We start from the raw sequence: 70,488 nt of genomic DNA, 5'->3' as shown, positions 1-70,488 counted from the left end.
CACCTCCAGGCTGATCCCTGATGATCAGGAAGTTGCAGTGTCCCCTCCCCAGCCCTGCAGACTGGCTGACCTCTCAGCTTCCCCATCTGTCATCCAGACCCAAGAGGTGCTGTAACAGTTCAGAGGGTCACAAACCAAGTGCCCCTTCCCTGCTCACCAGGGACTGGGTGTCATCTATTCAGGTTGTGCTTGGGAAGTCACACCCAGAGAGAGCTGCAGACAGTGGAGGACAGAGTTAGGATTGAGACTGGTGGCCTTCACTCTCTCATCTCAACCTGTGGTCACAGCATCCAGCAAGTGACCCCCACCTACAGCTGACATCAGCGCTGTTTGTCCATTCTGCCCCTGACTGCAGCTCCAAGACACGCACCAGGGGTCACAGTCAAAGGCTCCACTGCAGGAACTCCAGCGTCCCCTTAGCAACCTGGTCTCCGAGGGCCCTGACCCTCACTGGCTGGGATTTCAGAGAGTGGCTGCGCATCTTCCTGCCTGCTCCCCTGTCATCAAATAGGAGATGCAATAAGGGAGGCGGACAAGAGACAGTCATCAAGTTGGTTCTTAAAACCCCATGATTGCAGATGACACCCTTCTTGGGCGTCCCAAGATCTGCTATCTTGAGCAGAGCCTTCCGTCCTAGTGTGGAAGCCACCCCAGTTTAGGGACCCACCTCAAGTCACATGGATGTGGCCCCGAGGGGAAGCCAGAGGCTGAACCTCCAGGGAAAACCTCTGTCCCTGTCTGGTAGGGGTTTCCCCTGGGTACAGGTGGGTTAAGGGATGGCTCCTCGTTTCCCTGTGGCCCAGGGCCTGTGAGGACCACCATGTTTCCCTGCTGAGTTCTAGGAAGATAGAGGAGCAAACAGGACAACCTCCCAAGCTAAGGTCACACAGAAGCCATCACCAAACAATCAGCCCTACCCTGCAGGGACCAGACACCCACCCAGGCTTATCCACGGGGACAGCGTAGGTGCGCACACACACACACACACACACACACACACACACACACAGGTACAGGGTGACCCGCACAGCAGCAACCCCTGCCTCCCAAACCCAGGAAGGCTGCTCCCCTTGACAGAGATGAGGCACAGCCCCAGCACAGACTCTGCTAACAAAGAAAGAACATCAGGTTATTTTGTCCCCATCTTCCAAGGGGGGGGGGGGGGGACATGAACTACAAACCTTTTTTCTCCTGAAAAATTAAAAAATGGCATTAATGAACATGCTACTCAATGACATCATGGCCCCCACAAAGACAAGAGGACGCTCAAGACCAGCTTCCGGTTACGCTGCCCAGGGGCTATGCAGCCTGCACCCCAGCTGCTCACCCCCCACCCCAGCCCCTCCATCCCGCCACTTCTGATGGTGTCCAGGGGATGAAGGGGAACCCAAAGTCCAACCCGTCATCCTCCCTCACCACCCCCTACCCCACACAGATCCCTCAGCGGGACCCCAGACTCCAGGAAGGCTCCTGCCAGGCCTGTTTCTGGAACCTGCAAGAACACACACTTGCCAGCTGCCCGGGGCTGCTCACCATCAGGTCCGGCTTGGCTTGTTCCTCTTGCAAAGTGGTCATGGGTCAGATTAGGAGCCCCAGACTTGGAATCCTGTGCGGGAGCCTCGGAAGCTCCCAAAATCTGGCCAGCGCAGTGGAAGGAGGTCACCTCCCCACTTACCTGTATGGCTCAACTCTGCATGAAAAAGAAAGTGACACACAACACCAGCCCACCCCCACTCCACCCCCCCAGCCCTGCCGCTGGGCCCACAGGCACCCAAGTCACACTTCATGCCCATCAGGTGAGATCTGAGACCCAGTGAGCCACATCAGGCCCTCTGTCCACCTGCCTGAGCCCAACAGAACCAGCTGGTCCACCCAACGCCTGCCTGGAAGACGCGAGGCGAAAAGGTAGAGGAGGGCAGGGAAGGGGGAGAAGGTGGGAGGGGAAGCGAGGGGTCAAGACTGCCCTGTCCCACACCAGCAGCTTCACCCGGCAGGCAAGGCCATCCCCACAGCCACCCATGTGTCCCAAGCTGGCCGTGTGGCCTCTTCATGCATTAATGATACTGCTGTCCCAGGGGCTGGGAGGGGGTCACTCAGACCACACGCCCCTGTATGACCAGGTGATGCAGAGCCCGGAGGCCTTGGTGTCAGCGCCTCCTGTTGCTGTGGCATGCCCTCTAGCCCCCAGCCTGGCACAAGAGCAAGAACAAGTGCTCCAGTACCCAGAGTTGGAATGCTCGGGCAGAGGGGGACTGTATGGGGGGCTTGAGCAGAGAGTAAGAGACCGCCTGTGAGGGGCCTCAGCCTCCTGGTCATGGAAATTCCTGGGTAGAGGCAGAGGCCCCTCAAGGAGACCCTCCTCCTGGGGCAACCAATGACAAGGGGCAGGTTGCTCTGTCTCAGCCCTGTACCCAGTCCTGGGGACAAGGGGCACCCTCTCTCCACCATCTGTCCCTCTGTCCTGTAAGCTGGATCTTCTCAGAGGGCTCCTATGGGAACACAGCCCCAGAAGCTCCAGGGCTGGTCCAGACTCCACTCTGTCCTGTCTGCCCTAGGCCACAGGCAGAGGGACCCTGGGCCCAGTCCCAAGGAGGGTCCCACTGGGGGCACAGCCTTCCCCTGGCACAGACCAGACCCTCCCCTCCAGGAACTCAGACAGCCATGGAAGACAGGGAGAAGGGCCAGCAGCGCGTGCAGAAGAGGAGCAAGCTGAAGGACCCGTCCCCATGCAGCCAAGGATGCAGAGGAGGGTCCCGAGTGGCGCGTGGTTGAAGGGGATGAAGAAAGGCACCATCTAGGAGCTGGGGAACTGTACGTCACCTCCTGCATGGAGCCGTTCCCACCCCCCAACTGCTGACGGGATCGCAACCCTCCTCCCAGGAAGCGCACCTGGAGAGCAGGTGAGAAGCCTGCCGCGCGGTTAGTGCAAGGGTGGCAAGGGACAGCTGGTCCAGTGGCACTGCTGGGCATCCACAGCACCGTGGCACACGCCCACCCCGCCTCCCCCGCTGGACCTCCACCTCCCTTGGCTGGGCACCACACAGGACCCCAGGAGACCCCAGAGCCAGGCCAGGTAATGGGGGTAGGCAGGCTCGGAGCTGGCCTCAGAGCTGAGTGGCCACCCAGAGCTCGATCCTGGCCATCCACAGCTTTTTCACAGACACTCACCACTCTGCATCTCTGAAATGGGACTATGGCGGCTTCAAGACCTAGGAAGGAACCCTGGGCCCAGCAGTGGCCAGCGGCTGTGTGGCTGCTCAGCAGGAGGGCGTGGGGGGCAACCCCTGGGCCCCGAGAATGATGCGAAGGCTCTCACGCCGGCTGTGCAAGGGAGCCCGCAGCTGTGGATGAACTACGACCGCTGCTTAGTGCATTTCAAGGCGGGTGGCGTGTGCATGTGCGGGCGTCAGTAAGGTGGGCAACACCAGAACCCGCCCTGTCACACACAGCTCCACCACCACACACAGGGTGACACCAGGGGGTGGCCAAGACACACGGAGCGAGTGACCTGATGATGAGGATCCTGATAGAGCGGCCGGGGGAGGCACCTGGCCTGCAAGGAGGAGGTGCAAGAGATGGCAAGGGGGGACAGAGGAGGGCATCTGAGTGTCACAAGCGGCAGGGGGCTCCATGACGGGTGGGAGAGGTCCTCCCTAACATGCAGAGGGGAGGGACAGGTGTGACATGTGAGGGAGGGGTCTGCAACACAGGAAGAAGGGAGGGCCCAACAGAACAGGAGAAGGGGCACCAAGACAGGAGAGAAGAGGGGTTCCCCGCAGGAGGGACAGGGCTTCAGCCACATGGGAGAGAAGAGGGGCTCCTGCGGCAGTGGGGGAGGGGCGCCATGACACAGGACAGAGGAAGGACTGAGTGGGACGTGGGGGGTCCCACGACACAGGAGGAGATCAGGGTGCGCTCGGGTCTCAGGGGACTCACGAGCAGGCCACGGCGTGCAGAGAGGCTTCCTGGGGTGGGAGTGGGGAGGCGCTGGGAGTCCTGGGGGCCTGCTCGGGAGGGGGCCGCCTCTCAGCGCCACGGCGCAGGTGGGGGCTCGGTGAGGCCGAGGAAGGATAGGGTCTGTGGACCAGGACGAGGGGCAGCTCGGGAACCCACCAGGACTGTGCCCACGGGAACAAGGACGAGGACCACGCCTCGGCCCAGGGAGGGCAGGGGGTGTGGCCTGGGGCACAGGGTGACAGGAAAGAAGGGTTTAGGGGTGACGAACGGGGAGGGAGGATGACATTCAAACCCTGGAAAGGAGGGACAAGACTAGAGAGAGCGGCAGAGGGGCACAGAAGGCTCCCGACAGAGGCTGTAGACCAGAGGGGAAGACGGAGCCCCGCAAGGGCCCAGGCACGGGCCCAGCAATGGGGGAGCAGGTTCAGTGTGACCAAGGACCCTGTGACACAGCAATAGAGAGGGTCCCTGTGACACAGGAGGGACAGGTTTAGTGTGACACAGGAGTGGAGACTCTGTGACACAGGAGTGGGGAGGGTTCCTGTGACACAGGAGGGACAGGTTTAGTGTGACACAGGAGTGGAGACTCTGTGACACAGGAGTGGGGAGGGTTCCTGTGACACAGGAGGGACAGGTTTAGTGTGACACAGGAGTGGAGACTCTGTGACACAGGAGTGGGGAGGGTCCCTGTGACACAGGAGGGACAGGTTTAGTGTGACACAGGGACTCTGTGACATGGGAGTGGGGAGGGTCCCTGTGACACAGGAGGGACAGGTTTAGTGTCACACAGGGACTCTATGACACGGGAGTGGGGAGGGTCCTTGTGACACAGGAGGGGGGAGGGTCCTGGTGACACAGGAGTAGACAGGTTTAGTTATGAAGAAGGACTCTGTGACACAGGAATGGGGAAGTCCTAGTGACACAGGAGGGGACAAGTTTGGTGTGACACAAGGACTCTGTGACACAGGAGTTGGGAGGGTCCCTGTGACACAGGAGGGGACAGGTTTAGTGTGACACAGGGACTCTGTGACACAGGAGGGGATGAGCTTAGTGTGACACAGGGACTCTGGACACAGGAGGAGGGAGGGTCTTTGTGACACAGGAGGGACAGGATTAATCTGATACAGGGACTCTGTGACACAGGAGGGACATGTTTAGTGACACAGGGACTCTGTGACACAGGAGGCAGAGGTTCTCTGTGACACATCAGTTGGAGATTCCCTTTTGCTGTACCCTGGGTAGCACTTGGTGGGACCCCTGAGAAGTTCTGAAGTAACTGAGTTTAAAGGAACACTTCCTGTGACCCTGGGAGGGTTCCCCAGGTGACACCTGAGTGGGGGCGCCTCTGTGTGACCTGCATGGCCGTGGGCAGCATGGTCACACAGCGCGAGCTAGCACTGTCTAGGACACAGGACTGAGGAAGGACGCCATGTGACCCAAGGCTAAGGGCCTCTGGGAGTCACACAGGGGGAGGGCTCGCTGTGACACATGGTGAGCTTGACGTGACACTGAGTGAAGGAGACCCTCTGAGATGCGACGTGTCACGGGACTGGGGAGGTGGAGGAGCTTGCTATGACCCCCAGGTGGGATGAGGCTCAGTGTGGAGGTGGGGCTCGGAAGTGTCCTGAGTGGCACATCGGGGTGCTACCTGTGCCCAGCGAGGGTGATCAGCGAGGGGTCACTGTGAGTGTGGGCTCCGTGTCTGGGTGGAGCAGGAGCCCCAGGGGACATGAGTGGGGAGCCCCTGTGACCCATGCACGGGGCACGCACAGTGTGACCCAGGTGAGCAGAGGAACACAGCTGGGGACACCTGGTGGAGCGGGGTCCACATGCACGTGGCAGAGGGGGCGCTCAGGGTCCCCAGCCAGAGCCTCTGGTGACACCTGGGTGAAGACAGGCTCTTCCTGACAGGGTCTCGGGAAACCACAGTGAAGCAGACTCACGTGTGGGTGGGGCAGGGCTCGGGCACTACAGGGGGTGCTGGGTGGGACTTCCGGTTCCAGGGTCCTCACTGGCAGGTTCAGGTGACACGGGGTGGGTCAGGTGCTCTGCACAGTTTGCAAAGGGGGTTTCATGTGGCACTGGCAGGGACTCCACGTGACCCAAGCGTGGAAGGGGGCAGTGTGGCAGATGGGTCAGTGTGTGTCACAGAGGAGAGGGGTCCTGTGTGAGGGCAGAGGCTCCGGTGCTGCCCTGGGGGGCAGCTGATGGCAAGAGGGGCTTCTGGTGCCAAGGTCAGCGTGGTGCATGAAAGCAAGTGGGGTGCTGCGGCCCCGTGTGAGGAACTCACCATGCCCCCATGACTGCTGGCGACTCAGGGACGCACGGCGAGGAAAGCTCCAGGTGAAGGTGGAGGTGGGACCAGGTGGGCCATCGGAGTGGGGTGGGCTGGCTGTGCCGAGCTGGACGGTAGGGCTGGTGGGTCGGCGGGCACGCAGGATGCGGCCCTCTGAGGCACTGACTGGAGGGAGGGACCCGGGGCCACTCACAGGAGCAGGCACCTCTGTCCTCATGGAGCGTGGCTGGCACCCAGGGTGGACCGGCATGGCGTGCACTGAACCTCCGTGTGGCAGCCGCAGGGCACAGGTGGGAGCAACCCCTCCGCAGAGGAGGGACTGTCCCCGACAGACGAGAGCAAAGCACCCGGAGTGCAGGGGAGGGGAGGGGACGGTCACAGCACTGGGCAGGCGTTCATGCCGCAAATGGTGCTGGGGGCTCTGACGGTGACAAGGGATACGAGAGGAATGCCAGGTCACATACGTGTGAGCAGGGACACCGTGGAAGGGTGCAGAGTGACATGGTGAGGGGTTCACTGACCCAAGCATGGAGGAGGAGCTCACATGAGAAGCCCTGGGTACACTGGTGGGGGCTCAGTGCCATGTGTGGGAGGGGTTCTAAGTGACACACCAGTGGAGGAGGGGCTCAGTGACACCTGGGGGAGGGGTGCTATGTGACACACCAGTGGAGGAGGGGCTCAGTGACATCTGGGGGAGGGGTGCTATGTGACACACCAGTGGAGGAGGGACTCGGTGACATCTGGGGGAGGGGTGCTATGTGACACACCAGTGGAGGAGGGACTCGGTGACACCTCTGTGGAGGGGTTCAAAGTGACACACCTGTGGAGAAGGGGTTCAGTGACATCTGGGGGAGGGGTTCTAAGTGACACACCAGTGGAGGAGGGGCTCAGTGACACGTGTGTGGAGGGGTTCAATGTGACACACCTGTGGGAGGGGCTCACTGACATATGGGGGAGGGGTTCTAAGTGACATACCTGTGGAGGAGGGGTTCAGGGACATGTGGGGGAGGGGTTCTAAGTGACATACCTGTGGAGGAGGGGCTCAGTGACACCTGTGTGGAGGGTTTCTAAGTGACACACCTGTGGAGGAGGGGCTCACTGACATCTGGAGGAGGGGTTCTAAGTGACACACCAGTGGAGGAGGGGCTCAGTGACACGTGTGTGGAGGGTTCAAAGTGACACAACTGTGGAGAAGGGGCTCAGTGACATCTGGGGGAGGGGTTCTAAGTGACATACCTGTGGAGGAGGGGCTCAGTGACACCTATGTGGAGGGGTTCTAAGTGACAAACCAGTGGAGGAGGGGCTCAGTGACACCTGAGTGGAGGGGTTCAAAGTGACACACCTGTGGAGAAGGGGTTCAGTGACATCTGGGGGAGGGGTTCTAAGTGACACACCAGTGGAGGAGGGGCTCAGTGACACCTGTGTGGAGGGGTTCAATGTGACACACCTGTGGGAGGGGCTCACTGACATATGGGGGAGGGGTTCTAAGTGACATACCTGTGGAGGAGGGGTTCAGGGACATGTGTGTGGGGGGAGGGGTTCTAAGTGACACACCAGTGGAGGAGGGGCTCAGTGACATGTGTGGGGTGGGGTTCTAAGTGACAAACCTGTGAGGAGGGGCTCAGTGACATCTGGGGGAGGGGTTCTAAGTGACACACCAGTGGAGGAGGGGCTCAGTGACACGTGTGTGGAGGGGTTCAATGTGACACACCTGTGGGAGGGGCTCACTGACATATGGGGGAGGGGTTCTAAGTGACATACCTGTGGAGGAGGGGTTCAGGGACATGTGGGGGAGGGGTTCTAAGTGACATACCTGTGGAGGAGGGGCTCAGGGACACCTGTGTGGAGGGTTTCTAAGTGACACACCTGTGGAGGAGGGGCTCACTGACATCTGGAGGAGGGGTTCTAAGTGACAAACCAGTGGAGGAGGGGCTCAGTGACACGTGTGCGGAGGGGTTCAAAGTGACACAACTGTGGAGAAGGGGCTCAGTGACATCTGGGGGAGGGGTTCTAAGTGACATACCTGTGGAGGAGGGGTTCAGGGACATGTGGGGGGGGGAGGGGTTCTAAGTGACACACCAATGGAGGAGGGGCTCAGTGACATGTGTGTGGAGGGGTTCAATGTGACACACCTGTGGGAGGGGCTCACTGATATATGGGGGAGGGGTTCTAAGTGACATACCTGTGGAGGAGGGGTTCAGGGACATGTGTGGGGGGGGAGGGGTTCTAAGTGACACACCAGTGGAGGAGGGGCTCAGTGACATGTGTGGGGTGGGGTTCTAAGTGACAAACCTGTGAGGAGGGACTCAGTGACATCTGGGAGAGGGGTTCTAAGTGACACACCAGTGGAGGAGGGGCTCAGTGACACGTGTGTGGAGGGGTTCAAAGAGACACAACTGTGGAGGAAGGGCTCAGTGGCACGTGTGTGGAGGGGTTCAAAGTGACACAACTGTGGAGAAGGGGCTCACTGACATCTGGAGGAGGGGTTCTAAGTGACACACCAGTGGAGGAGGGGCTCAGTGACACGTGTGTGGAGGGGTTCAAAGTGACACAACTGTGGAGAAGGGGCTCAGTGACATCTGGGGGAGGGGTTCTAAGTGACATACCTGTGGAGGAGGGGCTCAGTGACACCTATGTGGAGGGGTTCTAAGTGACAAACCAGTGGAGGAGGGGCTCAGTGACACCTGAGTGGAGGGGTTCAAAGTGACACACCTGTGGAGAAGGGGTTCAGTGACATCTGGGGGAGGAGTTCTAAGTGACACACCAGTGGAGGAGGGGCTCAGTGACATCTGAGGGAGGGGTTCTAAGTGACACACCAGTGGAGGAGGGGCTCAGTGACATATGGGGGAGGGGTTCTAAGTGACACATCAGTGGAGGAGGGGCTCAGTGACATCTGGGGGAGGGGTTCTAAGTGACAAACCAGTGGAGGAGGGGCTCAGTGACACCTGAGTGGAGGGGTTCAAAGTGACACACCTGTGGAGAAGGGGTTCAGTGACATCTGGGGGAGGGGTTCTAAGTGACACACCAGTGGAGGAGGGGCTCAGTACCTGTGTGGAGGGGTTCAATGTGACACACCTGTGGGAGGGGCTCACTGACATATGGGGGAGGGGTTCTAAGTGACATACCTGTGGAGGAGGGGTTCAGGGACATGTGTGTGGGTGGAGGGGTTCTAAGTGACACACCAGTGGAGGAGGGGCTCAGTGACATGTGTGGGGTGGGGTTCTAAGTGACAAACCTGTGAGGAGGGGCTCAGTGACATCTGGGAGAGGGGTTCTAAGTGACACACCAGTGGAGGAGGGGCTCAGTGACACGTGTGTGGAGGGGTTCAAAGAGACACAACTGTGGAGGAGGGGCTCAGTGGCACGTGTGTGGAGGGGTTCAAAGTGACACAACTGTGGAGAAGGGGATCAGTGACATCTGGGGGAGGGGTTCTAAGTGACATACCTGTGGAGGAGGGGCTCAGTGACACCTGTGTGGAAGGTTTCTAAGTGACACACCTGTGGAGGAGGGGCTCACTGACATCTGGAGGAGGGGTTCTAAGTGACACACCAGTGGAGGAGGGGGTTAGTGACATCTGGTAGAGGGGTTCTAAGTGACACACCAGTGGAGGAGGGGCTCAGTGACACGTGTGTGGAGGGGTTCAAAGTGACACAACTGTGGAGGAGGGGCTCAGTGACACCTATGTGGAGGGGTTCTAAGTGACAAACCAGTGGAGGAGGGGCTCAGTGACACCTGAGTGGAGGGGTTCAAAGTGACACACCTGTGGAGAAGGGGTTCAGTGACATCTGGGGGAGGAGTTCTAAGTGACACACCAGTGGAGGAGGGGCTCAGTGACATCTGAGGGAGGGGTTCTAAGTGACACACCAGTGGAGGAGGGACTCATGACAAGTGTGTGTGGGGAGGGGTTCTAAGTGGCACACCAGTGGAGGAGGGGCTCAGTGACATGTGTGTGAGGGGAGAGGTTCTAAGTGACACACCTGTGGAGGAGGGGCTCAGTGACATGTGTGTGTGGGGACGGTTTCTAAGTGACACCCCAATGGCGGAGGGACTCACTGACATGTGTGTGTGGGGATGGGTTCTAAGTGACACACCTGTGGAGGAGGAACTCAGTGACATGTGTATGTGGGGAGGGGTTCTAAGTGACACATCAGTGGAGGAGGGGCTCAGTGACATCTGGGGGAGGGGTTCTAAGTGACACACCAGTGGAGGATGGACTCAGTGACGTGTGTGTGTGGAGGGGTTCTAAGTGACACACCAGTGGAGGAGGGGCTCAGTGACACGTGTGTGGAGGGGTTCAAAGTGACACAACTGTGGAGAAGGGGCTCAGTGACATCTGGGGGAGGGATTCTAAGTGACAAACCTGTGGAGGAGGGGTTCAGTGACATGTGGGGGAGGGGTTCTAAGTGACACACCAGTGGAGGAGGGGCTCAGTGACATCTGGGGGAGGGGTTCTAAGTGACACACCTGTGGCGGAGGGGCTCAGTGACATGTGGGGGATGGGTTCTAAGTGACATACCTGTGGCGGAGGGGCTCAGTGACATCTGGGGGAGGGGTTTTAAGTGACACACCTGTGGAGGAGGGGTTCAGTGACATCTGGGGGAGGAGTTCTAAGTGACACACCAGTGGAGGAGGGGTCAGTGACATCTGAGGGAGGAGTTCTAAGTGACATACCTGTGGAGGAGGGGTCAGTGACATCTGAAGGAGGGTTGCTAAGTGACATACCTGTGGAGGAGGGGCTCAGTGACATCTGAGGGAGGGGTTCTAAGTGAAACAACAGTGGAGAAGGGGTTCAGTGACATCTGGGGGAGGGGTTCTAAGTGACACACCAGTGGAGGAGGGGCTCAGTGACACCTGAGTGGAGGGGTTCAAAGTGACACACCTGTGGAGAAGGGGTTCAGTGACATCTGGGGGAGGGGTTCTAAGTGACACACCAGTGGAGGAGGGGCTCAGTGACATCTGGGGGAGGGGTTCTAAGTGACACACCTGTGGCGGAGGGGCTCAGTGACATGTGGGGGATGGGTTCTAAGTGACATACCTGTGGCGGAGGGGCTCAGTGACATCTGGGGGAGGGGTTTTAAGTGACACACCTGTGGAGGAGGGGTTCAGTGACATCTGGGGGAGGAGTTCTAAGTGACACACCAGTGGAGGAGGGGTCAGTGACATCTGAGGGAGGAGTTCTAAGTGACATACCTGTGGAGGAGGGGTCAGTGACATCTGAAGGAGGGTTGCTAAGTGACATACCTGTGGAGGAGGGGCTCAGTGACATCTGAGGGAGGGGTTCTAAGTGAAACAACAGTGGAGAAGGGGTTCAGTGACATCTGGGGGAGGGGTTCTAAGTGACACACCAGTGGAGGAGGGGCTCAGTGACACCTGAGTGGAGGGGTTCAAAGTGACACACCTGTGGAGAAGGGGTTCAGTGACATCTGGGGGAGGGGTTCTAAGTGACATACCTGTGGAGGAGGGGCTCAGTGACATCTGGGGGAGGGGTTCTAAGTGACACACCTGTGGAGGAGGGGCTCAGTGACATCTGGGGGAGGGGTTCTAAGTGAAACAACATGGAGAAGGGGTTCAGTGACATCTGGGGGAGGGGTTCTAAGTGACACACCAGTGGAGGAGGGGCTCAGTGACACCTGAGTGGAGGGGTTCAAAGTGACACACCTGTGGAGAAGGGGTTCAGTGACATCTGGGGGAGGGGTTCTAAGTGACATACCTGTGGAGGAGGGGCTCAGTGACATCTGGGGGAGGGGTTCTAAGTGACACACCTGTGGAGGAGGGGCTCAGTGACATCTGGGGGAGGGGTTCTAAGTGAAACAACATGGAGAAGGGGTTCAGTGACATCTGGGGGAGGGGTTCTAAGTGACACACCAGTGGAGGAGGGGCTCAGTGACACCTGAGTGGAGGGGTTCAAAGTGACACACCTGTGCAGAAGGGGTTCAGTGACATCTGGGGGAGGAGTTCTAAGTGACATACCTGTGGAGGAGGGGCTCAGTGACATCTGGGGAGGGGTTCTAAGTGACACACCTGTGGAGTAGGGGCTCAGTGACATCTGGGGGAGGGGTTCTAAGTGACTCAACAGTGGACAAGGGGTTCAGTGACATGTGGGGGAGGGGTTCTAAGTGACACACCTGTGGGGGAGGGGCTCAGCGACATGTGTGAGGAGGGACTCCATGTAACACACCAGTGGAGGAGAAATTCCATGACATTTGGGGGAGGGTTTCTAAGTTACACACCAGGTGAAGTGGGCCTCAGTGACAAGTGCGGGGAGGGGTTATAAGTGACATGCCAATGGAGGAGGGGTTCAGTGACATGTGTCAAGAGGGATTATAAGTGACATGCTTGTGGTGGAGGGGCTAAGTGACATGTGTGAGGAGGGGCTCCATGTGACACACCAGAGGAGGAGGGACTCAGTGAATGTGAAGGAGGGATTCTATGTGACACACCAGTGGAGGAGAGGCTCAGTGACGTGTGGGGGGTAATTCCAGTGACACACCAATGAAGGAGGGCTCAGTGACATGTGTGAGGGAGGGGCTCCAAGTGACACACCAGTGGAGGAGGGGCTCAGTGACATGTGGGGGAGGGGTTCTATGTGACACACCAGTGGAGGAGGGGCTCAGTGAATGTGGGGAAGGGGTACAAGTAACACACCAATGGAGGAGGGGCTTAGTGACATGTATGAGAGACGGGCTCCAGGTGACACACGTGTGGAGGAGGGGCTCACTGACCTGTGTGAGGAGGGGTTATAAGTGACACAGCTGTGGAGGAGGGGCTCAGTGACATGTGTGAGGAGGGGCTCCATGTGACACACTACTGGAGGAGGAGTTCACTGACATGTGTGTGGGGGGAGGTGTTCTAAGTGACACACCAGTGTAGGAGGGACTCAGTGACATGTGTGTGTGGGGAGGTGTTCTAAGTGACACACCAGTGGAGGAGAGACTCAGTGACATGTGTATGTGGGGAGGTGTTCTAAGTGACACACCTGTGGAGGAGGGGTTCAGTGACGTGTGTGTGGGGAAGGGTTCTAAATGACACACCAGTGGAGGAGAGACTCAGTGACGTAGTTTGGGAGGGATTCTAGTGACAAACCTGTGGAGGAGGGGCTCAATGATATGTGTGTGTGGGGAGGGGTTCTAAGTGACACACCTGTGGAGGATGGGCTCAGTGACATGTGTGTGTGGGGAGGTGTTCTAAGTGACACACAAGTGGAGGAGAGACTCAGTGACATATGTGTGAGGGGAGGGTTTCTAAGTGACACACCAGTGGAGGAGGAGCTCAGTGACGTGTGTGGGGGGAGGGGTTCTAAGTGACACACCTGTGGAAGAGGGGATCAGTGACATGTGTGTGTGGGGAGCGGTTCTAAGTGACACACCTGTGGAGGAGGGACTCAGTGACATGTGTGTGGGGGGAGGGTTTCTAAGTGACACACCAGTAGAGGAGGGGCTCAGTGACGTGTGTGTGGGGAGGGGTTCTAAGTGACACACCAGTGGAGGAGGGGCTCAGTGACGTGTGTGGGGGGAGGGGTTCTAAGTGACACACCTGTGGAGGAGGGGCTCAGTGACATGTGTGTGGGGGGAGGGGTTCTAAGTAACACACCAATGGAGGAGGGGCTCAGTGACATGTGTGTGTGGAGAGGGGTTCTAAATGACACACCTCTGGATAAGGGTCTCAATGACATGTGTGTGTGAGGAGGGGTTCTAAGTGACACACCAGTGGAGAAGGGACTCAGTGACCTGTGTGTGGGGGGAGTGTTTCTAAGTGACACACCTGTGCAGGAGGGACTCAGTGATGTGTGTGGGGAGGGGTTCTAAGTGACACACGAGTGGAGGAGGGACTAGGTGACGTAGTGTGGGGAGAGGTTCTCAGTGACACACCTGTGGAGGAGGGGCTCAGTGACGTGTGTGGGGGGACAATTTCTAAGTGACACACCTGTGGAGGAGGGACTCAGTGACATTTGTGTGTGGGGATGGGTTCTAAATGATACACCTGTGGAGGAGGGACTCAGTGACATGTGTGTGTGGGGAGGTGTTCTAATTGAAATACCTGTGGAGGAGGGCATCAGTAATGTAGTATGGGGAGGGGTTCTAAGTGACACACCTGTGGAGGACGGGCTCAGTGACATGTGGGGGACGGGTTCTAAGTGACACACCAGTGGAGGAGGGGCTCAGAGACATGTGTGTATGGGGAGGGATTCTAAGTGACACACCTGTGGAGGAGGGGCTCAGTGACGTGTGTTTTGGGACGGTTTCTAAGTGACACACCAGTGGAGGAGGGACTCAATGATATGTGTGTGGGGAGTTGTTCTAAGTGACACACCAGTGGAGGAGGGACTCAGTGACATGTGTGTGTGGGAATGGGTTCTAAGTGACACACCTGTGGAGGAGGGACTCAGTGACATGTGTGTGTGGGAATGGGTTCTAAGTGACACACCTGTGGAGGAGGAACTCAGTGACATGTGTGTGGGAAAGTGTTCTAAGTGACACACCAGTGGAGGAGGGGCTCAGTGACATGTGTGTGTGGGGAGAGGTTACAAGTGACACACCTGTGGAGGAGTGACTCAGTGAAATGTAGGTGGGGAGGAGTTCTAAGTGAAACACCTGTGGAGGAATGAATCAGTGACATTTGTGTGGGGAGGGGTTCTAAGTGACACACCAGTGGAGGAGGGACTCTGTGACATAGTATGGGGAGGGGTTCTAAGTGACACACCAGTGGAGGAGGGACTCTGTGACATAGTGTGGGGAGGGGTTCTAAGTGACACACCAGTGGAGGAGGGACTCAGTGACGTGTGTGTGGGGAAGTGTTCTAAGTGTCACACCTGTGGAGGAGGGGCTCAGTGACGTATGTGTGGGGAGGGTTTCTAAGTGACACACCAGTGGAGGAGGGACTGAGTGACACGTGTGTGTGGGGAAGGGTTCTAAGTCACACACCAGTGGAGGAGGGACTCAGTGACGTAGTTTGGGAGGGATTCTAGTGACACACCTGTGGAGCAAGGGCTCAATGATATGTGTGTATGGGGAGAGGTTCTAAGTGACACACCTGTGGAGGAGGGACTCAGTGACGTGTGTGTGCGGGGTGGGGTTCTAAGTGACACACCAGTGGAGGAGGGACTGAGTGACATGTGTGTGGGGGGAAGGGTTCTAAATGACACACCAGTGGAGGAGGGACTCAGTGACGTAGTTTGGGAGGGATTCTAGTGACACACCTGTGGAGGAGGGGCTCAATGATATGTGTGTGTGGGGAGGGGTTCTAAGTGACACACCTGTGGTCGAGGGACTCAGTGACATGTGTGGGGGGGGAGATGTTCTAAGTGACACACCTGTGGAGGAGGGACTCAGTGATGTGTGTGTGTGGGGAGGTGTTCTAAGTGACACACCTGTGGAAGGGGGACTCAGTGACGTGTGTGTGTAGAGGGGTTCTAAATGACACAACTCTGGTTAAGGGTCTCAGTGACATGTGTGTGTGAGGAGGGGTTCTAAGTGACACACCAGTGGAGAAGGGACTCAGTGACATGTGTGTGTGGGGAGTTGTTCTAAGTGACACACCTGTGGAAGAGGGACTAGAGATGTACTGTGGGGAGGGGTTCTAAGTGACACACCTGTGCAGGAGGGACTCAGTGACGTGTGTGGGGAGGGGTTCTAAGTGACACACCAGTGGAGGAGGGACTCAGTGACATGTGTGTGGGGGGACAGTTTATAAGTGACACACCAGTGTAGGAGGGACTCAGTGACATGTGTGTGTGGGGAGGGGTTTTATGTGACACACCAGTGGAGGAGGGACTCAGTGACGTAGTTTGGGAGGGATTCTAGTGACACACCTGTGGAGGAGGGACTCAATGATATGTGTGTGGGGAGGTGTTCTAAGTGACACACCTGTGGAGGAGGGACTCATGACAAGTGTGTGTGGGGAGGGGTTCTAAGTGGCACACCAGTGGAGGAGGGGCTCAGTGACATGTGTGTGAGGGGAGAGGTTCTAAGTGACACACCTGTGGAGGAGGGGCTCAGTGACATGTGTGTGTTGGGACGGTTTCTAAGTGACACCCCAATGGCGGATGGACTCAGTGACATGTGTGTGTGGGGATGGGTTCTAAGTGACACACCTGTGGAGGAGGAACTCAGTGACATGTGTGTGGGGGCAGGTGTTCTAAGTGACACACCTGTGGAGTAGGGACTCAGTGACATGTGTATGTGGGGAGGAGTTCTAAGTGACACACCAGTGGAGGAGGAACTCATGACAAGTGTGTGTGGGGAGGGGTTCTAAGTGGCACACCAGTGGAGGAGGGGCTTAGTGACGTTTGTGTGTGGGGAGGGGTTCTATGTGACACACCTGTGGAGAAGGGGTCAGTGACATGTGTGTGTGGGGAGTTGTTCTAAGTGACACACCAGTGGAGGAGGGACTCAGTGACGTGTGTGTGTGGGGAGGGGTTCTAAGTGACACACCTGTGGAGGAGGGACTCAGTGACATGTGTGTGTGGGGAGGGTTCTAAGTGACACACCTGTGGAGGAGGGGCTCAGTGTCATGTGTGTGTGGGGAGGGGTTCGAAGTGACACACATGTGTAGTAGGGACTCAGTGACATGTGTGTGGGTGGAGGGGTTCTAAGTGACACACCTGTGGAGGAGGGGCTCAGTGATGTTTGTGTGTGGGGAGGGGTTCTATGTGACACACCTGTGGAGGAGGGACCCAGTGACGACGTTCAGGAGGGATTCTAGTGACACACCTGTGGAGGAGGGGCTCAATGATATGTGTGTGTGTGGGAGGGGTTCTAAGTGACACACCTGTGGAGGAGGGACTCAGTGACATGTGTGTGTGGGGGAGGGGTTCTAAGTGATACACCAGTGGAGGAGGGACTCAGTGACGTGTGTGTGTGGGGAGGGGTTCTAAGTGACACACCTGTGGAGGAGGGACTCAGTGACATGTGTGTGTGTGGGGAGGTGTTCTAAGTGACACACCTGTGGAGGAGGGACTCAGTGACATGTGTGTGTGGGGAGGGGTTCTATGTGACACACCTGTGGAGGAGGGACTTAGTGATGTTTGTGTGTGGGGAGGTGTTCTAATTGACACACCTGTGGAGGAGGGGCTCAGTGACGTAGTTTGGGAGGGATTCTAGTGACACACCTGTGGAGGAGGGGCTCAATGATATGTGTGTGGGGAGGGGTTCTAAGTGACACACCTGTGGTCGAGGGACTCAGTGACGTGTATGTGTGGGGAGGGGTTCTAAGTGACACACCTGTAGATGAGGGGCTTAGTGATGTCTGTGTGTGGGGAGGGGTTCTTTGTGACACACCTGTGGAGGAGGGACTCAGTGACGTAGTTTGGGAAGGATTCTTGTGACACACCAGTGGAGGAGGGGCTCAATGATATGTGTGTGTGGGGAGGGGTTCTAAGTGACACACCTGTGGTCGAGGGACTCAGTGATGTGTGTGTGTGGGGAGGTGTTCTAAGAGACACACCTGTGCACTAGGGACTCAGTGACGTGTGTGGGGGAGGGGTTCTAATTGACACACCTGTGGAGGAGGGGCTTAGTGATGTTTTTGTGTGGGGAGGGGTTCTATGTGACACACCTGTGGAGGAGGGGCTTAGTGACATGTGTGTGTGGGGATGTGTTCTAAGTGATACACCTGTGGAGGTGGGGCTCAGTTACGTGTGTGGGGAGGTGTCTAAGTGACACACCTGTGGAGGAGGGACTCAGTTACATGTGTGTGTGGAGGAGGGGCTCGGTGACATATGTATGGGGGGAGGGGTTCTAAGTGACACACCTGTGGTCGAGGGGACTCAGTGATGTGTGTGTGTGGGGAGGTGTTCTAAGAGACACTCCTGTGCACTAGGGACTCAGTGACGTGTGTGTGTGGGGAGGTGTTCTAAGTGACACACCTGTGGAGGAGGGGACTCAGTGACATGTGTGTGTGGGGAGGTGTTCTAAGTGACACACCTGTGGAGGAGGGGCTCAGTGACATGTGTGTGTGGGGAGGTGTTCTAAGTGACACACCTGTGGAGGAGGAACACAGTGACATGTGTGTGTGGGGAGGTGTTCTAAGTGACACACCTGTGGAGGAGGGACTCAGTGACATGTGTGGGGGGGGGAGGGATTCTAAGTGACACACCTGTGGAGGAGGGGCTCAGTGACATGTGTATGTGGGGAGGTGTTCTAAGTGACACACCTGTGGAGGAGGGACTCAGTGACGTGTGTGGGGGGGGAGATGTTCTAAGTGACACACCTGTGGAGGAGGGGCTCAGTGACATAGTGTTGGGAGGGGTTCTAAGTGACACACCTGTGGAGGAGGGACTCAGTGACATAGTGTTGGGAGGGGTTCTAAGTGACACACCTGTGGAGGAGGGACTCAGTGACATAGTGTTGGGAGGGGTTCTAAGTGACACACCTGTGGAGGAGGGGCTCAGTGACATGTGTGTGTGTGTGGAGGGGTTCTAAGTGACACACCTGTGGAGGAGGGACTCAGTGACGTGTGTGTGGGGGGAGATGTTCTAAGTGACACACCTGTGGAGGAGGGACTCAGTGACATAGTGTTGGGAGGGGTTCTAAGTGACACACCTGTGGAGGAGGGGCTCAGTGACATAGTGTTGGGAGGGGTTCTAAGTGACACACCTGTGGAGGATGGACTCAGTGACGTGTGTGTGTGGGGAGGGGTTCTAAGTGACACACCTGTGGAGGAGGGACACAGTGACATGTGAGGGTGGTACTCCAAGTGACATGCCATGGATGGGGCCCAGTGTCACCCAGGGCAGGGCAGTTTGACATGAGAGGCTCCATGTGACATATAAGTGGGTGTGGGGGAAGGTCTGGGTGACACAAGATCCATGGCGCCTAGGAATGGGTTTCCCCTCCATGACCAGCCAGGGTCCCCCTCCGGGGCCCCCTCAGTCCCACAGAACCCACAGCGTCGCCACGCGCCCCAGTTCTGCCTCGGCATCCAGCCCATCAGCGGCTGCGCGGCCCTGAGTGTACAGGCCTTCGCCCGCCATACACTCCCTTAGCTGCCCAACCTCCGAGGCGGGCACGTCCCCACGCCAAGCCCTCACAGGGACCATGAACGCGTCTGAGCCCAGCCTCCCCGGAACATCCACAGGCCTTCACAGGCACCAGACCTGGACACTTCCAGGATGGACACTGGGCAACCCGACAGGTGGGCAAGCAAAGACTTTCGTAATAACAAACGACATCCTATCACACACCATCGTCATTTTACAGCCCAAAAGTACATTGTTAGCAGCCCGAGGACCCCGACGCAGAGGACCGCCAGGGGGCTGACCCAGAGACCAGGGTGCAGAGCACAAGGGCCAGGCCCTGGGGGCGCGAGTCCTGCCAGGGTCTGGGGCAAGAGCCCCGAGAGCCCTCCGGCAGGGCCTGGGCCCCCTCCGGGCAGGCGCGACCGCCCCTCGCAGACCCTGCGGGGCAGGTCCTCCGCTGAGCCCGCCCCCCCACCCCGTCCCCACAGTCAGGTGCCCTCCTCTGCACCCGCGTCCGTGCAGCCCTGCTGCAGGCTCTCCCGCCGTCCGCCGCCTGGCGTGCGTCTCCCCGTGGTGTGTGCTCCCAAGGGCAAGTCCATCTACACGACGCCTGGCACAGGGCCTGGCACACAGTAGACCTTCACCGAATGTGCAGACGAATGAATGAAAGCCTACCATGTACAAGGCCCTGGAGGCCAGAATGAGCCCGAGGCCGGAGGTGGAGGTGAGGTGGGTGATGGAGGCGGGGGCGCAGAGATGAGATGCTGTGCCTGGGTGGACAGAGGCCACATGGAGTGACAGGAGCCGTGGTGATGGAGTCCATGGAGACAGGCATGCGTGAGATGAACCCCCACACCAGACGAGGGGGCAGGAGGCGGAGCCTCGAGCTGGCAGAACAGGTCCAGCTCACCCCTCCCACCCCCATGCACTCACAGAACCAACCCTGTGGGACACCAGAGCTTCACAGCCGAGAGTCCTGCCAGGGAGGAACAGCAGATGCCCGAAACAGGGCTTGGCAAAAACTTTTTTTGTACCAGGGATTGGACCCATTTTATTTTATATTTAGAGACATGGTCTCACTAGGCTGCTGAGGCCAACTTTGAACTTGCGATCCTCCTGCCTCAGCCTCCTGAGTCGCTGGGATGACAGGCATGTGCCACCACTTCCAGCTTTGGCAGAAGTTTTTTTTACCTGCAGACCCCACAGTGGAATTTCAGAGGGCCATGTAACTCCCCCTGCCCCACAGCCCATTTCCAAATTGGCATCAAAACTTGGTGAATTTAAAGTTGCAGGATGGGGCCTCTGTTACGTCATCTAACAGATTGGTGACTGATTTTCCAACCCTCAGAAGTTCATTTGACTTGTCCTCTCTAAACCTCACTGGCAAGGCAATCTGGCAAAAACAGACTTTTTTCAGAAAAACTCTGGTGTCAATTTTGACCCTTGTCAATTCACATCAATGTGTTCATATGCACAAACGCTTTGCCTCTGGACTCTGCGTCGCGGGCGATGATCCCAGTGCCTGTGTGGTAAGGGGGCAGGGTGCAGGGACTCACCTGGAGGCCATGTGCAGAGCGTGGCATGCCAGCAGACTGCAGGGGGGCACAGGTGCCGTCCAGGTCCAGGCTCTGCTGGGGACATGACGTAGCCACCGAGGTCTGGAAGGTCCCGTTGATCCTCAGGCTCTTGGTGCCAGCACCACAGGGTGGCAGGCACCCCAGCAGCAGACGGGAGGCTGCGGAGGCTGGGAGGCTGGCACAGGACCCAGCCTGCGCCTTGCTTATTGCCTTTTGGCCCCGGGAGCTGCCCCAGAAACTGGAGATTAGGGGCTGGGAGCTGGTCAGAACCCCAGGCAAGGGGGTAGGACTTGAGTGGTGGGCAGTGGGCGGGAGGGGCACTCGGTTGTCAGGAGGGGGAAGCTGACGGGGTCCAGCTGGTGGGGGTGTGGCAGCTCGTGGGGTGAGGTGACCTCACTCTGCCTTGCCAAGGGGCTGGGGGACCAAGGTCACCCTCTTCTGCCCCCTGTAGTGGAACTGGACGGATGGGCAGGTGGGCAAAGACGGGGGTGTGGCAGGGAAGCTGGGAAGCGGGCTGGGAGAGAGCACTCCTCACTCACAGACACGCTCACCACCCTCTCCCTCACGCACACGCAGACTCAGGCAGGCCACCCACGCACGCTCGCACACCCACACACGGGCACACGTCCACCACCGCCCACGCAGGCCAGGCAGGTGCCCAGAACACACCCTGAGCCAACCAGAAGCTGGAGGACACAGGAGCCCATTCAGGGCCACCACCCTGGGCTGGGGCTTGGGAGTTGGGGGGCAGGGGTGGGATGGAGCCCCCAGGGACGGCAGGTCACAGAAACCCTCCAGAAGCAGCACTTCTGTGGGTGGACAAGCACCAGGCTGCTGGGGCCTTAAGCCCAGCCCTGCAGAGGCTCGGACTCTAAGCACAGGGAGGCATGTCCCAGCCCGGCTAGCCAGTACGGGGCTCAGGGCGGGGGGCTTTCCTCCAGTAGTCTCAGGAAAGGCCCACCCAGCCTCCAAAACAGGGCTCCGTTTCCCCTGTGAACACCCAAGACCCCCTGCTGGGTTAGGACCCCCGGACCTGGGACCACTTTCTCCGACACAGGGCACACGCAGCCAGCACCGAGTCACACAAGCGTCTCCATCCGCTCCACCAACACAAGCAAACAGATAAAGTGCTTTGTAAAGTGCAGGTATACAGGTGATGTTCCAGAACACCCGCCAGCCCCCACCCCCCCACTGCGCTCCTTCAGGAGCCTGGGCCAGGCCCCCGCCCTGTACCCACCTTGCTGCCCGTCACCCCCGACAGTGTGACGGCAGTGAGCCACACACAGGAGGTGCTCAGTCAGGGCCTGCTGAGCTGAACTAGGATGAGCTGGAGAAGCCCCCTGCCCCTCAGGGCAGTTTAAGGACCCCGAGGCTCTGCCAAGAGAGGCCCCTGGGCAGCAGGAAGGCAGCTTCCGCTCTTGACCTTGAGAAGCCACAGCCATCACAGGAGCCTAGTCAACGTCCCCACAGGGCCCAGTGGCCGGGGCTCCCCCTTCTTTGCTGATTTAAGTGAGTAAGAGCTGGTCTGAACTGAGCCCGACTCTCCTGTTCAGAAGGCCCCTGGCCTGCCCACCATCCTCCCAACCCACCTCCACCCGCCGGGACACTCATGGGCCCGACCTCAGCAAGGAAGAGCTGCTGCCATTCAGGCTGGCCTCTCTGGAGGACGGGGCCCGACTTCCTTCAGACAGGTAACGTGCTCCACAGGACCGCCGGGTAGGAGGGCTGTGTGGAGCCCGAGGTGCCCCCTGAGAAGTGGGGGCACCACCAGAAGCAGTAGCTCCTGGGGCTGCAGCTCATGAAAATGGTCCCCGTTCAAGGGGCGCTGGGGAAAGTGCTTCGTGCACCTTGCCAGCCCGGCCTCTCCCTAGCTCCAGCTGTGACATGGCTGCCAACAGGGAGGAGAAGAGTCCTCAGGAGACACTGCAGCCCAAAGCATCTCCATTCCCTGACTCCTTCAGGAACCCAGCAGGGCATGTGGGGGAAACTTGGGGCCGGGCTCAGCCCCTCTGGCAGGCAGGCCCCGGTATTCTTCCCCCCCTATAATCGCACCTCCTACCTCTAGCGCACTTTCCTACTGACTGCCCTAACGAAGCTCACCTCACCTGGGGTTGGTCACCTGGAGCCCACCACCTGGCCCCACGTCCCACGGCACACGGAGTCCAGGTGAGCAACACAGGCAGGTGACTGCACCCCTGTGGAGAACACCTGCCCCAACAGGTTAGAGAAGAACAGAGTAAATAATGGAGAAACTGAGGCTCTGAGGGAAGAGACAGAGGCAAATTGGGTTTGGGCCTGGCACCAGGGACAGGCTGCTTACTACCCTCAGCGCACTCTACCTTCCGTCGAGGGCTCCGCTGCACTAGAGGTTCTTCTTCCTCCCGAGGGCCACAGCGCTCCTGAGCCTGCTCCCTGCGGCTGGCAGCTCCCAGAGCGCACTTCACCTGCTCTTCACAGGCCTCACAAGCAGGGCTCGCCCCTTCTGCATTTGGCTTCAGGGTCTGTCGTGGGGACTTCTAGGAAATCAGCAGTCATTGGTTCTAATCGTTGGTGTTTCTCAGAAATCTCCAAAAATAACTTGGCCAAACGAAGAGTAGGAGTGGGACAAGGCAGTCCTTGAAGATGACATTTCTCCTTCATCTCATCCCACATCTCAAGTTGCCATGAAAGAAGTTCTGTGTGTGTGTAGTTCCAAATCCTAATGGATTTCCAGGAAATACCACCAAAACGGTGTTGGCGTCGTTGGAGTCTTTAAGAATTCTTGCTAGCTGCTCCCTTTCTTCCAGACACACGCTGTGTAAAATAAGTCATTTTCTGGGATAGGTCATTGGAGCAGATAGGAAGAGCGTAAGTGATGAGCTCAGCTCCTCAGGAGCCCCCAGTCCAGAGCTTTGAGTTCACGCATCCAGAACGGTTTTCAAGACTCTGTCCTCCAAATATCTACATCTTTCATCACTGTGACTCTCCAAGACCTTCTCGTGGCTTCTGAGCAGGGCAAGAGTCTCGGCCTTATTCTTTAATGGTCATCTCTTAAGCTCAGCGAGCAGTCTAGTGTCAACCAAGTTTCTGGAGGATAAAGAGGGCACAGAGCAAGCCACCAACCCACACGCAGCTCCACCGGGGGCATTAGTGTCCCTACCCCCATGTGTTGGGGGGTCTCCTTCGTTGCTGGGTCGTCCTCACACCCATCATGATGGCCTGGCCCTGTCCCCAGTTCCAACCTGGATGAACTTCCGTTACTAGAAGGAGGCAACCAGATCTGACGGGCCAGCCCCGAGGTCACAGTTTCACACCAGGCTGGCGAGTGGGCGTTTAGCACCTTCCGTGGGGAGAGGAGTTAAGCCGCAAAAACTAGCTTGGGTTACATTCCAGGGTCTGGCCAACTTGGCAGCCCTGTGGGTCCAGACTGGAGTGTGGCCAGTCATGAGTCCGGCACAACTAAAAGCCATAAAACAGAGCTTCGCTGCAGCATCACATGCTCTTGGGCAGACATCGCTGAAAGCGCCATCTCTATGATTCATGACGGCTGCTTCTGCACTCTTCCTAATGTCCTTGGTCCACAACTCTCCTTCTGCTAGCAAAGAACACCACAGGTCACAGTGGGGACCACAGCGTCCTCTGCCCCATCCAGTCTCAAGTCAAACTTTGACTACACCTTACGCTGCCCAGGCAAGTGCACAGCCTTCAGATTTTCTCACCAATTCTGAACATCTGAGCTTTTATCAGAAACTAGAACATCAAGGAGGTCCCTCTTTCTGGACATCAGAGCTTCATCAAAGGCTGGATGTGGGCCTCAGCTCCAGAACATCAAGGAAGTCTCTCTTCCTGGACATCTGAACTTCACCAGAGGTTCGAGCTGGAGTCTTATTTCTAGAATGTCTGTTCTTTTGAATCTCTGAGCTTCACTAGAGGCTGGGAATGCAATCTTGGATCTGGAACATCGAGGAGGCTGCTCTTTCTGAACATTTGAGTTTCTCACTGGAAGATGAAGCTGGAGTCTCAGTTCTAGAACAGCAAGAAGGTCGATGGTTTTGGAAACCTGACCTTCACTAGAGGCTTGAAATATAATCCTGGATCTGGAACATGGAGGAGGCTGCTCTTTTTGGACATTTGAGTTTCACTGGAGGCTTAGGTTGGAGTCCTACCTCTAGAACATCAAAGAGGCCCCTCTTTCTGGACATCTGAGCTTTATCACTTTGGAGATGGAGTCCCAACTCTAGAACTACAAGGAGTTAACTCTTCCTGGATGTCTGAGCTTCACCAGAGGCCGGAGATGGAGTCCCAGCTCTGGAAATGTGAGAGACCACTCTTCCTGGATGTCTGAGCTTCACCAGAGGCTGGAGAAAGAGTCCCAGCTATAGAAATGTGAGGAGGCTACTCTTTCTGGACATCTGAGGAGGCTGCTCTTCCTGGATGTCTGAGCCTCACCAGAGACTGGAGATGGAGTCCCAGCTCTGGAACTGTGAGGAGGCTGCTCTTTCTGGATGTCTGAGCTTCACCAGAGGATGGAGATGGAGTCCCAACTCTGGAACTGCAAGGAGGTCGCTTTTTCTGGATGTCTGAGCCTCACCAGAGACTGAAGATGGAGTCCCAGCTCTGGAACAGTGAGGAAGGTGCTCTTTCTGGACATCTGAGCCTCACCAGTCACTGGAGATGGAGTCCCAGCTCTGGAACTGCGAGGAGGCCACTCTTTCTGGACGTCTGAGCTCACCAGAGACTGGAGATGGAGTCCTGGCTCTCGAACAGCAAGGAGGCCGCTCCTTCTGGACGTCTGAGCCTCACCAGAGGCCGGAGATGGAGTCCCAGCTCTGGAACAGCAAGGAGGTCACTCTTTCTGGACGTCTGAGCCTCACCAGAGGCCAGAGATGGAGTCCCAGTTCTGGAAATGTGAGAAGGCAGCTCTTTCTGGACGTCTGAGCTTCACCAGAGGCTGGAGAAGGAGTACCCAGCTCAAGAACATCAAAGTGGTCTCTCTTTCTGGTCATCTGAGGCTCACCAGTGACTGGAGATGGAGTCCCAGCTCTGGAAATGCGAAGAGGCCGCTCTTTCTGGACATCTGAGCCTCACCAGAGGCTGGAGGTGGAGTCCCAGCTCTGGAACAGCGAGGAGGCCGCTCTTTCTGGACGTCTGAGCCTCACCAGAGGCTGGAGGTGGAGTCCCAGCTCTGGAACAGCGAGGAGGCCGCTCTTTCTGGACGTCTGAGCCTCACCAGAGGCCGGAGATGGAGTCCCAGCTCTGGAACAGCAAGGAGGTCACTCTTTCTGGACGTCTGAGCCTCACCAGAGGCTGGAGGTGGAGTCCCAGCTCTGGAACAGCGAGGAGGCCGCGCTTTCTGGACGTCTGAGCCTCACCAGAGGCTGGAGGTGGAGTCCCAGCTCTGGAACAGCGAGGAGGCCGCGCTTTCTGGACGTCTGAGCCTCACCAGAGGCTGGAGGTGGAGTCCCAGCTCTGGAACAGCGAGGATGCCGCTCTTTCTGGACGTCTGAGCCTCACCAGAGGCTGGAGGTGGAGTCCCAGCTCTGGAACAGCGAGGAGGCCGCTCTTTCTGGACGTCTGAGCCTCACCAGAGGCTGGAGGTGGAGTCCCAGCTCTGGAACAGCGAGAAGGCCGCTCTTTCTGGATGTCTGAGCCTCACCAGAGGCTGGAGGTGGAGTCCCAGCTCTGGAACAGCGAGGAGGCCGCTCTTTCTGGATGTCTGAGCCTCACCAGAGGCTGGAGGTGGAGTCCCAGCTCTGGAACAGCGAGGATGCCGCTCTTTCTGGACGTCTGAGCCTCACCAGAGGCTGGAGGTGGAGTCCCAGCTCTGGAACAGCGAGGAGGTCGCTCTTTCTGGACGTCTGAGCCTCACCAGAGGCTGGAGATGGAGTCCCAGCTCAAGAACATCAAGGTGGTCTCTCTTTCTGAATGTCTGAGCTTTATCAATGACTGAAGCTGGAACCTCAGCTCTAGATCAAAGAGGTCAGTCTTTCTGGATATCTGAGCTTCATCAGAGTGTGGAGATAGACTCGGCTTGGGAATAGCAAGGAGGTTCCTCTTTATGGATATCTGAGATTCATCCCAGGCTGATCCTGGAGTCTTAGCTCTAGAACATCTGGATATCTGAGTTCCACCACAGGTGGAATCTCAGCTCTAAAACATTAAGGATGTCCTTCTTTCTGTGTTTCTGAGCTTCACTGGAGGATGAAGATGCAGTCCTGGCATAGAATATAAAGAACATTCCTCTTTCTGAATATGAGAGCTTCATCGGAAGCTAAAGCTGGGGTCTCAGCTCTGTAACTTCAAAAGAGAGACACATTCTGCATGCCCAGGCTTCGTCGGAGGACAGAGCTAGAGTCCTGGCTCTGGACATAACTGGGTTCCTCATTCTGGATGTCAAGCTTCATCAGAATCTGGAGTTCAGGGCCCAGTACTGGAACATCAAGAGAGCCCCCCATTTGGATTCTTGGGCTTTGCCAGAGGCTGGAGATGACGTTTCTGGTTGGAATATCACAGAGTTCCCTCTTCTGGACGGCTGAGCTTCGTCAGTGTGGGTCTTTACCTTTGGGACTTCAGTGGGGGACCCCATCTGGGAGCCTGACCTTCATTGGAGGCTCTGTTCTCTACAAACAGGACTCTCTCCTGGACTCTTGGCCCCTTCTTGGCTGGCCACGGACTTGTCTAGGTGGGGGACACTTTGGAGGTCACCTTCTCCTCTGTCATTTGGACTGTCTTTCAGCTCTCTTCAGGTCAGTCTTCATTGGAGACTCTGGCTGGGTCTCTTAGGTCGGGCCTCACTGTGGTTCCCAGGGCGATTCTTGCAGGACTTGCCTGTCGTTCTCTTGAGGGGGAAGGGGGAGGAGGAGGAGGAAGGAGGGAGGAGTAGGAGGAAGGAGGGAGCAGTAGGAGGAAGGAGGGAGGAGTAGGAGGAAGGAGGGAGGAGGAAGAGGAGGGAGTAGGAGGAGGAAGAGAGGAGGAGGAGGAGAGGGAGGGAGGAGGAGGAGGAAGGAGGGAGGAGGAGGAAGGAGGGAGGAGGAGGAGGAGGAGGGAGGAGGAGGAGGAGGGAGGAGGAGAGGAGGAGGAGGAGGGGGAGGGGGGAGGAGGAGGAGGAGGATGAAAAGAGGGAGAAGAGGAAGCAGAAGAGAAGTAGAGGGAGAAGGTGGAAGAAGAGAAGAGGGAGAGGGAAGAAAGGAAGAGGAATGAGGGCGTCAGAAGAGAGGGAGGGAGGAGGAGGGGGAGGAGGGCAGGAGATGACGGTGGCTCGGCAGGCGCTGCCGTGTGTGGCGGTGGCGGTGGCGTGGTGGTAATGGTGCTCATTGCAGCGGTGGCCACGGTGGCAGCTGGGATGATGGAGGCAGCTGTGTTGCTGGTGGCAGCAGTGGGCAGCCTCTGCCTCCTGACTGGGAGGGGTCTGTGTCGCCTGCTCCAGCAAAGCCAGGCTCACCTGGCAGGTCCAGGGCCCCCCTTGCTGCCTCTGCTCCCGCCCAGCCCGGCTACGTGCCCCTGCGTGGGGCGCCAGGCTCCCCACGCGGGCTCAGCCGCCGTGTGTGCGGGCTTGTCGGGGCAAACGTGCGCTCTTCCTCCACAGCCCCCAGAACCCTGCCCAGGCAGGCTGGCCCTGGGGGACACAAGGAGGAAGAGAAAGGAGCCACCGCCCTGGAGAGGAGTCCTCTCTGGGGACCCCAGGACCCGGGCGACGCGCCCCTCTGGCCTTGGAAGCCAGACTTCCCCTCCTCCCGGGGGGCATCTCATCCTGGAAAGAAGCCCGACACCCTCGGGGCCTCGGAGCCCCAGGGCCTGGAGCAGGCACCTTCCGGGAGGGCGCGCGCCCGCAGGCCCCGCCGGCTCAAGGGGAGGCCCAGCATTCAGGGTGCGGGACAGCCGCACCTCACCGCCCTTCAGCAGCACAACCACCACCGCTTTCATTAGGAAGAAGACATTTATTGAGCGCACAGGGGCGGGCTGAACGGGTCGCAGGGCGCCTCACAACAGCCCTGTGAGGTAGGTTTCCACAGACACGGCATGGGGAGCTCAGCCATCCCCCCAAGTCTCAGGGTTCATGGGGAGTGAACAGGGACCACGCCTGTGGGTGTGACCCCCAGGCCAGCGCAGTCCATCAGTCAGAGAGCGGGTCTCTACTCAAGGGGAGGCCCCGTCCAGAGTCTTTGGTCCGGCCTGGCAGTGGGAAGGCGTGCAGGGCGTCGCGAGGCTGTGGAGGCTGCGGGAGACAGTTGGAGATGAAGGCTACCTGCTCCGGGTCCCTCGGGCTGACGAGCGTTCTCATGCAGACCGGCAGCCCCGGGAGGCAGGAGAGGGCGCCTGGCCACCTCCAGGCGGCCCTGGGCGTGGGGCAGCACCCAGCCACCAGCTCCTTGCTCACTCATGCGAAGCTGGACTGGTGGTCTTTCTGGAAGCCAAGCTCAGCCTGGCCAGCCCACACATCACCTGCTGGACTTCAGCACTCTGTCCTCCTGTGGGGGCTTCTGAAGCTCCCTGACCCTCCCACTCCTGCCTGCCCTCCCCCTCAGAACCTGCTGCATCCTGGTGTAGAAAGACAAACCCTTCCCTCCGTCCCTATCTCCCCAGAGTGGGCTGGGTGCTGCCCCCAGCCCCCCACTGTGGCACCGCACGGGCCAGCAGAGTTCCAGGGCCTATGGCAAGCTTTTCCCCGAGCCCACAGATGGCAGGGTGCCGTGGCCAGGTCCTCAGAGCCAGGAGCCCAGGAGGACAAGGCTGAGGGGCCTGTGTGCCAGGTAACAGCATTGATTTCACAATCGCATCGAATCCTACAATAACAGTCCTCGCAGGTTACAGACAATCAAACGCACTCAAATCAGAGGGTCAGGAGGGCGAGGGTGCCTCAGACCCAGACCTTGATTCTCATGAGCCACGGGGTGCTTGTGGCCTTCTGAGCAGAGACGGCCCTCCAGGGTGCCATTTCTAAAGGTGGGCAAACAATGCACAGGGCGGTTCAGGAACCTGCCCAAGGACACTCGGCTTGCAAAAGAAGCCCCAGGACCAGAAGCCAAAGGGGCAAGACCCCAGGAGCCCCACCTGGGCATGTGCCCAGGCACTGGTCTGGGGTAGGGGTGGGCAGAGAGCACAGAGGAAAGGAATCAAGGCCTGGGGTCCAGTGGATTCTACCCTCCCCACCCCAGCTTGCTGGCTACCCAAACTTGGCATGTGACTGACAAGGCAAAGCTGTCACCAGTGGTGGGGACAAAGACTTTTCAGGTGGAACAGTCTCCCTTTGCCAGGGCAAAGGTTTTTGGTGTGTCAGAGAGGGCACAGGCAAGGCCCGGGGGTCCCTGCAACCTGGGACCTCAAATCGCCCCGGCCACAACACCAACCAGGACATTTCAGCTCAGATCAAATTTTATTCTAGATTCGAATATTTCCAAAATCATATTTCCAACAGGAGAGACCCTCAAGGTGCTACCAGTTTCCCCAGGCTAAGACCTCAAGCAGAGACCCCATGGGCTTCTGTTGAGTCTTTGCCAAGAAAACAGATCTTTTCCTCTTAAACAGAGTCATGTACTTCAGCCAAACGGTCCATCCCACTCTTGCACACATTCAACCCTCCTGTCAGTAAGCAACCATTAAGCACCTTCCAGCGCAGAAAGCAGGGCTGTAGGGTCGGAGAAATGCAGGCCTCAGCGGGGGTCAACACGCTGACCTATGACCTCTCTGAGTCCCTGCTCTGTCACCTGCCCACCTCAAGGAGACACTAGGTACCTGACAGTCTCCCACCCCGGGGTCACACACAGGCCTGGCCCGTGAGGAGCCCAAGCCATGTTGGAACAGACACCCATACATGGATGAAATCTCCTGGCAAGAGGGACCTAGCTACCTGTTCCTACTGTGGGGCCTCTTGGGAGCACAGAGGCAAGGCCTCTGTTGTCGAGGACGGGGGGAGGACAGGGTGCAGACTCCAGAGGCTGCACCACAAGGGCCCTCGCAGCAGAGCTGGGAGAGGGGCAGCCGGGGACCTACACTGGCCTTCTGGTGGTGGGCATGGCGGGGCAGCAGACGTAACCACAAAAGCCCAGGCTTCTGCCAGAGGAGGCCAGACTGACAAGACCAAGGGCCACAGAGGAAGCCAGACTGACCACCGAGGCCATGAAAGCCAAAGGCCGAAGGAGGGACGAGGGAGGCTGCTGTGGAGCGGGGTCGGGGGAGAACGTGGCCAAAGAACATGGCAAGGGCCGGGGCTGGGGCAGGAACTCAGTGGCGAGGCAGCGAGGCCCCAGCGGAGGAGCAGCTGGCTCTCCTTGTCTACCTGGGCTTCCCAGAGGGTCAAGGCCTCCATAGCCCTCCCCACATCTCTGTGCCAGGGACAGGCACATCATGGGGACAGGGATGCAGGCACACTCGCTGGGGGCAGGCAGGGTGAGACAGAGACACCAGGAGGCACGTTTGGAGACGTCAAAAGAGCTCTTCACACAAGGCTGTTGGGTCCTGGCTCAGACACCCAGCTGTCCCTGGCTCTCAGTTTGCTCACCAATACAATGGGCCCACGCCCCAGTGGCAGGAGGGAGAAGTGTGTGAAAGTCCTGAGCTTGGCGGCAGGCTATGTAGGGTGCTAGAGACTGAATCCTTTACAGGAAAGGACTGTAGAAGGTTAGAAACACAGGCCTTTCCACTAAAGGACAAGATCTTTGGCCCCCCAGAGATGCCACCAAAGCCCCTCGTCCTCCTAAAGCGCCCCCACCAGAGTCCCTAACTGGTTAAGCCAGGGCCCACACTGACGTTTGCAGAGAGGCCCCCAGTAGAGAGTCCTCCACGGCAGCCTGAAGCAGAGAGGCCAGCCAGCCTCCGCCTGCACTCTGAAGCAGCAGCCCACAATAGAGAGCGGGAGAGGGAAAAAGCCATCACTCAATCCGACATTTACCCTGGGCCCTTGTGGCTAAAATACTGGTAGCCTGCACGGTCCATCGACTGTTGGAAATACAGCAGGAGGCACAAGGCCACGCTGACTTTTTATTCACTTACAAGTCATAAAGGCACCCCTGGCACTGTGGAGGCCATCCCAGTGGGTGGCCCTTCCTGATGAGAGCCAGCCTGTGCACAGCCCTGTTCCACGGCACCAGCTCGGCCCTCACAACAACCCTGTGAGGTAGGCTTTCTGACGACACACACCTTCGAGAAAAGGAGACCAGGGGTCAGAGGGGCAAAGCTGACTGACCCAATACTGCACAGTTAGTTAAGTGGCCCTGAGATCTGCCAGATGCCAACATCTGGGCTCTTTCTAACATAAAACACAGACTCTTGTCAGACAGCTAAAGTTTCATTACCTGATAGCTGAAACAAGAATCCTGGTTTTCAAACAACACAGGGCGTACAAAAGTCGGTAAGATACAATGTAACAATTGTAAACAGGTTAATTAAGAGCAAAATACAGTAGAGGTTATAAACATCCGCCACCTGGGATTGGTTACAACTTCATTAGCTGTCCATCTACAGTGGGAGGTGAGTCCTGCCACTGGCCAGGCACTGCGTTAGGCACCCAGACTGCTGGCGTTTGGGCCCAAATGTCGCCAGAGGGGAGTGGGCACACAGCAAAAGGGCACAAGGCAGTGTAGTGTCCTGCTGCCTAGTGCCTACGGCACCATGGGAGGGACTTTCGGAAAAGGACATAAGTGGTGCTGCCCACAGGCCAGACACAGAGGCACAGCTCAGCAACCAGAAAGCACAGCAGGTCATTCCGACCCTTCACAGAGGAAGGCGTGACTGCACACCCGGGGAGCCAGAGGCATCACCCAAAGAGTCCCCCGGCCCCGGCTTGAAAGTTCCTGCCAAAATCACTCCTACTCCATCTTAAAATGCCAGACGAATGTAGTGCTGTCCCTCCAATATGCCCTGCATGTTCAAACTAATAACTTCCCACTAAGCTGCCAGAGTGAGACAGCCCCTCCTGGCCCTCCTCTGGCATACCCCGGGGGCACGCAAACCTCCCTTCCAGAATCACAATCAAAACTGCAGTTACACTGGTCCTCACAACAGCCCTGCGAGGTGGGTACCACAACCCTCACAAGATAAGACAGAGTTTTAACCACACAATTTGTCCAGCTCCAGGGTCCTGGCTTCTCAGGCTACAGCTCTTCCCCAGTGCAAGGAGAAACACTCCGAAGCCTAGGCATAGCCCCAGCCAGTGCCCCATCCCCGGCCAGCAGGGAGGGCTGACCTGGCTGGGAACCGCACAGACCCTGGGGGCTGTGCCCAAGGCTTGCTAAGGGCCATGTGCCACGTGCGCCCAGGGCTGCCAATGGATTGCCCTGCACAGACCCCTGCCTGGGGCATGATCCTGGTCACCTACAGGAGCAATCACCTCCGGTCATTTTCTCTAGATAGAGGTGAGCATTGGCTGATCTCCGAATGGGCAGGACTAGCTCCCAGAGGCCGCGGCGGAAGGCCTGAGCCGGGCCGAGCAGAGCTCAGCTCTCCCCCTGCCTCCTGAGGAAACGGGCTTAGGCCAGAGCTTGCTGATTACTACTCAGCCTAGTTTTACGAGGAATAGAGCTGAAGAGGGCCATCGAACTCGCAGCAGAGATCAGATCCAGAAGTTTGAGCTCAGTCAAGAATCCTGCCTGGTTTCGGACACACAAACACGGCCCCTAGACGCACCTGTTCGCCTTGGCACGGGACTGTGTGAGCCAGCTCTAGTATAGCACTAGCTAATTTTTTAAGATGTTCATTGACTGTCAGTGACGGATGGAGGGATGAGGAATGACGGGTGAGTCACAACCACTGCCATCTGGTGTAGACAGCCACAGACTGGAGGCGAAGCTCATGGTGGGGACCATGCGCCAGGCAAGGAGAGGCCTGGGGGCATCTCTACACGTGGTCGGGAGGGCTCAGCCCCCACACCACTCTCGGCCCCTGACCCTGGACCACAGTCGCGGTGTGTGATGCATGGCAAAGCACCATGGGAAGAAGCCATGGGAGTGACCGTGGCAGATGAGACCCAGCTGGGATGTGCTCAGAGCAGTGACCCCAAGGGGGAAGGACAAAGAAGGGTGTTTGCTTCATGACCACAGCCCATGGCACTACACAGCCCACCCCCAATGGAAAGGCTTTGCTCTCAGGAAGGAGGAAGGCCAAAAGCACCAGCCGAGACACGCAGGCCGAAGGCAGGGAGGGGCGGTGGTTGAAGTCATGGTGAGAGTCGTCCGGCCTCCCACATTTCAATGCCAAGATACACACGGGGTGAGGGACGGACGCAGGCAGACAGCGCTGAGTGCTATAGTAGAGGGGCAGTGGGCAGCTCTCTGCTGGGGCAGCCCTGCTTGGGTCCTGTGCCCTCCTCAGGTGGCCATCACTCGGCTAACTTTGGCGTAGGGCAGGGGGGTTACCAAAGAGCATCAGGACCATGGTACTCCTCAGACTGCGGGTCGGAATTTTAGCTGGGGAGGGAGACTGAAGGAGAGCCTTCTCCACCAGCTCTGAGCCAGAAGGTGAGACCTTAACAGCACCAGTGAGGTCAACGGTGCAGGCAGGACTCAGGGACATTGCTGACACCTCACAGGACGCTGGGAACCCAACTACCTAAGGGAGACAGAGGTCCCTCTGTGGAGGAACCAAGAGGCAGGTTACTGGGCAGGTGCGAAAGCCCTGAATGAGGCCTCAGGTTGTGCCCTGGACCTCAGGAGAGTCGAAAGGTACTGCTGACCCAACCCACAGAGCTCCAGAGGGTGAGAGCAGAGTTTCCAAGGCACAGGGCCCGGCACACCTAGGGAATACAAGCCTACGTGCCCCACCTGCCAGAGAAAGGTGTCCCTGTCCCCACCACCCATTTCTCAGGAGCAAGCAATTCCTAAAGTCAAACAGACCTGAGAGACCAGCTCAGCTACCCCTATGTGAACCTCCCTAAAACTACCCTGTGCCTTGGTTGGTGGCTCCTTGCACGCCTCCAGTGACAGAGTGGCTCCCTACACCCACGGGACACTCTTTTTTTTTTGGGGGGGGGGTGCTGGGGCCTTGTGCTTACAAGGCAAGCACTCTACCAACTGAGCTATCTCCCCAGCCCTACCCACGGGACACTCGTGACCAGTCTCTTCAGAAAGCCATGACCCAATGGACTTGGACAAACAGTTCACAGAAGATAAGATACAAGTTGTTAATAAGCATAGGTGGAAAACCTTCATTAGTATTCAGAGCAAGTTAAAACGATGCGAAAGCACTTAAGAGAGAAACCCAGCAGATACCTTTAAAAAATGCTAATACATTGCTAAACATTGTCACATGCCGGAAGCCTTCCAAAAGTAATCAATATTCATACAAAAATCCCCAGACTCTCATTCAAAAGCTCCACCACAGAAAACGCACTCGTTCATTCACAGATCCATCGAGGCACGCACCCTCCACCCTGTCCTGTCTGCCAATCACCCACTCGCTCACTCAAATTCCATCCACATTTCCACCCGCTCATCCACCATCTATTTAGAGTCTACCTGTCGGGCACTGAAGACACAAAGATCAATCCAACAAGCTCCTTGCCCTTAAGGGGCTCACAGTCTAGCAGGAGAAGCTGACAGTTAATGAAGCAAAGATAATTTCTGGGGGTGAGAAGGTGCTTCGCAAGCATGAACAAAAAAGTGGGTGTGCTCAGCTGTTAGTTGTGACATAATTTGCAAGATTTAAAAAAAGAGATGATTTGTGCATGACAAAAGCAGGGTGGATCTGAAATGACACCACAGCCACTCAAAGGCGCCCAGCGCAGGGAGGTCATGAAGCTCGTGAACAAAGAAAAGTGCCGATGGCAGAATACTAAGTAGAAAAGACAGGACACACGTACAAAAAGAGAGTATGTGATGAGCAACAGCGATTAGTATTTCAAAAAATGCATGCTCACAAAACGTTCATTTAAAAAGTGTGACCCTCGGACACGAACGTGAGGAGCAACAACGCTGGGACAGGTGAGGGGACTGAGCTGCGGCTGCTTTCCCTCCCCTCTGGGTCATGTGCCATCCACACCGTCACACCAGGAACACCAGGGCAACTCGGCGCACGTCCCAAGGAGGGACCTGGAGTCACAGGGGGAGACCGAGGAGAGTGGCAGCCCCTGACGTCACCGGGGAAAGAATTTGGGTGGGGTGCACACAAATGTCCATCGGGACAAAATTTTCCTTGTTTTATAAAGTTGAAGGAAAAAGAGAAGCACACATGTAAACCAGCCCTGAACAGGTAGGAGGACCGGGGTCCCGGCGCAGAGAGCACGTGCAGATCATTCCACCCAGGTTTTTGTCCTGGGGGGAACCCTACCAACTTCAGGATCAGAACCAGAAGCCCTTGAAATTCCAGATTTAAAACTCTGGGGAGTCACAAGCCCTAGAGGCCCCCATCCACCCCACTCCATGGACAGCCAGAGGTAGGGGCCATACCAGTAATCCCAGCAACTTGAGGGGCTGAGGCGGAGTTCAAAGCCAGCCTCAGCAAGTTGGTGAGACCAAAGCAACTTAAAATATAAAAAGGGCTGGGATGTGGCTCAGTGGTTAAGTGCCCCAGGGTCAATCCCTGGTACCATTTAAAAAAAAAAACCAGACCCCCAGGACAAGTGTTCACAGACACTTGGTACCTGCTTCTGTCCCAGTCCCTGTCCTTCCCATGTCCTCCTGGTGCACAGCTGTGGCCCCTCCCGCTTTCCTCTGCACCCCAAACTTGCAGTCTTCTGAGTCTCTGCTGGCTTCTAAACACCTGCAGGTGGGTTCACCCTGATGATCCCTGGTCTCTTCATGCCCTGAGTCCCTCCCACCTCCTCTGCATCCCATAGTGACACCTGGGCTTGTCTGGAGATCTTCGGGAACCCAGGTCAGCAGGTGTCCTGGAATGGTAAGCCCGCCCCCAGGTTCAGGCCAGTTGAAGCAGAGACCAGAGCCCTCAGATTCTGAAAGAGGAGGCCAGCAGACCCCTGCGGCCCCAGCCCCACGTCAGGGCCACGTGAGCTGCTCACGTGGCCCAGACACGTGGTGCTGGGGGCACAGAAGGTGGCTTCCGACACTTGATTCCATGTCCTCCATGTTCAGAAGGCCGTTGTCATCCATCAGGGCCCGTCATCCCCAGCCTCTTTCGCTCATCTTCACCCCTCTACAAGCTTCAGGCGTCAGCCGAGCCCGCTCCCATTCCTTGGCTCGGGCCTTCCGCCTCTGGGCTGCCCCAGGCCTGGCCTAGCTGCGCTCCCTCTCCCACCGGCTACACGCCTGCGGCCAACCGCGGGGCCCCCTCCCGGGGCCCCTGGTCTGCACGTGCTCCCTGGTCATGTTGTGCTCCTCTTGCTCTGGGCACTTAGGAAGAATTTTTTTTAAATATTTTTAATGACCCAAAAATGAACTGACAAGTAGAGGGGATTTTGGACCTTGTTTCTAGAGACAAACACAGGCACGCAGCACACGTGTGCACAGATCTCCTCCACCACAGGGCAAAGGAACTCGCCGGGGAGGAACGTCAGGACAGACAATTCTCCAGGTGTCCCCCGCGGCCCCAGCGGCGAGCCTGAGAAGGCATTGGTAACACAGAGTACAAAGACACTTTCCACCAGAATACAGAGTACAGGATCAATAGCCAGAAAGATAGGCCTTGAAACAGGCTCCGGGGATGCCGTGTCTGGGGACAGGGCCCCGGGACCAAGTCTGCACTTGTGGGCTGGGGATCGAGAAGGGAGACACCCCCGGCCCCTGGGCACACTGCAGAGTCTCAAGAACAAAGTCCTGGTGCTTCTCCTAGGGTCCTGGTTCCCTGGGCTACTGGGCCACCCTCCTCAGATGCGCCTGGACACTCCCTCGGCTTCCCCTGAGCCAGCCCCTGGTGGTGGCTAGGAGCCACAGCCAGGAGGGCATATAGGGGGCGGGCCCAGCTCCACCCTGGCCTCCCACTCCCTATCTCTGCTGCCCCCTGGCGGGCAAAGCCTCCCCCACAGGGAGCTCACAAGGGACCCTCTCCCAGGGAGGGGCCAAGACGCCCACTGGGCTCAACACCCCCTGTTCTTGCAACTCTCTGCAGGGCCCAGGGCCTGAGCCCTTCCTGCCTACCCAGATGGCAGATGGAACACAGCGGGCAGAGACAAGCATTTACCCCCAGCCTCAGCCCCAGCGGGGAGCTGAGGCCATTGCAAGATCACTCAGGGATGCTGAGGACGAGACAGGGAAGCGAAATGGCCCACACAAGACGGCACCCCAAGGCCAGGTCCTCCTGAGCAAGTCCTCTGGCCAGGTAGACCCCAGGCGACCAAGGTAGGGCACAGCAACAGCAGCCCTCCCGCCCCACCCCTTCAAAGGCGAGGGAAGAGAACTGCACTGCTCTCCCCACATCCTCCTTCCTACATGCCCACCACGCTTCCTCCCGGTCACTCCCACATGTGCTCAGCGTCCAGTCCTTTGTTCACGGCCATCAATAGGGCAGCCTGAAACTAATCAGAGCCCTTGGGTGGCGGGGTCCTCTTCACTGTGTTTACGCATATGTTTTTTGCCCCTCGTTCCTATTTTATCTTTCTCCCTGTCTCTCACTGTGCCTCAGATTCTCTCCTTTTTTTATAAACTCGGTGCACAGCACTGGACAAATCAAGACCCACATACAACGCCCTCATCTTTGATCCACGAAGCTCCATTTCTCAATGTTCGTTCACTCCCTCGCTCTCTATTTATCCGCCCATTTGTTCTTCCTCTCTCTGGTTTAGTAAATGCTTTTACCTATTAGTCTCCTGTGAGTGTAACTGCATCAGTCATGACCTGATGTGCAAAGCACGTCTCCCTGGCCGGCCCTGGGAGCGATCTGCATTTGCGATCTCTCTCCGCAGCAGTTAGTCACCTTTTCCATTTAAGTATTTACCCTTTTATTTATGGCTCTCAACTGCATATTTGATGACAGTGGAGAAAGGTGCAGCCAGCATGTCCCCTTATTTTTCACTTATTCTGTGGAAGGTGCAATGTATTTATCTATTTAAGGAGCACGTGTGTGAACTCATAATCCCTGTTCTCGCACTCTCTCTTAATTACCCATTTATCACTTGGGGTGCTTGTTTATTACTTTTTTTTTTTTTTTTTTTTTTTTTTGCTGCTTTTTTTCCTTCTCTCCTTCTCCCTCCCCCTGGGAACCTGGGTCTGTGTCTGAATTATCTCATCCATCATAGGGATTAATGACAACCTCATTACTAACCCTAACAGATCTTCCTCTGACAGCCACACCCACGCACTGGTCCCCTATTTTATTGGTTTCTTTATCTCCCTGTCTCTTTATTTGGCTCCATCTCGCCCTTCCTTCTTTCTTTGACTCTGACGCTTTCTCTCTTGCCTCTGCCACACCCCGGGACCTCAGGTGCGCAAAGGAGATGAACCAACCTCCCCTGGGCAGCATCTCCAGGGCTATTCCCCGCATTTCCGTTTCTAATTCAGTCATTCGTGTGTCCATTCATTCTTCCTGTCACTCTTTTATTTCAATATCTGCCCTCCTGTTTACGGACCTCGGGTGCACAGAATCGGATCAGCCACCCCGCGGTTCCCAGGGCCGTCCCAACACCAGTCCCCGTTGGGGGCTTCCTTGTGTTGGGAAGTTCCTGGTGCTGGTGACTTGGTCTCAGATTTATTTAGCCATCTCCGGAGCCCGGTTCCAAACACGCCGCGATTGCTGCTGCCTTCTCACACTCACGCAGGCATGTGCGTTTTTCTGTGTGCTCCGTGTGTTTCTTGCCTGCGTCCGGCTTGTCACGGTTTGCCAGGTCCCTCCTCTCCCACTCCTTTTTGCCTCCTTTCATTCCCGAGAGGCTTGCGTGCAGAGGCTACTGATCACAAGCCTCATCCCTCCTGCCTTCGCTCTGCTCGCTCCTCAACTCATTCTCTGTGATATTTGCTCTTTTACTGATGAAGCGCCACCATTACTATTCTTTACAGTTAGTAATATTTACTCATGATATTTAAGTGCTTTCTCGTCTACATGTCTGCTTTCATTTTTTTTTTTTACCTCTTCTCCTTTCTCCAGCTCCCTTCCTTGTGTTCTTATGCAACACATGCATTATTCTTTCTTGCATTCTTTGACTTAGACCACTTTGCATTATTATTTATAAATTTCAGGGCCACAGTTTGTGTGTGTGTTGGTTTTGTGACACTGGGGCTGGAACCTGCCACAGAGCTACCCCAGCTCAGGGCCACGGGCTGCGATTCCTACTGAGGACTTGTGCTGAACCCCACCCCCGCCCCTGCAGGCTTGTTTCACTTACTCATTATCTTTCCCACTCCTCTTTGTTTTTTTCCACTTCCATTTTCCCTCATCTCATTGTTTCTATCATTCTTTCGCCCTTTTCTTTGGGAGATCAGCACCCAGGACTGGATGACCCTAAGCTGCTCTACAGCACCATCCCATCGGTGAATGCAGAGCTTTTTTCTCATTCATTCATTCACGCATTCACGCATCCATTCAGTCTTTCTTTCTGTTTAAATACTTATTCTAGGCTTCTTGATGACAGGTGCACGTAATTGGATACATTATATCTGCAGTTAATGGGCCCACCTCCCTGGCCCCACTGACGTCCTCCCCCAACATATTTACGCTTTGAACTGTCTCTGGGTTGGTGGGTCCTTGTCCATCTCAGAAGCACAGATGTCAATTAACCAGTGAGCTCCGTTCTCACAGCCTTTCATCCTAGCCTGGCTTTCTCTTCTGTCTCCATGCAGCTATTTACTTGTTAATATGTTCTTTTTCTTCTTTCTTAGCTAATTTGTAGGTAATTTGTACATTTCTTTCCATTTTTCTTTGTGTCTCTTCTCCCTATTTCTTGCATTCTCTCATTCTTTGAAATGAATCAGAGAATGCAGGAAAGACGCAGGACAGAACGCTGCCCGGGACGGATGGGAAAGGAAGACACCTGCAAACTCCCGCCACGGCCCATGCGGCTCCGTCTCTCCTGCCCCCTTCTCGCCCACCCTTCTCACTTCTTCTCTTCCACTAGTGGAATTAGGTGCTCAGATTTGGCTCAGCCTAACCCTCGACTGGATAAACTCACACACCCATTTCATTACTATTCCTCTTGCCGTTCCTTCCTCTCTCCTGGCATGGCTTTCTGAGACTCCCACGCTCCCCACCTGCCTTTCCTCATTCTCATGGAGCTGGGGTGCTGGGGGTGATCACACTAACACCCTCTCCAGGTCCTGCATCCCATTTCTTGCTTCCTTTTTTGTTTTGTTTTTTGGTTCCAGGGATTGAACCCCCCAGGTCTCTGCCATGGAGACACATCCCCAGCCCTTTGTATCTTTTATTTTGAGACATGGTCTCACTAAGTCAGCCAAGCCAGGCTGGCTTTGGACTGGTGATTCTCCTCCTTGGCCTCCCAAGCTGCTGGGATGACAGGCGTGTGCCACCGCACCTGGCCCTCTCTGTTCCTTTAGATACTCCCTGACCTCTTCGTTTAGGTACTGAGGGTTTCGCTGATGCACTGACTCTTTTTTTACTTAATCTTCTACCATGACTCCGGCATCACCTCCTTTTATATCTTTCTTTATTGGTCCATCCGTGTGTTTCTGTACTTAACATCTGTGACCCTTTCCTTCTTAGTGTTGTGTCTTATCTACATTGCCCTTTTTTTGCTCTTTCTCATAGCCTTGCACCTAGCAGACCTCGGTTCCCAGGCCTGGGCCACTCGACACCCTCAGGCCCGTCTCACCTGTCGCCTGGGCGGGCTCACCTGCCCACAGCTGTCACTTCCTTCCTGTCCTTCTTTACTTGGGCGTCTGTTGACCCACACAGAGCTGTGGGGGCCAGGCTTGGCAACTGCTGGCCAGGTGCCCTTGCCTTTCTAGTGTTCCCTGAACTCCTCCTCTGCTCTGCTCTGCCCTGGGGTCACTCCTGGGGTCACTCCTGCCTGGCGCCAGGCCGGGCGTAACCTGCCGTGTGTGTCGCCTGCTTTCTTCATCTGCCCTCCTCGACTGGTTGTCTGCTTTCTCTCCTCTTCTCTCTCCCTTTGACCGCTTAGTCCCTGTCTTGCCTCTTTTCATTCTGGGGGGCCTTGAAACGTCAGCCGTGGGTTATGCATTTATGCTTCTCACTCGTAGGTTTTTATTCTTCACTGACAAACCTCAGAGGCCTGTATTTGAGTGACACACGTTCTCTGGTCCTTGATGGCCTGACACTAGTTTGTGTGTGGCCCTGCGTACTTACTGGTCCAATGCTGCACTGATCTGTGTGTGGACCTCGGGGCGCTGGGGTGCACGCACGGTCCGTGCACGCTCCCTGGCCAGCCGCTTCCCGTGCATCTGTGGGGTCCCCACTCCTTCTCCTTATCCAACTGATGGCTTGTCACACAGTGTCACAGATACAATGGCACAACCTCCAGACAAGAAACCCAGAAGCACACACCTCTCAGGACGTCCTGCTTCCGCCCACTGCTCAGCCATCGCCGTCACAAACCCACAGCCCAGAGACACACACAAATGGCAGATGCAGAGCAAAGACAGATGAATGCTAGTTTACTGTCAGATTCTCCCAGGGCTCACATCCTAGACCTACTGGGGGCAGAGCTGAAATCAGCACTCCCAACCCCCAGCCCCCTTGGCAGGGCAGCCACTTCCCGCTCTGCCCCTCTGGACCCCGTGAATGGCCATCCCCATGAGAAACCTGTTTCAAGACCCCAGAATACACAGACGCACACAGGGTACATAGTCTCCTGGTGGGAAACAACACACACAGGGTTCACTTTTAAATAGGTGGCTTTGTCTGTGGCAATATACAAATATTTTGGCCTTTCAAGGCAAATACAAAAGAAACTCCCTATTACCATCGCTGAGTATCTCAGTCCCAAACAATAAAGAACTTGAAGAGGTTTAGCCGGAAACTTTGAAGACAGAAAACCTGCCCATTATGTGTTCCAGACATTTCGAGGGGGTGAGCGCAGGTCATTGGAGCTCGAAGCCCATTTGAGAGGCTGGTCTCTGGGCCTGCATTTTCTCCTTGGCCCTTTGAAGGGCCCCGGCTCACAAGGGCACTTCCATCCTAGTCTGCCCTGCACCACAAGAGCCAAAGGGAGACTCAGTGATGAAAGGCCATTCATTTGGAGGAGTGAGAAAGGAGAAATTCTTTTGGGGTCCCACACTTGAAGCCGTCTATAGAATTTTTTTTTTTTTTTTTTTTTTTTGCCACAGAGACAACACAAGGGGGCCAGGGACTCCCGTCTCAGAACACGAGCCACAGCTCAGCACTCAGCTGGCTCACGGGGTACACCCCACCCCACCAGCTTGCCTGGCAGGGTGCTCTCTCGGCGCCAGGCCTCTCTCCCCTAAGGGCCACATGGCCACAAGCGTACTCATTATGCTCTGGCAACTTACGATTCAGGGCTGGAGGGTGCTGGGGTGCCGTGTCCAGGGCTCTGGGGTCCTTTCCCACGCTGGGTGTCAGGCGAAGGCCTCAGCTAAAAGGAGAAAGCACCCAGTCACGGACCAGACCCCGTGGAGGAAGAGGTAGTGGAAGGGCAGCGGCTCTGTGGCGGGGCAGGGCAGGCCTGAAGCAGGGCTCCCAACCCAACGGGCACGCAGCCTGTTCGACTCACTCCTGGGAGCCCACGCGCCCACTCACCCACCAGCCTGCAGGGTGGACAGGCAGGTGCAGAGACCCAAGAGCCCTTAGGTTGGTGCCACCCGGGGCTCAGGGCTGCTCTGCAGAAACCAAAGGACACTGTGCAATTGGGGACAGAGCTGACACCCACAGGGCTGCTAAGGGAGTGGGGTTTTTAATGGGCAGTGTCTCCTACAACCACAGCACACACATCACAGAATGAGAGATGATTCTGGGGTGCAGGGCAGACAACCCCTCGGTAACTACAGTGGACAGATTAACGGGCCCCACGGAACACCATGACCAGGTGCACAGTCTTGACAGTAGGTATTTGCCTCAAACATCAATTCTGAGATCAGCAATGGTGTCCCATGCTTTTAGAAAACCGTCCAAACCCACAGAATGGTCCAATAAGGAGCAAGCCCCAACCATGTGACTGCAGACTCCACTCAAGAATAACGTATGGATACCTTCCTGTCAATCAGAACAGACCTCATGAGGATGACAGATGTTAACAGGGGGGGACCTGGTGGGGGGAACACATGTAGACATTCTCTATTTTCCTCTCAATTTTTCTAAACTAAAAACTGCTTAGGAAAAAGAAAGTCTATCCATCAAAATTTAATTATAAAAATGTTCCTAGAGCTGGGTGAGGTGGTGCACAACTATGGTCTCAGCAACTCCGGAGGCTGAGGCAGAAGATGGCAAGTTCCAGGCCAGCCTGAGCAGCTTAACAAGACCTGATCTTACAAAATAAAAAGGGCAGGGGATGTAGCTCAGTGGTGGAGCACTTGCCGAGCATGCACAAGGCTCTGGGTTCAATCCCCAGTACTGGGGAGAAAGAAAAGAAAAAGGGGAAAACAGACTAGGGTCTGGTAAAGGTGGCTGGGTGAGTGGTAGAAGGGGGTGTGGACGAGGAAGCGGGGGGCTGGGGATCGGGGAAGGAGAGGGCCAGAAAAACACAGAGGAAAACACAGTGGGGACCGTTTTCCAGGTGAGACACAGGAAGAGACTGGGGCCCAGTGTGGAAGTGCCCAAGGTCACCTGGGAGACAGAAAAGCAATGGGTGGCCTGGGATGCAGCAGGGAATCTGGACAGCACCAGTCCCGGGCATCAGGCAACCACAGGTGCAGAGAGGCCCTGATGCAGTCTGCAAGGTGCCTGCCTTGCTGGCCCCCCCGGTATCCCCAAGAAGAAAGAAGTGCTCTCCAGCCCCCCTCTCTATCCTGACCTCTGTCACTGGGGCCACCCTGCCCCCACATTCTACCCACCCCTAGCTCTTGCTTCCAAATCTTTCTACAACTCCTTCCCCGGCCTATGCTCCCAGACATGGCTTCTCATAACTGGTGGATCGGATAACCAAGAGAAAGTCTTGGAAATGAGAGTTCATAGGGCAGCGGCAACCCCAAGGGACCCGGCAGGCTCTGCTTATCTGGAAGCTCGGGACCACCTATCGTGTGGTCCTGAACACCACTCGATATAGTCCAGACCTCCCCGTGAGCCCGAGCAAGGCCAGGGTAGCTGCCCATCATACCCACAGTCCTAAGGTGACAATGAACTCCAGACCAAGAACACCCACAAGACCAAAGGCACTGCCACCTCCCACAGGAATAGACCTGATCTTTTGGTTCACTGCTTGTTTTGGTCTATTTTGTTTTTATAAGAGCAGGCAAATCAGAAGCAGCTCAAGGCATCTGGGTTTTTTCCTGTCTCTGTTCCAGAGACCCCCACGGACCCTCAGCGCTCCTGACTGTCCTTAATTAACTCTGCATGCAGACCCCAGGCTCCTCTGCTAGGACGCAGCCCCAGCAGAGTCGTGCCTTGGATTTAAAACTGCGTGTACCAGCTCCAGTTCTGCCTGACGTATTAATAACGTGGTGCTGGGCTGGGATCTTAACAGTCAGAAAAGCTGCAGAGATGAGTCACTGTCTGGAACCAAAGGAAAAACAAGGCCCCTTGTAGAGTCCAGAGGGACCACTGTCACGAGCCCTCGATCCAAGTGTTCGTGAGTGCGTGCGCTGAGCTCATGGCCAGAGCACCAGAGGACACTCGGAGCACACCCCAGGGCTCACTACGACCCCTGCCCTCCTCTGCATCCTCAAACTGTGAAGTTACTCCTCTGGAGGCAAACAGGACCTAATCGAACTAGCGTGTCTCCGCTACAAATATCTTATGGATGTTTTGAAGAGAGAAAGACGTAAAAGGGTTATTTTTATTAAAATGTTGATTTCAAGAAACAGAGCCTGTGGTTACACAAATAGCCAGCCAGCCTCCCGCGGTGCACTTCCTACCTGTTGAGCAAATGCCACCCTTGTCCAACTTCCCCTGACAAATGTAAGCTCTTTGCAGAGCTAATTTCCTGTACCTTTGTGAGGCTGGGGCCCTGGACATTACGGGACCATTTATGAAAAAGGGAGCGGTAATTGGGACATCTTTTGAAATCGCGTCCCTTCTCCCGCGCCGGGCCCCCATCAGCCCTCTAATTTTAGTTGGTCGGGTTACAGAGGATGTTTACATATGCCTCTTCCTGGAATTTCACCTCTTTGCTTCAGGAGTGGGCAATTAGAGAGAATTAGGGCCTATTTGGCGCATGTTTACCGTTAATGGATAGAGGCTGAGGCAGCCTTGGGAAAAGCAGTCTGCCGGTCTAATTGAAGCTGGCAATTTCTTGATTCCTCATTTCATCTCGCAGGTATTGTAGCAACCAAGGTCACAGAACAAGAGCTCCAGCCCTCTGTGGTAACAACCGGTGCAAGCCTGCCCGGAGGCCTGCGAGAGCTGCCCAGGTCAGGCACAGCCAGGCGGGCTGCCCACCCCCTTTCCAGAAGTTTCCATGCTGGTGGCTTTCTCAGAAAGTCCTCCACAAAGTGGGGTTTTGACGAGGGTCTCCTGACCAAAAGGCACAAGGTGGGCCATGAAGACAGTAGAGCTGCCCACACCCTCCAGGGACCGAAGCCACAGAGCCACTCTACAGCCCAAAAAAGATGTCCAAGTTGGCCAGCGGCCCACGTGTTTGCAGCAATGTTCGCCACACGCAGGCCCTGCACACAGTACCTGGAGTGGCCCCTGGGCACTGTCTGTACCCCATCTCTGACCTAGAGACCTGCATCCTCAAAAGGCTGGCTAAGAACTGGCTGATGGCCATGAACCAGGACCACTGGTCAAGCAGGAGCTGGTGGCCAGCAGAAGTCTCCCTACCCAAGGACTGCCACCAGCTCATCACGTGAGATCTCTGGCCCCTCACCTCTGAGCAGGGGACTAGCTAGAGGTCTAGAGGTCTCCCAGGTCCCTATAGCCTGAAGACTCAGCAACCACCCACACAAGCTACATCTGACCTCAGAGTCAACAGAGCTCTAGGGGTTGGCAGATGACCACAGGCCTGCATTTCCCCACTTCCTAGATGGGAAAACTGAGGCCCAGGGGCTGGAGACAGGGCCTGAGGTCACACCCATCACCAGAGCTGAGCACAGGTGGGACCCAGGTCTCTGGAAGGCCACCTCAGTGCCACTGCCTGACCCTTAGCCCCCATTTCTCTCCTCAGACCACCTGGCAAATCCCAGGTAGTGGAATGTGCCTTGCTAGGAGGCTGGTGGGGGCCTGAACTGGACACCCAGGACCCTCCGACGCTCCCTCCTTTTGTGAAACAGGGCCTTGACTCTCCAGCACCAACATCCCAAACTGCTTCTGCCTTACAGAATATGTAGAATTCACAGGCTCCTGCCTCATTTTATAGATAGGAAAACTGAGGCCCAGAAACTACAGGTAACAAAGCACTAACAAAGTAACACTGGCCACAGTGAGACCCAGGGCTTCGTCCTCTTGTGCTAAAGACTCTGCTACTGGTTGTGTGCAGGGGCCCAGGCCTCAGGGCTTGTGGGCAGTGGTGCTACACGCAGCTTCCCTCCAGCCCAGCAAGCCCAGGGGCCACACTGGCTCCTCCTCTGGTCCTCCCTAACCACACACACTGCCCCCTGGACTTCAGAGCCCCCCAGCCCTAATTTCTTAACCTAGTGGGGAGACTAGGGGAAGGACTGGAAGGCGGAAGAGCCACGCAGCTGCGATCCCTGGTGGCCAGCACAGACATGCAGTCAGTCTTTGGCCCCTCTGACTGTCCTCCTTCCCCAGCTTTCCATTCCGGAGCTGTGTCTCCTCGGCCCCATCCTGTCTCTGTGGCTGTCTTTTGGGCTTCAGGCCCAGTTTGATCAAATTCTTGTTTACAGTTTTAGCCGTTGCAACTTTTCTTGCCCGAAAAGCTTGCATAGATCAAACCCTAGAACCAAAGAGTGAGACCGACTGGCTAACTGAACAAGTCATCGTGCCGCGAGGGTCTCTATCTTGGTCCCTTGGTCCCAACACACACAGGGGCAGGGGCCCTACAGCCTGAGAGGGCGCGCACACACAAACACACACACTGCATTTCGGGGAAGGGAGCTGAGGTCTTCTTTTCATCTGAAGAAAGGGCACCTTCCATGGCCAGTGTGCATTCACAGGACCTGGGAAAACTCGCAGCACCCCTCCTGATTATCTCCAGGTGGCTCTTCTCCACGGGCCCCCCATTCCTTTCTGCCTGGGCCTTTGTTTCCATCTGAGCCGCCCTGGGAGCTCCCAGGCTAAGAGTCTCCTCCTTAAGCCCCTGCCAAAGACCCTATTCACTGTGTAAAGAGAAGCCAAGCAAAAGGTGGAAGGAGCCCCCTCCCCGCACGGCTGGCGGAGTTAAGAACTCCCAGCCCCATCTGCATTTTTTTCTTAAGCCCAAAGAAATTGGAGAGCAATTAAGAAAGTCATGACTATCCCCTCAGCCACCGTCCTCTCCTTAATTAACTCCTCTCCCACACAGCCCTCTCGAGTTGGGGGGCCCCTGTCGGCCCCGGTCACCAGGCACCTGCCCTCCACACCAGCCAGCAGTCACTCAGGACCTGGGAACTGCACAGAGAAATGCAGACATGTCTGGAGACCTCGTTCTGAGGAGCCGGGTAGAGGGAGGACCCAGAAGCACTAGGAATTCTAGGACCAATGACCACCTCAGAGACGGGCCTCCTGGGTACAGTGCCCCAAGGGTGAGGGCCGCCAGCGGGTACCCCTCAGTGCCCCTCATTTCACCTTTCCTGCCTCTAACTTGCCCCACACCGAGGAGAAGGGCCTCCTCTGTGCACCCCAGACCCCGGGAACCCTGCCTCCCCAAGGCCCCTGCCAGCAATGACCTGCCTGTCTGAACCATCTGGGCACCACTGTGCCTGACCTACTGCAACGTCTCCAGCTCTCTGACCAGGGGCCCCACGCTTGAGGTGGCCTCATCTGGAAAAGTCCAACTCTTCCAGAATGTTCTATCTATTCAAGCCAGGGATGAGGGACCAGGCTCAACTTCCTTGTTCCTCCTTGGGAGAGGGACAGAGTTCAAAGCAGCAAGTGAAGGGGGGACTCGTTCTTGGGGCTTATTTACAACCCGTTAGATTCCAGACTCCTGAAACAAAATCGCTGCCCCCCCACACCCCCAAGGTTCCTGACCAGCTTCGACACTGCCCCACACCGTCTGCAGCCTCAAGTTGTCTCCCTCCACACCCGCTTCTGTGCAAGACTCTGCTCCTCTTTTCAAGGAAAAATTCATTAGCAAGTTCATTAAAGGATGGGTAGTTTTTTTTTCATTCTTTCTGGAAGTCAGATTGCTCATAAAAAACACATTTAAGTTACTTCATGTAAATGAATGAATAAGAAACACATGCATCCTGTTGCCCTTGAGTCTTGCCAGGTTTTGACATTATTTGGAGAAAAGTACTTGGAAATAGGTTTGGAGTTTGACTCACGCCCCAGGAAACCTGAGGTCGGGGCCTGAAAACTCAACCGGCAACTCACAGGTGGAGAGTGCGGGTTGGGAGGGCCCCTGTGTCCCTTAGCCAAACCTCGCTTTCCTTTCCCATCCACCCAGAGGGGGCAGGTGGGAGAGGGCAGCTTCCAGACAAGACCCAGACATCTGTGCCCACCCGGAAGGGCCCAGCTAGAGGCAGACCCTGAGGGACATTTAGCACAATGACAAATGACCAGAGACCCTCACCCTCCCAGGGTGACAGGGTCCTCTGGGCCTCACCCCCTGGACGGTCAGGCCCTCATTTCCACTCCCTTATTGCTCAGGGATGGGTCAATCCATCAAAAAATAATCGAAATGTTCATTTCCCCCAAGCCTCAGCCTCCGAGGGCAGGGAGAGTCTGCAGGGCTGAGGGACCACACTAGTTCCAACCTCCTTAATTGAGAACTTGGTCTAGTCTTAATTTGTTTTTCACCTAAAGATACACAAAACCCAAAAAGATGTGTTTGCCTGGGACTTAACCTTCCCAAGGACCTAGAATATAGCTCAGGTGGAAGACGGAGACTATTCCAAACTCCTGAGAGGCAGGGGGGCCGGGTGGCAGAGCCGGGGCTGTGGGGCTGAGTGGGCAGGGTGGCCTCTAGCCTCGGCTTCACTTTGCCTTCACCTTTTGGCTCAGTCCACCTTGTGAAAGTCCCGAGCTGTCCCTGAGGAGTGAGGCCGGAAGCCGCGGGCATTTTGGCCCAGCCTCACAGATGCTTCGCCTAAGCTCCGAACACGACAACCCCCGGGGGCCCGGAATCCTGCGGGGCAAAGCTCTCCTCCCCAGCCTCCTCTCCACGTCACTATTTGCAGGTGGCTCAGCAAATGCCAGCTGTGGAGTAAATGTCACAGGGCAGAGCCTTCCTGGTGCCCTAGGCACACACCCCCCGCCTCCCTGCAGCCGACGGGCTCTCCAGGGAGCAAAGACAAGCAGACAAGACGCGGCCCCCATGTCTGGTCCCTGTGCCCCCTCTGCCTGCGCTGCCGGGTTTTTATTTAAAAATAATATCCCCATCCCATTTCCATTTCAGGGGAGAAGGGCAGGGCTGCCGAAGAGCGCCCTGCCAATCCCCTGTTTGATTAAAGAACATCACGGAAGCTGCGGGGACTCGCACGGTCTCCTAGGCAGGGGCCGGGAACTGGAGGCGGGGGCCTGGTTCGGCCTTCTGTCCAGAGGCCCCTGCTGTGGGCATCAAGGCGCTGGCCCTCAGGAGGCGCGGGACTTGCCTCTGCCCCACCAGGGCAGCTCACGCCCAAGCAGGGAGAGCCCCTTGGGCTCCACCCGGCCTTGCTTAGCCGCAGCCCAGGCTGGGGGCCTCCTGGGTCACCCACCAGACTCTCATGCCCCCCACAATGGCCCTGATCCTGAGCTCTGGCGGGGCACTGGCGCATCTTGAATCAGTGAACCACGAAAAACAAAGGACGCGTCCTTGAGCGGCCGCGGCCTCTGATCCTCGCTTTCTCCTCCTCCATCACTGATTTTATTTAAACAAACAAAAACATTCCCGTCTCACTGCGATTTCAGGGGTGAGGAAAGGGGGCCAAGGGAAGGACCCGCTCAAAACCACCATTTGATTAAAGGACATTATCAAAGCCCCGCGTGTGACGCCGGGGTTCTCACAGGCGGCGACGTTGCCATGGCGGGCGGCGAGCAATGTCTTCCAGCAGGAACAGACGACGGGCCTCCCCTTCCGTGTCCCTGCAGCCCACAGGGCTGGGCCAGGGTAGAGGCATCCTGGCTGCTTTCACTAATGTGGTCACCTAGGCTTCATTGAGTGCCTACTGTGTACCTGGTTCTGGCCAGTGTCAGATGCTCCCCACTTACCGTCCCTGGCTGGCGGTGGCCGTCAGTCGCTGTGACCAGAGTGGGCCCGCGCTTGCTGGCGTGGTGTGGCAAGGTCTCCGTTCCAGGCAGCTTCAGGCCCCAGCCCCTGAGCGTGGTGTGTTGGTTTGGCATGTTACCTGGCACCTGCTAAGTGTTCATGGTCCTGAACAGAGAGGACGTGTGAGCTGACCCTAATGAGATCGTGTGTGTCAACGACGGCAAGAAACTCACCCGAGTCCCAGGAGGTGGGGGAGGCGCATGGAGAAGGGTCGTCCCGTGGTGAGCCTCGCAGGGGTCCTCGCGCGTCCATCCACACTCTTCAGCCAACCTGGCCAAGGTCCCACGCAGTCCATGGCAGACGAGGCCAACTTTGGGAAGCGGAGAAAACTAGTTATTCAAGAGAAGCACCCCAGGAAAACCAGACACCCAAAGGCCACACGGAGCAGTCTCCCCTGCGACGCGCTTCTCAGGGAAGTGCGCCAGCGACTGTGGTGTGAGCCATGACAGAAAAGGCGCAGCAGGGACACCCGAGGCCCGGGTGGCCGCCCAAAACCAACACCACATGGTCAGCAAGGGGCCTGGCAGGGCCAAGCCCAGGATGCCTGGGGACATGGTGGCAGTGTGGGCAGGCTGGGGACACACCCACCAGGCAGGAAACGGGGTCTCTGGGGCCATTGGGATGGGACGTAAGTCCAGCTGCAGCCCAGGTCACTCAGGCTAGGCTGGGCTCACAGGAGGCAGCCCTTGAGACGTGGCAGGAGACGGAGGCTCCAGCAGGGCTCGTCCCGCGGGCACCGGAACCTGCTGGAAACCGAGACAGCACCGATGGGCTGGGAGCGGCACCTGGACTTGGAGGCAGGACTGGGGCAGCAGGCAGGCCAGGTGGCCACAGAGTGAGCTTCAGGAAAACCAGCATGTTGGGCAGAGGGCGAGACAGCCAAGCCCAGCGACGGGAGCAGAGAGGACAACGGGGCAGGCCGGGCATCGGGGCAAGAGGCTACAGCAAGAGAGCGCCGGGGGCAGCCAACCTGGTCACTGGAAAGCCAGGGGAGCAGACACCAGGGAGAGAGAGCAGGAAGGAGCTGGGCAGAGCAGAGCCTGCAGACACTCGTGGAGGCACCCAGTCAACGTCCTCTGCGTGGACGCGGCCTCAGCCAGCTAGGAGGAGGCTAAGAAGCTGGACTGAGCCCCAGGGGGAGGAAGGAATCTCAACAACAAGGGAGGGGTCCAACTCACAGACCCCAACCCAAGAGGGAGACCTGTGTGGCCAGAGGCCAGGGACACATGCTACAGCCATCCCTGTGCAGCCACCTGGGCTGAGAGCTTCAAGTCCACAGTCCAGAACAGCCATCCACACTGGACTGGGGGGGGCGGGGCCTAGGGGATGGCCAGGTTTGTGCAAAAGGCCACGTGGGCAAACCAGGCCAAACCCTGGCCCTCCAGCTGCCCTCTACAGAGCTGGAGGCTGCTGCTCCAGCACCTGGGACAACCCCCCGGCCCACCCTCCCTGGGGAAGTAGAGGCCATCAAGGGACTTGCTAGGTGGCGGGTGCCAAGTCCAGGGCCGGGGCCATGGGCACGCTCAGTTAGGATCAACTGTTGGATGACGGCATGAACGCGTGAGTGAATGCGGGGCCGTGGCCAGGGGGCCCTTCAACTGGGGCTGGGCTGGGAAGCTACCCACTCCCCTAACACAAAACCCACCCTCCACCCTTTAACCTACGCCTCCACGTGGCCCGTCCTGCTGCGCGGGGTGTGGGCCCAGCCCTTTCATTCGCTCACCTGTCCCAACATACATCCCACATACTCTTACTGAGCCCCACTCAATGCCAGGCTGGTTGCTGGGACACCCAGAGGAGGGGGGGGTGGCCTAGGGCTCCCAGGAGGGCCAGAGTTGGAACTGGTGAGGGAGGGGGAACGAGAGAGAGAGAGAGAGAGAGAGAGAGAGAGAGAGAGAGAGAGAGAGAGAGAGAGAGAGAGAGAGAGAAGGGAGGCGGCAGGGAAGGAGGACAGCAGCAACTTGCAGAACTCGGGGCCAGGGGGCCTTTCCCAGTCCCACTGAGCCTCACTTTCCACCTGATTAAAGCTACAGCTCCTCACTGTCTCCTGAGCCCCCAGAATCAACTACATGGACCTAAAGTCACCAACAAGCTCGGGTGTACAATTCAACTCTGAAGCCAGCCTGGACCCCTGGATTAGGAAAGGGGAGCCGTGTCAACCTGAGGTTGAGAAGAACCCTTGAGGTCCCTCAGGACACACAGAGATGGGTAAAAAGTGCTCCCCGCTCCGCTCAGGGGAGCAGTTGGTTCAGATCCCTCTGCCTGTGGTCACAAAAAAGCTGAAAAGGACAACCCGGGTCAGAAGCCCAAACAGCCACCAAGTGCGGGTGTTGCTGTGGTACAGTCCCCCACTGTTCAGGAGGACCAGGGCCCTGGAGCTCAGAAGCCCGAGGATCCTGGACGGTGGGGGCCCCCACCCCAGGTCTGAAAGCAGACACAGGCAAATGTTAGTCGTGGCTTTAGGGTTACACTTGAATGATTGCTGCAGATATGCAGGTGAGGAGCCCGGGAATGAGTGTCCACCAGCTAAAATCCCTCTCCTCTGAAAATGTGGCTACCTGCCGCTCCCGCTCTCCAGTGGGGTGCGAGGGGGTTTTCAGAGACCTCAGCCCTCGTCCCAGCCCTGGGGGACGACTGCGTTCCACCTCTGCAGAAGGGGAAGGGGCCCCTCGGGCGAGGTCTCCAGGGACAATGGCTATCCCTTCACTCTGCTCTCCTGGGGTGTGGGTAGGAGCTGGTTCTGCCACTTGGAAAGAGGGTAGTTCTGAGCCATGCCACAGAACCTTCCTGCTCCAACCACCCACCTCTAGTTTTTTCTGTTTCGCTGAAGGTCTGACTTGAGCCTAAAGTTTAACTGGAGTGATCTTGATAGTTCTGCCTTGGGGTGAGAAATGTACCAGACTTGGGACAAACAGGGTGAGTTTGCTACTGGGGACAAACCTATGATCGAGATGTCAGTGAGCTCTAGGGTTCAGGACAAGGGTGGGGTACAGGGCACGTGGGCAGGGGGATGCCAGATGCTAGGAGACTCAGCAAAACCTCCGATTCAGGGCATGGTGTGGACCCCAGTCCTCATGCATGCTAGGCCGAGGCTCTCCCACTGGGCCCCAGCACCAGCCGAGGTCGAGGTTTTGATCTCCTCTGGCCACCTGGCTAATGGACGGACAAACCACCAGGCCTCAGAGCTCAGGGAAAGCCCCACTGCATCCTCTCACGGGGGCCCAGGTCCCTCCACCTCTCGGCCTGGAGGGGGTAGGCATGGGGGCCCGACACCTTGATGGGACGCCCTACTCTCTCACGCAGGTAAGTTCTCAGGGGCCCAACACAGGCCGAGTGTGTGCTAGAGTTGGAAAGTGACTCAGGTGCTCAGGTGTGTGCACCAGGCGGGGCGAGGGCCCTGCGGCCTGCGGGCAGCCTCCTTCCCCAGTCACCTCAACACCCAGCACCCCTGGACCTCGCGCTGAGACGGAGGCAAAGACTTAAATGAGGAGCAAAAGGAACGTTGGTCGTGGCACCAAAACGAGAAGTTGGCTTAAGAACCTGCGCGGCCCCTGCCCTGCGGACGCCCGGTTCACCTCATTATGAAAATCAGTGTGTTTCCTCCGCAGACAAAGGAGGCTCCTCCTGAGGCCCACGCTGGAATCCAGCAGCTACCTCATTAGCGTCTGCGGCCTCTTCCTTCCACAAGGCCCAAGATTAGCCCTGTGTTCATTAAGGGAAAAGGGCGGAAGGTGGGATAAAACTGAAAACCCAGCTGGGGGCGGGGAGGCTCATGGTGGACAGTGTACCTTGGGATTTAATCACCAGCCAGGGGGTGGCGGGAGGGGGCAGAGGAGCAAGAGGTCAAACTCGATGAAGGAGTTAAAAACCCGAAATGGGGCTATTTGATTTGAAAGCTTCCTGGGATTTGTCATCGGGATAATCGATTTAAAAGCTTCCTCCTGTTTTCTTTCTTCTAGCCCAACCCTGACCTAAGAGGAAACCTTTTCCTGGATGAGTTTTTGGGGGGTTTTAATATTTCCTAAGTCTCTATTTCCTACCTTTCTGTCTCTAATGCCTTTTCTAAATTGTTGGTTTCTTCTTTCTCTCCAGCCCTCCTCCCTCTCCCCTTTACTCCTCTGTCTGGTTCTCCCCGTGGGAACCTAACTTTGAAGAAAACCTAGCCGTGACTCTAATTGCATTTTCTCCCGAAGGCTCCAAGACTTCAGTTCAAGTCCCTTGGCTAGTAGTGTCCGGCACTTACCTGCAGCCTAGTCCACCTGACCTGGAAAAGGAAAGGTTGGCAACCCTCGTTTGCACCTGAGTTAAGGAGGCTCAGGAGAGTGGACTGAGCCCACGGTCTCAGCGCTCAGTGGTGGTTTCACTGGGACTCGAACCCAGGTGGACTGACTGTGTCCCCACGCAGCTGTGGGAATGTGTGTGAACAGGTGGGTGCGAGACGCAGAGCCATGTGAGGACAGGAGTGGAAAAGTGTCCGTGTGTCATCAGCTGGAAAGGTGTCGAGAGCTAAGGCACAGAAGTCTTTACCTGAGGGAGAGCCGGTGGACGGAGCAGAGTGGGTCAGGAAGCAGTGGGCTGAAGAGGAAATGGAGTGAGGAAGGAAAGCAGCAAGTGTAGACAGGTCTTTCGAGAAGCTGGGCTGTGAAGGAAAGACAGACACTGGAGTGGCCAGAAAGGAGGACAGGAGGTGCCCGGGGCTCCGGGCTGCAGAGAGAGTCAAATCAGAAATCCAGAGGGGACACTGAGGTGGGGAAACAGGGACACATCGACTGCTGGACCCTCAGAGGCAATGGGGGCACCGATCTGGTGCGGGGGACCCGAAGGGAGGAGCCACTTGACAGCCTCTGCTTCCCTGGGAGGTGGTAGGCCAGCCCTGGGTCAGGACAGGGTGTTGTGAGGATCAAATGAATGGATGGTTGCAAAACGGGGGACATAAACGTCCACTGTTGTCACCCACTGACAGCAGGACCCTCGATTTTACAGCCCACTTGAATCGTCTATCTCACTAAGGCCTGGATTTTCGCTGACCATAAATTATTCCTCTTGAACATTAAGGATGTAAAAACCAGTGGTAAAAGCTCCTGCCAGTCTCTGGAAGACAAAAGGTTCCCTCCTAATAGCCTGAATTAACTCAAAGCAGGTCTCCGCCCACTTCATTTGTCACCTTCCAAGTCATCCTTCCACCTCCATTTGCCACATAATCCAATCAGCCCCTTTCAGATGCCTGGGGGCTATTGTCCACGCCAAGCTGGGCTTCTCTAAAGCAACCCAGAGTTGTTTTTGTCTTGTCCGGACAAAACTGGTTGGCTTAAAAGGGGACCAAAGAAAGTGCTGGTCAAACGAGGACCCCAATTAGCTTCCGAGAGACTGTTTTCATATCTTCATACCCCACGCCTAGCCTGGTGCACTGGGCATATTGTCAGCAGTTCAGAAAATGTTTGTTGAATTAATTCCGTTTTTATTTATTTGGGAATTTATTGACTAAGCGTGAACCACACAGCACCTACTGGGTGCTCACTGATGGCTGAGGGGGAGTGGGCGAGGGTCGCCTGCGTGCCAGTGTCCTGCCGTTTCCACAACGGTTTACAAAGCACTTGCACAGGCCTTACATCATTTGGTCTTCAAAAGCACCCTGTGGGGTAGATAGACTGGGGTGGGTTTTTTTCTTAAATCCCCATTTAGACCATGAAAGGAACTGAAACTTGGAGAAGTTAAGCGACTTGTTTAAGGTCACACTGTTATTAAGAGGTGAGGCCAGCACATGGCACCAGTATTGCGGCCACCAGGACCTCCAGGACCACCCTGGGCAGCTGGAGCTTCAGACTGACTGTCCCATGGTGGAATGTTTGATTTGAAAGAAAAGAAGGTCTCTTAGAACTCTGGGCTGGGGGCAACAGGGGGATCAGGGGCAGCTACAGGGGCATCCAGGGTCCCACTGTGACCCCTTCTCTCGCTAGCAGTGTGACAATATACTTACCTTCCTCCCTCCCCCATTTCCTCATGTAAGTCCTACTCCACGGGACAGGCGGCTGGCTCTCACCGATCTCATCCCTGCCTACCTTTTTAAAATTATGTCAATCAGTACCAAATCCATCCTCCCAGAACCTCAGCAGGCTTACTGCATACATGTGTCACCTACGTGTAAGAGTCACACTACTTAGAAAGTGCCCTGGAAGTGGCCGCATGCACGATTCACGTTCTCACTCAAGTCTGCCCGACGGCCATCTTTGTGGAGCCCCTACCTGGTGCAAGAAGAGCCCCCTGCGTCGGGGCTGTCGGGCGTCTGCTGGAGAGCAAATAACAGGAGTGAGACAAATGCGTGGCAGGGAGAAAGGCTGACCTGCCAAACCCTTTCAACAAACACTTGCTGACCACCTCCTCCGTGCCCGGCCCCAGGCTGCTCTGGCTCACCTGATTCTCACAACAGCCCTAGGAGGTTGCTCCTATCGTGCCCATTCCCTAGAAAAGGACGGGGAGACCTCACAAGAGGCAGGCATGCCTTGGGTGGGTCAGGCGCATGCTCATTCCACAAGCCCACCAAGGGCCCCAGAGGTGCCCATGAGGCACTGTCAAGCCCTTGGCCCAGGTCCCCCTCCTGGGAAGTTCCCAAAGGGATCCTTCCACTCAGGACATCATAAGGGTAGTTAATGGCATAGTCGGCCAAAAACGACCGACACCCCCATGGGGAGGGAAGCACTCCAGGTGGCTGGCAGGGAAACAAGCAGACACACAAGAGAGCATCCACACACGAGGCGCAGGCACGGGCGGGGGCTACCGGCCAATGCCCCCTCACTAGGGCATTGGTTTAAGTCTTTAGCCGGGAAGGTCAGCAGGCAGGTGAGCTCTGGTCCTCTTCTTCTGACGTCATCCTGGTCCTGGTGTCTTCTGGTGGCTGCTTCATGTGCCGTGGGATTGAGGAATCCATGGTCCTGGTGCCCTCTGCAAATTATCAAAGGCAAAGGAAAGCTAGGTATGAGTTGCAATTTATGTTAGTTAATTAGAGTAAGAACTAATTGGTTAACATTGTAAATTGTGTTTAGTGGTAATGGGTCTGGGGGTGGACAAGCAGGGTCTCAGGTCATGGGCTTCTGCCGGCCATGTTGTGTACAAAGCCCCACAGGAGGATCACAGTACCACGAGGTGGAGGTGAGTGGCAGGCACCTTGGCAGCAGCTTGTCATCAGGAAAGGTGGTCCTTGAAGACGAAGGGGTGAACCGATGATGTCATCCCTGAAGAAAGACCCTGTGGCATGGAGGGGGGCAGATTAGAAACCAACTTGATGACCTCTAACGGCCGGCACTGGAACAGCATAGAGAAGGAGGGGCAGTTGGAGGGAAAGGGAAGGAGCCGGAAAGGGGAGGGGGGAGTGGAGGGAGGAGGGAAGAGGGAGGAGGAAAGGGAGGAGGAGAGGGAGGGGAAGGGAGGGAGAAAGGGGAGGAGAAAGGAAGGATGACGAAATGAGCAGGGGAGGGGGGAGAAGGTAAGAGGAGAAATGGGAGAGGGAGGAGGGAGAGAAGAAAAGGGAGGGGCAGGAGGAAGAGGAGAACCGGAAGAGGGAGGAGGGAGACAAGTGGGAGGGGGAGGAGAGCAAAGGGAGGGGGTAAGGATGACTTGATTGACAAGGCACAAGTGTTAGCTGTGTGCGCCTGCGCAACTCAAAGCCAGGTCTAGTGGGCCGCGAGCCATTTGCACAAAGAGACCGCTAGGGGGCGCGCGGCCCGCACCCAGAGCCCACAGCACAGCCACCTGCGGCGCCCCCGCCCGCGCGCAGCTGCCAGAGTCAGGCTGGCGTAGGTGGGCGGGGGACGCCCAACAGGTCTCAGGCCTGGAGGGGCACAGCGCACTCAATCCATCGCTTAGGACCGCCATGTCCCCAGAACGCCTCGCCAAGTCACCACCAGACAGAGTCCACTTACAGGCACGGGGCAGCACCCATACGCATGTAACCAGAGGGTCTCCTGCGCCCCCTACCACAGGGGTCCCCCTCGCACCAGGGAGATGGAAACGTATCTAGAAGACCCCGCCACAGGGGGCTTCCCAGAGCACGATTCCACTTTTGATAAGTATAAACACAGAAATCTCGCCTCCAACCATCGGTAAGTCCAATTAAACAAATTAATTAAAATTTTTAAAGACCCAGTTTTCGATACACCGTTTTCACTCATTTTTGTGGTCTAGGGACACACGATATAGCGTAAGACAGACCACCCTGGCTCTCCCCTCCTTCGCTACCAGGCAGCGACAACCCTCCTCCCCAAAATCTTGCCTTCTCTCTTTAGCCACCGCAAGAACAAGACCCCGCACTATGGCGCCTAATTAACTCTTCTAGGTCTCTTCATCCTGCTCAAATGAGCCACACCTTCCTAAGACCCTGGAAACCAACAACCATGAAAATAAACTAATCTGCGTCCACGCTCTTCCAAGACACCCTAAGTCACACAACCAGTGCCGAAGAGGGCATCTCTGCGAATGCTGCAGGCGCTCCGCGGTGAACCCGAAGACCTCCAAACATCTCCCCCTTATGTGCATCAACCCAGAATCCTCCAGTAAATCCTGCACCCGACCCCCTCCAGTAGGAGAACAAAGGCCACCTCCCCTCCCCCCCCCCCCCCCCCAAAATTCCGCAGTGCCACCAGCGCCCTCTTGCGGCCAGCAAGAAAACCTTCCAGAAACCTGCCACGTAGCAGCCCGCTTGCGCCCCCCCACAGCCCGCCAGCCCAGGATGGGGAGGGGGCGACTTGGGGGTTTAACGGGGACAAAGGAAACGGCAAAATACGACTTTACCAAAGTCTAAAGCCCACAACATGTCAGATTCTTCCAGCGACCATCACTCCACACGCAATGCGGAAAAGACCCGGACCCCAATTCCCAGCTCTCAGCACCCAGACCCCCCCCAACACACCCCCTTTTCTCCATTTCTCCCTTCCTTCTTCCCAGAGGCAAGCGCACGGCCTTCTCTCCAGCCTAACTCACCTCCTGTTTCTATTCTACCTGTACCCCAATTTCTTGACCCTCCCCTCAACCCCCCCTTCTCTATGCAACTGATTCTAGAGGGCTCCTGGCAGGTTTGCACTTGGGCACCCACTCTCTCCACTGTTAGTGACTGATCAGGGTAGAAGCAGATATCATTTACAGATTTTTACTCTCGGCTTTGCCTGGAATTTGCTCTGCACTCAACCTGGGTACCTGATTCAGAGTCCCTGGCAAATAGGAACCTCTCGCCCTCACACCCATGGCCCACCAATAACCCTGCTAAAGACTAGGGGGAAAGTGCTCCCACGGACCCTTCTCTTCGGACCTTTCCCCTCCTAATTCATAGGGCATGCAGAACGCATCGCCGCCATATCTCCCACTATTAAGACGATTCTAAGGGTGGCTTTGAACCCAGAATACCAATATTTTGGACCCCCGTGACTTCGACACACTGGTTCCAAAAGAAGACTGATCTAATTCCTCCTGCTCCTCTGCATCAGAGTCCCTGCCACCCACGCTACCCTCAGCTACTGGGCAAAAAAGGGACCCTGCTGTCCCCCCCAGGAAAATGTGCCTCGAAATTCCCTTCCTGACAGGATTTCACGCCTGATGCTTGGGGACCAGGCAAAGTGGCCGCCTTCAGGAGAAGGTCCCCGGCAGGCATCGGTCCTTCGGCATGTCCAGGCGGACAGAGCCCTACCTAGAAGGGGATGGCCTCTTCCTTTTGCACATCCTCATAGGCAAGGATGGCCAACCACTCACCAGGTGAGGGATTCTCGCGTGGGCGCCCCAGCTCTTCGGAGGAGCTGCAGCCATGGCTAGCAAGCCAAGGCGCGCTCCATCTCAGCTCTCCGCCGACTGCGCTAGGGGCTGGCTGGGTGGGGTTTATATGGAGGCGCAGAAGGGGTGGTCTCTGACGTCAGCGCATTCTGCTGCAATGCGCTCATTTCTCTAAAAGTGATTGGCTGGAAAAATGAGCCCCCCAGATTCTATGACAAATTGCTCTAGCCGCACCCAGATTGCAGCAAAGAACGGAGGAAAAAATTCTGCCGCAGTGCCCCTGGCCGCCATGACCAACACCCTGTGGTCGCTGGTGCTTTCCCCTGCATGAGCCCTAATCGTGCAAAACAGGGCAATTTGTGTGCACAATTTGTGGGGAAATCACCCCAAGGTATGGTTGTCCTTAGACAGGCTGAGGCTAAAGGTAGGGTCCCGGGGGCAGCCGATCACACACCTGGCTATTTCGGAACATTGACCAGAGGATGAGGGTTAGGGAAAGAAAATGATGCTTTTTGCTTATTGTTCTGGAAAATAAAAAGCCCAGGGGGATGATAACTGGTTCCCAGATGTACGCCTGCGGCTGTCACCCCTTTCTAGCTCACCCCGTTTCTGATGCGTTATCTTTGACATAGGAGACTCGGCGTCTTGAAGTCAGAAAAACCTGGGTTTTTTTAGTCCCCGGTTCTGCCGCTTAAAACCGGTGAACCCGGAACCCTGCAATGTACCTTCCTCTTTCAGGGGTCTATTTTTTCCACTTAGCAAGGGGGTGTCTCCCCCCATCCCTGCCCTGCTGACCACCGTTGTAATAAGAATGTAGATCTGAGCCCTGTCGCACTAAGAAAACTACTTTTCTGGTGAGGAACAGAGTTCTATGTAGCGATGACTGGGGTGCCCCCCAAAATTGGGGTGATTTCACCGCACACACACTTGGAAGGAGCCCCCCCCTCCGACCCAGGAAAACAGGCAGGGACACATGTTGCTGTGGAGGATAGCTGCATAGCCTCGTGCTCGGGACTTGGCACATGAGAGTTAATCCTTAACAGGTGGCCCCTCCAGCAGCTCTACCCGCCCGAGTGGCAAAGTGGGCAGTGCCGTCAATCAAATGTCCTCTCGCAAAGGTCAAAATGCTGTTGAAAGGAACTAAGGATCTATCTTAGGGTGACAGGTGGGTGGCAGCCGGGAGGACAAGGAAGACGCGTGGTGACAGAAAGGGGTGAGAATGAGTGATGGACCCCAAAGGGGAGGCCATTCCGAGAGTATCAAGTTTAAAAAGCTCTCCCGCACTTCTTTGGGGGGTTTCACGCTGCTTCAGAGCAAGCCCCTAATGCCCAGCAATCCTGCAAGGCGCCAGTAAGAGAGTAGGGCTACTTCCAATCCCAGGGCTACTGTCCAGGGAGGAGAAAACTGACCACCAGGTCTCCAGAGACCTTAAGGCGAGGGGTTCGTTGACATGGGATCCCACGCATTATTGGGGAGATAAGGATTTGGGACTTTGGGGGGCATCGTGAAGAGCTACCTGAATGTGTCAGACAATGGGGGAGAAAGAAAACACCCCCTTTACAGGCTGCGGGGCACGCAAGAGCCCCAGAGACTGGAGCCCCGGAAGCAACACTGGCGAGACAGAAAGGCCCGCACCAGCCGCATACGTCAAGAAAGCTTCAAAAAATCATGGCTCCAAGCACCCCAGTCAACAGAGAACGTTTATTAGCCACGGTATTAATAGCTAGGAAACAGCCGGAGCTGGCCGAAGCCAATCAGCATCCAGAAGCCCCTGTCGTCAGGCCCCCGCAGCCAATCAGACGCCAGCAGGCCCGGTTGCTAGCCTCTGGGGGCAGAGGCGAGGGGTGCGCAACGTCACGGGGGCTCACGATCTCGCAGTGCGTGGGAACCCAGGCGGCCACCAGAGAGCATCAGTAGCCACGCGCTAGGGGTCCGGGGAGGCTGCCGTAGAGGCAGTGCCTTCCGCATCCGCCCTGCAACCCCGAAAGAACATGAGTTGACGTTCTAGGGGGGCCCTAGGCCTTGGTTGGGGTGCCCCGGGGGGCCCGGAAAGGAGAAACTTTCTGACACTCGGTGCCCACTTTCTGTCTTCAAGGCCTGACACCCGTGAGGAAAGTTGGGTCTCCCGATGTGAAGTTGGCCTCTTTGCCTTTTTTTCTGGGTTCCCTGGCCCCTAAGTTTGCTCCTTACAGTCTGACGACAAACCCCACCCCTCCGCTCCAAGGCTTTACCTACAGGCCACACTCAAAGACCCTGGAAATTATGTTTCTGACGAAAGAACCGCGAGTTTGGATCTCAGCTCTGCTCCCTCCTAGCAGGGAGGCTGAGGTCCAGGCCCTTCCCCTCTCTGGGCCCCTATTTCCTCATCTGGAAAAAGGAAAGAGTTGGACAAGAGGGTCCCCAAGGAGCCTTCCAGTCCTGCTTTGCTTGATTTGAATGTATACATCAGGCGAGTCAAATGTCTTCCAGAACATTCTGCATGACAGTAATTAGTATCAGGTGTATCCTGCAGTCCATGTGGTTACTTCATCATGCGCTTTTCTTTCCATTGTATTTTATTTTAAACAGAACTCCATGGCAGCATGTTTATCCTTCTGGCTTCCTAAAAGAAAGAAAGAAGATAGAAAAAAAAAAAAAAAAAAAGGCAAAGAGAGAAAGAAAAGACTGCTGTAAACTAATCTCCACTGAACGTGGTTTAACCACAATTTTTTTTAAAAAAATCCATATGTTTAAAATGTTTTTGTTGGCTTTTCTGGAGCTCAGAACCTAACTTTTTAAATATTTATTGGTCCAAAGAAATGGAAGAAATTCTTGAAGAAGCCAGACCTATGGTAATATTTGGATCTGAGCTGGTTCTCGATCTGGGCAATGCTGTACATGCTTGCCCTGCTCAAAAAGGACATTTGAGGGCTCAGATTCATATCTGAGGGGAAAACAGACAAGGAAATCCAGGTTTGAGAAACTGAGCACTTTCCCTTGGTGCATGCTGAAACCCAGCCCTCCCTCAGTCCTGGAGGAGAGCCAGGGTCCCAGACGCGGGGCTTAGCTTGCTTCTTGTCCTCCTCCTTCTTCCTCTTCTTCCTCCCCCCACCCCCAACATAGATCTAATTCAGAGCACACAATTTTCTTCTTTTTTTAAATTCATACTTGGGAACCCTCAAAAGCAGTGTGAGCAATCTGTCCACATGTACGCACTTGTGGGCAAGTGTACAAACGTCCTAAGATTCAGCCAGGAAATGAACACAAGGTCCTCTTTTTCATCTCCGAGGCATGGGTAAACGCACTCTCTTCTCAAAAACCGTACTGAGGGCTATTGCAAAACAGCATGCTCAAGTGCCTGCCTCTCTAAGCAGCCTCCCCATCTTCCAGGTCCCTTAAAACGTGCGTGTTCCCCAAAGATCTCTCAGAGCACTCTCTGCACTGCTGGGGCTGCGGCCACAGCCGAAGCTGCTTCAGCTACCAGGCCCTGCTGTTGCAGTCCTGAACTTGAGCTCCCTTGCCAGCCTCTGGCAATTCAAACCCCAGGATCACACGTGGCTGAACCCCCTCCCATCCCACCTAAACCAGAGTCAGAGAAGCTGCAGAGTGCACAGAGGGGCTTCCCCTGAGTTCCATGAGCCTGGGTTGTTTGTTTGTTTGTCTGGAATTGCCAGATACAACCTCTGTGCTTCCCACCGAGTGCAAGATTGAGTGCCACGTAGACAGAACAATCTCCTCTTCCGGGTCTGAACCGGCTCTATGGAAAGCACACCACCCCAGCTCCCTGGTGTCCGAGGCACTCTACTCCCTGGGTTCTGGGTGCAGCCACAACTCTGCACAGAAAAGTTTTCGAATTGTAGAAACGAGAAGAAAAATAAAGTTCAGCACCCCCTGCAGAAGGCCAAGGAGGAAGCTGACTTCCCAGGAGGCTGCTGGCGGCGCGGCCGCACATATGTCTGAGTAAATGTTCAACAATGAGCAGTTGCCCTTTACGCCTGGCTCGGAGGCGCACATGGTGTGGGGAGAGGGCGGCAGGTTCTTCAGTAATACTTTTCCTTAATGAGGGCTGGTGGAAAGAGCTGGAAGGCACACTCCCAAAACAGCCCCCCTAGTTGTTCTGGGTGAGCGGATTCGGGTGGTTTTTCTTTGTCTTTCTACTTTTATGAATTTCCACAGTGGCATGTGTCACTTCCATGATGTGCTTTTTTATTTTTTATTTTTTTTTAAATGCAGCAGTCCAAGAAGACTGGCCACATTAGCTCTTCCTTAGGGACCTCAAATATAAAATCTTTTTTCTAATAAGTAAATAAAAACCAAGGGACTCAGGCATCATGTCCCACACAGCATAAGACACTTACTGAACACAGGCGTTCCCGGTGGGTAGTGGGCAGGGTTGGTGTGGAGGGACCAGCGGCAGCCACAGTGCTGCGCCCCACGTTCGGAAAGGGGTTCTTCAGCCCCCTGTAAATGCATGGCTCGCAGACAAGAGCAAGAGGTGGGATGCAGAGGCCACGAGGAACAGGGCCTAAGAGGGCAGATGGCTGCCCCGGGTTGGAGTTCAGAAGTGACATCTTGACTCTAGGGAAAGGTGGCCACGTACCCTGCTCTCCCTCACCACCCCAGCCCCCCTGGCCTTGGGCAGGGGCCAGCCCCGGATTCAAGCTAGGGGTTTTCTTGGCCCCACTCCATGGAAATATTTCCTTCGGTGGAGCAAAGAACTGCTTCATTCAACTGCCTGCGGCTAGGGAGGGGGTGGCTTTCACTATGTTGACAGAGAGCAGCCCAGGTCTGAGGAGGGGCCCCTAGAGGAGAAAATGTATTCCAGGTAGAACAGGACTGGAAAGTTTGCTTTGCTTTTTTTTTTTTTTTTTTAAACTAAAAGATTGCTGACGGTTGAAAAACTGCCACCCCACCCAAGAGGCTCCCGGAGAAGATGTTTGTAGTAGGTTTCAGCAAAGACTAGCAATGTCTTACTGTCGAAAGGAAGGGGGCCGGGGCTGGGCACACTTTCCATTTAAACATTCAGGGTCCGGATCCTTCCAGAGCCCACAGGCAGCCTCCCTGAGCCACGCCCGGTGACAGTCCTGTCTCAGAGCTGAACAGAAGACACCTGTGAGAGCCCAGGGTACTGGGAGAGGACCCTTAGAGACCCGGGAGGGCTGCCCTGCGCTGAAAGGGACTGAGAAACACCAAGGGCCGCACGGAGCGCAGCAGGGGGCCACTCTGCCTTGTGGCCCGTACTGCTGGAGTTGGTACCTACAAGCCACGTACCTAATTCAGGGATGACAACTGAGGAAGCTCAAGGAGGCCAGTGATTTTCTTCCCAGTGTGCAGGGAGATCAGCAATCTTGCCTGATGGCTGAGGGTTTGAACCTGAGATCATGCGATCAGACCCAGGCGTAAATGCACTTGCTACCTGTGAGAGGTGGGCTAGTTGCTGAACCCCTCTGAACCTCATTCACATGATCCATACAATGGGGATAAAAAGTGGCTCCTTCAGCCAGAGACTAAATGGGAGAAAGAATGCATATTCACTCATCTACTCAGTGAGGGGCACACACCCCATGTCCACAGCCGGATGTCTTGAGGGGGAGTGAAGAGACCTTTTTGTTTTCCACGTTGTTAGCAATTATTTTGTAAGAAGCATAAACTTATTTTCATATATATTGTATATAGTTTTCATATATATATGAAAGTATGTATACATATATGTATATATCCTTTTTTTTTTTTTTTTTTTCTGAGATGAGGTTACTGTGTGTTGCTCAGTCTTCAAATTCCTGGGCCGTAGCCATCCTCCTGCCTCAGCCTCATGAGTAGCTGGGACTAATGGTGCACAACGCCACACCCAGCTCTGTTATAATTTTTTAAAAAGTTAATCCCACATACCAACTAGGTCAATGAGCAAACAGTATCATCCGTGCCCTGCCCTTGACAGCTTCCTTCCCTTCAAACATAGGTGGGATCGCTTCCAATGTTCTTCTCTCCAAATTGCCTGTGCAAAACTGCTACTCCGGCCTGCATTTTCAGGGATGGGCCCTGCCAATCCTGGAGAGAAAGGAGAAGCAGCCTCGCCGCTCCAGGCTCTTCGGCTGAGCCTTGTGGACTCTCAGTGGCCCAGGCTGGCCACCCAGCACAACCACCCAGCCCAGTGCTACCCACCAGCACTGTGCAAGCACAGATTCTCTTCCTAGCTGGGAGCTCCTATCCCAGAGCGTGGGGTCTGCAGGAAAGTTGGCAAGCTCGGTGGGAAAACATCTTCCAGATGAGAACAGAAGTTCCAGGTCTGGGTGTTCTCCGGGGTGGAGCGCCATGTTGCTCAGCGTGCTTGAGGCCCTGGGTTGATTCCCAGCACTGGAAACAAAAGACAGGTGGGTGAACACTCAGGCTGCGAGGTCAGCCAGTCTGACTGGAGTTCTCATCACTCCGACGGGCAGCAGCTTGACTTGGGGTGAGTTCCTTGAGAGCTCTCTGTACCTCAGCTTCCCCATCTATAAAATGGGAATATCAGAGTACTGCCCTCCAGGGTTGTCTAGAAGGTTAAATGAGATATGCATGTGAAGCCCCACGAGTAGTGCTTGGGTACCCAGTACCCCCAGTGACCCAAGTGGCACCTTTCTACCTCATGTAGACAGCTCAAGCTGCTGCCTCCAGGGAGGGCAATCCAGCAGTGTCCACTTTTTCCCAAGGATGTAGGGAAGCTTCACCAAGCCCTCCTGGCTGGAATGACAGATCTGGGCCTGGCCGTCAAGAACCGTGAGCCTCTTGCCCTTCCACCACTAGCCCTCCCTGGGAATCCCAGGATCAGGGCAGTGGCAAAGATTCCAAGGCTAGCCCACTGGCCCTCCATGCTGGCCCCTGATGCTCACGGGTTATAGCACCCTCATGCAGCCCACCCGAAGCTGCATGTCCTCCCAGGTGGACTAACTTGACCACTAGGCCTGACTGAAGGGTGCCGAGGGTCACTCCAGAATGCTGCGGGTCACCTGGGGTCTCTGTGCTTCGCCCTGTCTACCAAGTTGGCCAGGCTTATGCTGTGCAAACGCCGCGCCCTCTGAGACGCAGGCTCCAGTGTTCAACATACAACATACCCTTTAGGTGTTTGCGGAAAGGATGAGTTTAAAGGCGCCTGTCTTTAGGTAAACGGAGCTGCCCTCGCACATCTGACGATAGCGCAGAGCAAACACGGGCCTCCTTCCGGAGGCCGACCCGCTCCCTCCAGCTCCCAACCCTGCCCCAGGGTAGGTAGGGGAATGAGGTGGCACCCAACCCTCTGAGGAGGATACACTGCTGCTTCTTCCTTTGCTGAGCCTGGTTTCCCTTCTGCAAAAATATGAAAATTAATATTCATGCCACGGGTTTGCTCTGAACACGGAATAAAAGAGACTTAAAAAAAAAAAAAAAAAAAAAAAAAAAAAAAAAAACTCCTGCATCATCCCAATGAAAATGAGTTCCGAAGGTCAACGTCCTGGCTGGGGAAGGAGAGGGTCGCTCTGAGCCAGTCACAGAGCCAGAATCGCCGCCCCTAAATCCACCAGCTGAGCTTTCGAACGGTCAGCTTTTGCATAGTCAGTCAACTTCAAAAGGTGAATCCAACGCATTCATTCATTCAGCTCAAGAAACTCACGGAGGCCTGAAGGCCCTGCTGTAGGGTTAGGGATACAATGACGTTCAGGGCCAACATGCCTCATTTCCGGGGTACCTTCTGTGCCCAGGGCTCTGCTCTGGGTGCCTCTGCTGGGACCCCCAGTGGGCAGCCTATTCAGCCCAGCCCCTGGACCCGAGCACAACCCCACCTCCCCAGGAGGATGAATCAACAAGTGGGAAATCATCATTTAACCAGAAGGGAGAGCCCAGTGGGGGCTGGGATGCCCGTGAAAAGCTGGCATCTTGGCCGGGGGTTGGGGGTGGGGCGTCAGGAACATGGGCCCACGTCCTTTCCCGACAGCCTGGCCTTATGTACATTTCCCAGAAATTCGCTCTGTTTATCTTGAGGGGCCTCCCCAGAGCCGAAGTCATTCAAATCCTGTTTTCCGCTGTAAGTCACTTCTGGCTGGCTCAGGACACAGGCATCTCGGAGCGTTGAATGTATGGCCACGTGGCCGCCTCAGAGATCCAAGCAAAACTGTCCGCTGCCCAGCAGAGCTGTCCTTGAAAGGCTGCAGTGTATATCCCAGCCCCTGCTCTGGGCTTCCTGCAGGGCCCTAACACACACCCTGCCCAGCTGGCCTTCCCACTGCCCAAGTCAGGACCCTGGGGTGGAGGACTCTGAGGAGGCCCACCGGGGGAGTCGGGAAGTGGCCAGGGGCCTTGCGCAGACTTATCTCTCCCACCAGGCGGAAAGAAAGCCTGGTAAGAATGGGCACAGGCAGTGGGGAGAGGAGGACGGCAGACGGCAAGGGACCAAGGTGACCGAGCTCCCACTGCACGAACACACTGCTCCCTCTTGGTGCTGCTGTTCTGCAGGGTCCCCTCAGGCCTCCCAGCCTGTCCCAGGGGGAAGATAGGGACTAAGACTGGAATTTAGTGGAAGGACACATGCCCAGCTTGTGCAGGACACTGGTTCCGTCCCCAGCAACGCACGGGAAACCATTCCATCTGGAACCAGAGGTTCCCCCTGAACCAGGACATGGTCTCAAGACCTTGCTGAAACTCTCTTTCCAGCTCCATGGGGAAAGGCCCCCCCAGCAGGCTGGGAAGGAAGGCCTCACTGCACCCCATGTCCCCCCGCAGCAGCCAGGTAACAAGCACATTGTCATGGGGTTCATTTTGGGTTGGCGGTGGAATGCTCCCAACATCTGCTCAGAGGCCCTGCGTCCAGGCAGGATGGCCTCTTCCCACAGCAGCGTTCCCGGCAGGCTGGGCGGGGCCTCTAAACCAGAGATCTCAGCTCAGGCCACCCAGCAACCCCCCAAGTGTAAGTCTATGCTGAGCAGAGCACAGAGGCCAAGTCACATTCCCCAGGATCAAGATCTTCACACGGGAACTCAAGTTCCCTTTACATAAAGAAAAAACTCCCACCCACCCACCCTGCTCCAGGATGCACACTCTGCAACACGGCTTTTCTTTGGGCCCAGGCTCAGCCAAGTTCGGCTTGGTGACCATCCATTTCTCAACCCCAACCTGCAGGCAAGGGGCTGGAGCCCAGGGTCAGCCTCACTCTGTAGGGCACTGCCAGGGCAAGGAGGGTACTGGCTTGATGTGAACCGTGTCAGAACATCCCTGCAGGCTTTGGTCTTGCTTTATTTTTCAAGATCTGGATGCTTTTACTAAACTACAAGGAGATGTACCGCTAAAATGCCACCCCACCCCATGCGACTCTCGTGGACTTTATATTATGTCTTGCGTGAAGATGCGGAGCACCAGGGCTTCCAGCGTGGCCTGGGAAAGAGCCCCTCGTGCGCACTCTGTGCCCCCCAGAGTCCCGGGAGCTCTTGCGCTCAGCGATAGCTCATTGACTCGTCACCCAAGAGACGTGCCTTTGGTCCTGGCTGCCTCACAGATGAGGAGACCAAGGCACAGAGATGGCTCGCAAAACGCGCTTCTCCCTGTCGCGTGGGGTCACCACGCTCCCACCGTCTTTGTCCAGGGAGGACAGCGGCCTCAGAGGCTCAGCCCGCTGAACTCAGTTCTTGGCCACATGGGTAACAGAACCCCAAGGGTGTCACTGGGCACATGCTGCTAATCTGGGAGTCCCCCTCTAGATGGGATGAGGACCACCTCGCCCACCTGCCCTGCTGTC

General features: G+C 56.2%; 1 long non-coding RNA gene across 6 annotated transcripts; it reads right to left on the bottom strand.

Annotated features, from left to right (window-relative positions):
• Positions 1-19,807: 19,807 nt before the first annotated feature.
• On the bottom strand, positions 19,808-60,852 carry LOC124975932 (uncharacterized). 6 transcript variants are annotated; one of them, XR_007106935.1, is made up of 11 exons: positions 60,750-60,852; positions 58,176-58,256; positions 57,426-57,953; positions 57,257-57,297; positions 55,542-55,653; positions 51,603-51,760; positions 51,188-51,324; positions 43,063-43,145; positions 28,679-28,979; positions 25,093-25,097; positions 19,808-19,818 (listed from the first exon to the last, which is right to left on the bottom strand). It is a non-coding gene; the product is annotated as an uncharacterized LOC124975932 (long non-coding RNA). The 6 variants fall into 6 exon arrangements; XR_007106938.1 differs by having other exon boundaries at positions 51,603-51,757; XR_007106940.1 differs by lacking the exon at positions 51,603-51,760 and having other exon boundaries at positions 58,149-58,256.
• Positions 60,853-70,488: the final 9,636 nt, after the last annotated feature.

Source organism: Sciurus carolinensis, chromosome 2 (genome assembly GCF_902686445.1).
Source record: "Sciurus carolinensis chromosome 2, mSciCar1.2, whole genome shotgun sequence".
Lineage (NCBI taxonomy): Eukaryota > Metazoa > Chordata > Mammalia > Rodentia > Sciuridae > Sciurus > Sciurus carolinensis.
Note: the sequence above shows the minus strand (reverse complement) of the source record. Positions and strands in the feature narration are given on the sequence as shown.